The 71052-nt window shown below is 49.1% G+C and overlaps 1 protein-coding gene across 3 annotated transcripts; it reads left to right on the plus strand.

The window, feature by feature from the left end:
* The first annotated feature begins 15895 nt into the window (after positions 1-15895).
* On the plus strand, positions 15896-34554 carry bxdc2 (brix domain containing 2). Of its 3 annotated transcripts, XR_009512991.1 has the most exons (11): positions 15896-16018; positions 16770-16881; positions 19076-19119; positions 19696-19766; positions 21151-21200; positions 21385-21458; positions 22346-22396; positions 26111-26212; positions 26595-26723; positions 33086-33757; positions 33796-34554. XR_009512991.1 is itself a non-coding variant. In XM_059974046.1 (10 exons), the coding sequence occupies exons 1-10, from the start codon at positions 15980-15982 to the stop codon at positions 33329-33331; spliced, it is 918 nt and encodes a 305-aa protein (XP_059830029.1). In that variant the 5' UTR covers positions 15896-15979; the 3' UTR covers positions 33332-34554. The 3 variants fall into 3 exon arrangements, 2 of the variants coding, with proteins under 2 accessions (XP_059830029.1, XP_059830030.1); XM_059974046.1 differs by having other exon boundaries at positions 33086-34554; XM_059974047.1 differs by lacking the exons at positions 33086-33757; positions 33796-34554 and adding an exon at positions 28357-28463.
* Positions 34555-71052: the final 36498 nt, after the last annotated feature.

Here is a 71052-nt window from a genome sequence, read left to right on the forward strand (position 1 = left end):
TTCTCTCAGGACCAAGGCTCCGTGTTCCTGTTCTCTCAGGACCAAGGCTCCGTGTTCCTGTTCTCTCAGGACCAAGACTCTGTGTTCCTGTCTCTCTCTAGTCCAAGGCTCTGTGGTCCTGTCTCTCTCTAGACCAAGACTCCGTGTTCCTATTCTTTCACGACCAAGACTCCATGTTTCTGTTCTCTCAGGCCCAAGACTCCGCGTTCCTGTTCTTTCAGGCCCAAGACTCCATGTTTCTGTTCTCTCAGGACCAAGTCTCCGTGTTCCTGTTCTCTCTGGACCAAGACTCCATGTTCCTGTTCTCTCGGGACCAAGACTCCGTGTTCCTGTTCTCTCAGGACCAAGATTCCATGTTCCTGTTCTCTCAGGACTAAGACTCCATGTTCATGTTCTCTCAGGACCAAGGCTCCGTGTTCCTGTTCTCTCAGGACCAAGATTCCACGTTCCTGTTCTCTCAGGACCAAGACTCCATGTTCCTGTTCTCTCAGGACCAAGACTCCATGTTCCTTTTCTCTCAGGACCAAGGCTCCGTGTTCCTGTTCTCTCAGGACCAAGATTCCAAGTTCCTGTTCTCTCAGGACCAAGACTCCATGTTCCTGTTCTCTCAGGACCAAGACTCCATGTTCCTTTTCTCTCAGGGCCAAGACTCCGTGTTCCTGTTCACTCAGGACCAAGGCTCCGTGTTCCTGTTCACTCAGGACCAAGACTCCAGATTCCTGTTCTCTCAGGACCAAGACTCTGTGTTCCTGTCTCTCTCTAGTCCAAGGCTCTGTGGTCCTGTCTCTCTCTAGACCAAGACTCCGTGTTCCTATTCTTTCAGGACCAAGACTCCATGTTTCTGTTCTCTCAGGCCCAAGACTCCGCGTTCCTGTCCTTTCAGGCCCAAGGCTCCGTGTTCCTGTTCTCTCAGGACCAAGACTCCGTGTTCCTGTTCTCTCAGGACCAAGACTCCGTGTTCCTGTTCTCTCAGGACCGAGACACCGTGTTCCTGTTCTCTCAGGACCGAGACTCCGTGTTCCTGTTCTCTCAGGACCGAGACTCCGTGTTCCTGTTCTCTCAGGACCAAGGCTCCGTGTTCCTGTTCTCTCAGGACCAAGGCTCCGTGTTCCTGTTCTCTCAGGACCGAGACTCCGTGTTCCTGTTCTCTCAGGGCCAAGACTCCGTGTTCCTGTTCACTCAGGACCAAGGCTCCGTGTTCCTGTTCACTCAGGACCAAGACTCCAGATTCCTGTTCTCTCAGGACCAAGACTCTGTGTTCCTGTCTCTCTCTAGTCCAAGGCTCTGTGGTCCTGTCTCTCTCTAGACCAAGACTCCGTGTTCCTATTCTTTCAGGACCAAGACTCCATGTTTCTGTTCTCTCAGGCCCAAGACTCCGCGTTCCTGTCCTTTCAGGCCCAAGGCTCCGTGTTCCTGTTCTCTCAGGACCAAGACTCCGTGTTCCTGTTCTCTCAGGACCAAGACTCCGTGTTCCTGTTCTCTCAGGACCGAGACACCGTGTTCCTGTTCTCTCAGGACCGAGACTCCGTGTTCCTGTTCTCTCAGGACCGAGACTCCGTGTTCCTGTTCTCTCAGGACCAAGGCTCCGTGTTCCTGTTCTCTCAGGACCAAGGCTCCGTGTTCCTTTTCTCTCAGGACCAAGGCTCCGTGTTCCTGTACTCTCAGTACCAAGGCTCCGTGTTCCTGTTCTCTCAGGACCAAGGCTCCGTGTTCCTGTTCTCTCAGGACCAAGACTCCGTGTTCCTGTTCTCTCAGGACCTAGGCTCCGTGTTCCTGTTCTCTGAGGACCAAGACTCCATGTTCCTTTTCTCTCAGGGCCAAGGCTCTGTGTTCCTGTTCACTCAGGACCGAGACTCCGTGTTCCTGTTCTCTCAGGACCAAGACGCCGTGTTCCTTTTCTCTCAGGGCCAAGGCTCTGTGTTCCTGTTCACTCAGGACCGAGGCTCTGTGTTCCTGTTCACTCAGGACCAAGGCTCCGTGTTCCTGTTCACTCAGGACCGAGACTCCGTGTTCCTGTTCTCTCAGGACCGAGACTCCATGTTCCTGTTCTCTCAGGACCAAGGCTCCGTGTTCCTGTTCTCTCAGGACCAAGGCTCCGTGTTCCTGTTCTCTCAGGACCAAGGCTCCGTGTTCCTGTTCTCTCAGGACCAAGGCTCCGTGTTCCTGTTCTCTCAGGACCAAGACTCTGTGTTCCTGTCTCTCTCTAGTCCAAGGCTCTGTGGTCCTGTCTCTCTCTAGACCAAGACTCCGTGTTCCTATTCTTTCACGACCAAGACTCCATGTTTCTGTTCTCTCAGGCCCAAGACTCCGCGTTCCTGTTCTTTCAGGCCCAAGGCTCCGTGTTCCTGTTCTCTCAGGACCAAGTCTCCGTGTTCCTGTTCTCTCTGGACCAAGACTCCATGTTCCTGTTCTCTCGGGACCAAGACTCCGTGTTCCTGTTCTCTCAGGACCAAGATTCCATGTTCCTGTTCTCTCAGGACTAAGACTCCATGTTCATGTTCTCTCAGGACCAAGGCTCCGTGTTCCTGTTCTCTCAGGACCAAGATTCCACGTTCCTGTTCTCTCAGGACCAAGACTCCATGTTCCTGTTCTCTCAGGACCAAGACTCCATGTTCCTTTTCTCTCAGGACCAAGGCTCCGTGTTCCTGTTCTCTCAGGACCAAGATTCCAAGTTCCTGTTCTCTCAGGACCAAGACTCCATGTTCCTGTTCTCTCAGGACCAAGACTCCATGTTCCTTTTCTCTCAGGGCCAAGACTCCGTGTTCCTGTTCACTCAGGACCAAGGCTCCGTGTTCCTGTTCACTCAGGACCAAGACTCCAGATTCCTGTTCTCTCAGGACCAAGACTCTGTGTTCCTGTCTCTCTCTAGTCCAAGGCTCTGTGGTCCTGTCTCTCTCTAGACCAAGACTCCGTGTTCCTATTCTTTCAGGACCAAGACTCCATGTTTCTGTTCTCTCAGGCCCAAGACTCCGCGTTCCTGTCCTTTCAGGCCCAAGGCTCCGTGTTCCTGTTCTCTCAGGACCAAGACTCCGTGTTCCTGTTCTCTCAGGACCAAGACTCCGTGTTCCTGTTCTCTCAGGACCGAGACTCCGTGTTCCTGTTCTCTCAGGACCGAGACTCCGTGTTCCTGTTCTCTCAGGACCAAGGCTCCGTGTTCCTGTTCTCTCAGGACCAAGGCTCCGTGTTCCTTTTCTCTCAGGACCAAGGCTCCGTGTTCCTGTACTCTCAGTACCAAGGCTCCGTGTTCCTGTTCTCTCAGGACCAAGGCTCCGTGTTCCTTTTCTCTCAGGACCAAGGCTCCGTGTTCCTGTACTCTCAGTACCAAGGCTCCGTGTTCCTGTTCTCTCAGGACCAAGGCTCCGTGTTCCTTTTCTCTCAGGACCAAGGCTCCGTGTTCCTGTTCTCTCAGGACCTAGGCTCCGTGTTCCTGTTCTCTGAGGACCAAGACTCCATGTTCCTTTTCTCTCAGGGCCAAGGCTCTGTGTTCCTGTTCACTCAGGACCGAGACTCCGTGTTCCTGTTACCTCAGGACCAAGACGCCGTGTTCCTTTTCTCTCAGGGCCAAGGCTCTGTGTTCCTGTTCACTCAGGACCAAGACTCCATGTTCCTTTTCTCTCAGGGCCAAGGCTCTGTGTTCCTGTTCACTCAGGACCGAGACTCCGTGTTCCTGTTCTCTCAGGACCAAGACGCCGTGTTCCTTTTCTCTCAGGGCCAAGGCTCTGTGTTCCTGTTCACTCAGGACCGAGGCTCTGTGTTCCTGTTCACTCAGGACCAAGGCTCCGTGTTCCTGTTCACTCAGGACCGAGACTCCGTGTTCCTGTTCTCTCAGGACCGAGACTCCATGTTCCTGTTCTCTCAGGACCAAGGCTCCGTGTTCCTGTTCTCTCAGGACCAAGGCTCCGTGTTCCTGTTCTCTCAGGACCAAGGCTCCGTGTTCCTGTTCTCTCAGGACCAAGGCTCCGTGTTCCTGTCTCTCTCTAGTCCAAGGCTCTGTGGTCCTGTCTCTCTCTAGACCAAGACTCCGTGTTCCTATTCTTTCAGGACCAAGACTCCATGTTTCTGTTCTCTCAGGCCCAAGACTCCGCGTTCCTGTTCTTTCAGGCCCAAGGCTCCGTGTTCCTGTTCTCTCAGGACCAAGTCTCCGTGTTCCTGTTCTCTCTGGACCAAGACTCCATGTTCCTGTTCTCTCGGGACCAAGACTCCGTGTTCCTGTTCTCTCAGGACCAAGATTCCATGTTCCTGTTCTCTCAGGACTAAGACTCCATGTTCATGTTCTCTCAGGACCAAGGCTCCGTGTTCCTGTTCTCTCAGGACCAAGATTCCACGTTCCTGTTCTCTCAGGACCAAGACTCCATGTTCCTGTTCTCTCAGGACCAAGACTCCATGTTCCTTTTCTCTCAGGACCAAGGCTCCGTGTTCCTGTTCTCTCAGGACCAAGATTCCACGTTCCTGTTCTCTCAGGACCAAGACTCCATGTTCCTGTTCTCTCAGGACCAAGACTCCATGTTCCTTTTCTCTCAGGGCCAAGACTCCGTGTTCCTGTTCTCTCAGGGCCAAGGCTCCGTGTTCCTGTTCACTCAGGACCAAGGCTCCGTGTTCCTGTTCACTCAGGACCGAGGCTCCGTGTTCCTGTTCTCTCAGGACCAAGGCTCCGTGTTCCTGTTCTCTCAGGACCAAGGCTCCGTGTTCCTGTTCTCTCAGGACCAAGGCTCCGTGTTCCTGTTCTCTCAGGACCAAGACTCTGTGTTCCTGTCTCTCTCTAGTCCAAGGCTCTGTGGTCCTGTCTCTCTCTAGACCAAGACTCCGTGTTCCTATTCTTTCAGGACCAAGACTCCATGTTTCTGTTCTCTCAGGCCCAAGACTCCGCGTTCCTGTTCTTTCAGGCCCAAGGCTCCGTGTTCCTGTTCTCTCAGGACCAAGTCTCCGTGTTCCTGTTCTCTCAGGACCAAGACTCCATGTTCCTTTTCTCTCAGGTCCAAGACTCCGTGTTCCTGTTCTCTCAGGACCAAGACGCCGTGTTCCTGTTCTCTCAGGACCAAGACTCCGTGTTCCTGTTCTCTCAGGACCTAGACTCCGTGTTCCTGTTCTCTCAGGACCAAGGCTCTGTGTTCCTGTTCACTCAGGACCGAGGCTGGGTGTTCCTGTTCTCTCAGGACCTAGACTCCGTGTTCCTGTTCTCTCAGGACCAAGACTCCAGGTTTCTGTTCTCTCATGTCCAAGACTCCAGGTTCCTGTTCTCTCATGTCCAAGGCTCCGTGTTCCTGTTGTCTCAGGACCAATTCACCATGTTCATTTTCTCTCAGGACCAAGACTCCGTATTCCTGTTCTCTCAGGACCAAGACGCCTTGTTCCTGTTCTCTCAGGACCTGGAGTCCGTGTTCCTGTTCTCTCAGGACCAAGACTCCAGATTCCTGTTCTCTCAGGACCAAGACTCTGTGTTCCTGTCTCTCTCTAGTCCAAGGCTCTGTGGTCCTGTCTCTCTCTAGACCAAGACTCCGTGTTCCTATTCTTTCAGGACCAAGACTCCATGTTTCTGTTCTCTCAGGCCCAAGACTCCGCGTTCCTGTTCTTTCAGGCCCAAGGCTCCGTGTTCCTGTTCTCTCAGGACCAAGACTCCGTGTTCCTGTTCTCTCAGGACCAAGACTCCGTGTTCCTGTTCACTCAGGACCGAGACTCCGTGTTCCTGTTCTCTCAGGACCGAGACTCCGTGTTCCTGTTCTCTCAGGACCGAGACTCCGTGTTCCTGTTCTCTCAGGACCAAGGCTCCGTGTTCCTGTTCTCTCAGGACCAAGGCGCCGTGTTCCTTTTCTCTCAGGACCAAGTCTCCGTGTTCCTGTACTCTCAGTACCAAGGCTCCGTGTTCCTTTTCTCTCAGGACCAAGGCTCCGTGTTCCTGTACTCTCAGTACCAAGGCTCCGTGTTCCTGTTCTCTCAGGACCAAGGCTCCGTGTTCCTTTTCTCTCAGGGCCAAGGCTCCGTGTTCCTGTACTCTCAGTACCAAGGCTCCGTGTTCCTGTTCACTCAGGACCAAGGCTCCGTGTTCTGTTCACTCAGGACCAAGGCTCCGTGTTCCTGTTCTCTGAGGACCAAGACTCCGTGTTCCTGTTCTCTGAGGACCAAGACTCCATGTTCCTTTTCTCTCAGGGCCAAGGCTCTGTGTTCCTGTTCACTCAGGACCGAGACTCCGTGTTCCTGTTATCTCAGGACCAAGACGCCGTGTTCCTTTTCTCTCAGGGCCAAGGCTCTGTGTTCCTGTTCACTCAGGAGCAAGACTCCGTGTTCCTTTTCTCTCAGGGCCAAGGCTCTGTGTTCCTGTTCACTCAGGACCAAGGCTCCGTGTTCCTGTTCACTCAGGACCGAGACTCCGTGTTCCTGTTCTCTCAGGACCGAGACTCCATGTTCCTGTTCTCTCAGGACCAAGGCTCCGTGTTCCTGTTCTCTCAGGACCAAGGCTCCGTGTTCCTGTTCTCTCAGGACCAAGGCTCCGTGTTCCTGTTCTCTCAGGACCAAGGCTCCGTGTTCCTGTTCTCTCAGGACCAAGACTCTGTGTTCCTGTCTCTCTCTAGTCCAAGGCTCTGTGGTCCTGTCTCTCTCTAGACCAAGACTCCGTGTTCCTATTCTTTCAGGACCAAGACTCCATGTTTCTGTTCTCTCAGGCCCAAGACTCCGCGTTCCTGTTCTTTCAGGCCCAAGGCTCCGTGTTCCTGTTCTCTCAGGACCAAGTCTCCGTGTTCCTGTTCTCTCTGGACCAAGACTCCATGTTCCTGTTCTCTCGGGACCAAGTCTCCGTGTTCCTGTTCTCTCAGGACCAAGATTCCATGTTCCTGTTCTCTCAGGACTAAGACTCCATGTTCATGTTCTCTCAGGACCAAGGCTCCGTGTTCCTGTTCTCTCAGGACCAAGACTCCGTGTTCCTGTTCTCTCAGGACCAAGACTCCATGTTCCTGTTCTCTCAGGACCAAGGCTCCGTGTTCCTGTTCTCTCAGGGCCAAGGCTCTGTGTTCCTGTTCACTCAGGACCGAGACTCCGTGTTCCTGTTCTCTCAGGACCAAGGCTCCGTGTTCCTTTTCTCTCAGGGCCAAGGCTCTGTGTTCCTGTTCACTCAGGACCGAGACTCCGTGTTCCTGTTCTCTCAGGACCAAGGCTCCGTGTTCCTGTTCACTCAGGACCGAGACTCCGTGTTCCTGTTCTCTCAGGACCAATGCTCCGTGTTCCTGTTCTCTCAGGAACTAGACTCCGTGTTCCTGTTCTCTCAGGACCAATGCTCCGTGCTCCTGTTCTCTCAGGACCAAGACTCCGTGTTCCTTTTCTCTCAGGGCCAAGGCTCGGTGTTCTGTTCTCTCAGGCCCAAGACTCCGTGTTCCTGTTCTCTTAGGACCAAGACTCCGTGTTCCTGTTCTCTCAGGACCAAGACTCCGTGTTCCTGTTCTCTCAGGACCAAGATTCCATGTTTCTGTTCTCTCAGGACCAAGGCTCCGTGTTCCTGTACTCTCAGGACCAAGACTCCATGTTCTCTGTTCTCTCAGGACCAAGACTCCGTGTTCCTGTTCTCTGAGGATCGAGACTCCGTGTTCCTGTTCTCTCAGGACCAAGACTCCATGTTCCTGTTCTCTCAGGACCAAGACTCCGTGTTCCTGTTCTCTCAGGACCAAGACTCCGTGTTCCTGTACTCTCAGGACCAAGACTCCGTGTTCCTGTTCTCTCAGGATCGAGACTCCGTGTTCCTGTTCTCTCAGGACCAAGGCTCCGTGTTCCTGTTCTCTCAGAACCAAGATTCCATGTTCCTGTTCTCTCAGGACCAAGGCTCCGTGTTCCTGTTCTCTCAGGACCAAGAATCTGTGTTCCTGTTCTCTCAGGACCAAGGCTCTCTGTTCCTGTTCACTCAGGACCAAGACTCCGTGTTCCTTTTCTCTCAGGACCAAGACTCCATGTTCCTGTTCTCTCAGGACGAAGACTCCGTGTTCCTGTTCTCTCAGGACCAAGACTCCGTGTTCCTTTTCTCTCAGGACCAAGACTCCGTGTTCCTGTTCTCTCAGGACCAAGACTCCGTGTTCCTGTTCTCTCAGGACCGACTCCGTGTTCCTGTTCTCTCAGGACCAATGCTCCGTGTTCCTGTTCTCTCAGGAACTAGACTCCGTGTTCCTGTTCTCTCAGGACCAATGCTCCGTGCTCCTGTTCTCTCAGGACCAAGACTCCGTGTTCCTTTTCTCTCAGGGCCAAGGCTCGGTGTTCTGTTCTCTCAGGCCCAAGACTCCGTGTTCCTGTTCTCTCAGGACCAAGACTCCGTGTTCCTGTTCTCTCAGGACCAAGACTCCGTGTTCCTGTTCTCTCAGGACCAAGATTCCATGTTTCTGTTCTCTCAGGACCAAGGCTCCGTGTTCCTGTACTCTCAGGACCAAGACTCCATGTTCTCTGTTCTCTCAGGACCAAGACTCCGTGTTCCTGTTCTCTGAGGATCGAGACTCCGTGTTCCTGTTCTCTCAGGACCAAGACTCCATGTTCCTGTTCTCTCAGGACCAAGACTCCGTGTTCCTGTTCTCTCAGGACCAAGACTCCGTGTTCCTGTACTCTCAGGACCAAGACTCCGTGTTCCTGTTCTCTCAGGATCGAGACTCCGTGTTCCTGTTCTCTCAGGACCAAGGCTCCGTGTTCCTGTTCTCTCAGAACCAAGATTCCATGTTCCTGTTCTCTCAGGACCAAGGCTCCGTGTTCCTGTTCTCTCAGGACCAAGAATCTGTGTTCCTGTTCTCTCAGGACCAAGGCTCTCTGTTCCTGTTCACTCAGGACCAAGACTCCGTGTTCCTTTTCTCTCAGGACCAAGACTCCGTGTTCCTGTTCTCTCAGGACCAAGACTCCGTGTTCCTGTTCTCTCAGGACCAAGACTCCGTGTTCCTTTTCTCTCAGGACCAAGACTCCGTGTTCCTGTTCTCTCAGGACCAAGACTCCGTGTTCCTGTTCTCTCAGGACCAAGACTCCGTGTTCCTGTTCTCTCAGGACCAAGACTCCGTCTTCCTGTTCTCTCAGGACCAAGACTCCGTGTTCCTATTCTCTCAGGACCAAGACGCCGTGTTCCTGTTCTCTCAGGACCAAGACTCCGTATTCCTGTTCTCTCAGGACCGAGGCTCTGTGTTCCTGTTCACTCAGGACCGAGGCTCCGTGTTCCTGTTCTCTCAGGACCAAGACTCCAGGTTCCTGTTCTCTCAGGACCAAGACTCCAGGTTCCTGTTCTCTCAGGACCAAGACTCCGTGTTCCTGTTCTCTCAGGACCAAGACTCCAGGTTCCTGTTCTCTCAGGACCAAGGCTCTGTGTTCCTGTTCTCTCAGGACCAAGACGCCGTGTTCCTGTTCTCTCAGGACCAAGACTCCGTATTCCTGTTCTCTCAGGACCAAGACTCCGTGTTCCTGTTCTCTCAGGACCAAGACTCCGTGTTCCTGTTCTCTCAGGACCAAGACTCCGTGTTCCTGTTCTCTCAGGACCAAGACTCCGTGTTCCTCTTCTCTCAGGACGAAATCAAGGGTTTGGGGTCTCTTCCTGTCCTTGTGCCTTGCCCAGCCCAGGACATCCTCGAGGAATCCAAGCCTCGTCTAGTCCTCAGCCAAGCCTCGAGGAACCAATGCCTCTTCTAGTCCTCAGACAAGCCTCGAGGAACCGAATCCTCTTCTAGTCCTCAGACAAGCCTCGAGGAACCGAAGCCTTGCCTAGTCCTCAGCCAAGCCTCGAGGAACCCAAGCCTCGCATAGTCCTCAGTCAAGCCTCGAGGAACCGAAGCCTTGCCTAGTCCTCAGCCAAGCCTCGAGGAACCCAGGCCTCACATAGTCCTCAGCCGAGCCTCGAGGAACGGAAGCTTCACCTAGTCCTCAGCCAAGCCTCGAGGAACTCAAGCCTCGTCTAGTCCTCAGCCAAGCCTCAAGGAACCGAAGCCTCGTCTAGTCCTGCAGCCGAGCCTCGAGGAACTCAAGCCTCGTCTAGTCCTCAGCCGAGCCTCGAGGAACCGAAGCCTCGCCTAGTCCTGCAGCCAAGCCTTGAGGAACTCAAGCCATGTCCAATCCTGTAGCCACATCATGCCCTCACCTAGTTCTGGGGTCTGAGTCCGAGTCAAGACCCAGGTTCTGGGTGCTTGTCCAGTCTCTGGCTCGGGGTCCAAGCCCAGGCTCCTGGTTCCCAGTTCCTTTTCCTGGTCCCGCTTTCCTAGCCAAAGTCCTAGCCCAAGTCTGTGTCCTGTCCCATCCCTAACTCTCCAGTCCAATTCCTAGTACTTCAGTGTCTGTGTCTTACATTTGGGTCCGTTCCCAGTGCCCACTTTATGATGGGCAGAGATATTAAAAATGTCAGTATCTACGGGTGAGGTGCTGGAGCATTGGAGGATTGCTCATGTTGTTCTGTTGTTTAAAAAAGACTCTAAAGGTAATCCAGGAAATGATAGGCCAGTAAGTTTGACATCGGTAGTAGGTAAATTATTGGAAGGAGTACCAAGAGATAGGATCTACAAGTATTTGGATAGACAGGGACTTATTAGGGAGAGTCAACATGGCTTTGTGCATGGTAGGTCATGTTTAACCAATCTATTAGAGTTTTTTGAGGAGATTACCAGTAAAGTGGATGAAGGGAAGGCAGTGGATGTTGTCTACTTGGACTTCAGTAAAGCCTTTGACAGGATCCTACATGGGAGGTTAGTTAGGAAGATTCAGTCGCTAGGTATACATGGTAAGGTAGTAAATTGGATTAGGTTGCTCAACCCAGATAATTGTGAAGTGGTTTATTTTAGTAGGTTACATTTGAAGACATAATATAATATTAATGGTAAGACTCTTGGTAGTGTGGAGGACCTGAGAGATGTCCACTGGACACTCAAAGCTCAAAGCTGCTGTGCAGGTTGACTCTGTGGTTAAGAAAGTGTATGGTATGTTGGCATTCATCAACTGCTGGGATTGAGTTCAAGCGCCGTGAGGTAATGCTACAGCTATGTAGAACCTGGTCAGACCCCACTTGGAGTACTGTGCTCGGTTCTGATCACCTCACTACAGGAAGGATGTGGATAATATAGAGAGAGTGCAGAGGAGATTTACAAAGATGTTGTCTGGTTTGGAAGCCGTACCTTATGAGAAAAGGTTGAATGAACTTAGCCTCTGTGGTGATATCGCGTGTCAGAATGTGATTGGACAGAGTTCGGAGCATGTGCAGAAATGATGGAATGATCTAGAAAACATGGCTGTAAGAATCATGGTTTGCATGCTGTAAATAAAAGTTCTATTCTTCCAGAGCATGATTCTTTATAGCGGCCCATGCTAATATAACAAACACAACATGGTGTCAGAAGTCGGTCTGAAAGAATAATACGTTTCCGATCACAGAAGAGTTGAAGATAATCGAAGAAAAAAAAGAGCACGAATATATTAGAAAAAATAATGAAGCGATAACAAAACCGACAGAGAGCAAGATGTCATGTGATCGATGTGGGCTGCAGCACTGACCGCAAAAGTGTCCAGCGTATCAGAAAATGTGCAATGACAGTGGTAAGAGCAATCATTTTTCATGCTGTTCCAGAAGTAGAAAGGAAATAAAACACGTAAATGCAGTGCTTGAAAATGAACATGAGGAGTTTTATATCGATGTGCTTTGTGAAAACAAACAAAGTAAGAATGATTGGACTATTCCATTGCAAGTGAATCAAAACATTATTCTGTTTAAACTGGATACTGGAGCACAAGTAAATGTTCTTGCTGAATCTGAGTTTAATGCATTAAAGCCAAGACCAAAGTTACACCAGACAAATATAAAAGTGACTGGATATTAAGGGGCAGACATTCCAGTTAAAGGAACATGTGTGGTAAAAGTATGTGATGCATCTCAAGCAGGCTTAGGGGGCAGTATTACTCTGGAAACATGATAAGGAATGGCTACCAGTGGCATATGCATCTCGTTCTTTATCCGATCCAGAAACAAGGTATGCCCAAATTGAAAAAGAATTGTTCAGCAATTGTTTGCTTGTGAGAGATTTCATCAGTTTGTGTCAGGGCAATCTATGGACGTTGAAACTGATCATAAGCCTCAGATTACGTTGTTTAACAAACCTTCAAGTGACTGTCCTTTACGAATTCAGTGAATGATGATCAAATTGCAAAGATATGCATTGAATGTGTCGTACACACCTGGAAAATTCACATACATGGCTGACACACTTTCCAGAGCTGTGGATCCAACAACAACAGACAGTCACAGGGACGCTGTTGATGTTCAGGCATTTGTTAATATGATCATAGAGACTGTACCTGTTGCTCCCGAAAAGATGGAACTGCTGCGTCTTGAGACAGAGAAGGACAAGATTCTCAGTCAGGTAATACAAGTAGTGATGGATGGATGGCCAGATAATAGCAAGACTGTATCTCGGAAGTACAAGAATATTGGAACCACAGATCAGAACTGTCTGTTGCGGATGGGATATTGTACAAAGGCAGCAGAATTGTGATTCCTAAAAGTCTCTGAAAAGAAATGCTTGGGAAAATTCATGAAGGCCACCTAGGTATTGAGAAGTGTAAGAGAAGGGTGCGGGAAGTGATGTTTTGGCCCAATAAATTGCAGAATTGGTGTCTTCTTGTCAAATATACCTTAAATACCAACTAAACAACCCTAAGGAGCCACTGCATCCACATCCTAGTCCTCAGAGACCTGATCAGGAGGTAGGTGTTGATCTGTTTGTAACTGACAACAAAGATTATCTATTAATAACAGATTACTACTCCTTATATCCTGAAGTGTGTGGTCTGAGCAGAACAACTGCAGAGAATGTAATTACCTGCATGGAATCAGTTTTTTCCAGGCATGGTGTACCTGATGAAGTTTTCACAGACAATGGTCCACAATATAATGGTGAGTGCATGAGACATTTTGCTCAGGAATGGGGCTTTGTTCATACAACATCTAGTCCATTTTTCCCTCAGTCCAATTGATTAGTTGAGAAGTCAGTAGGAATTATCAAGAAACTGATGCACAAAGCAAAAGATAGTGGAGACAATTTTTATAAAGCTTTGTTAGCTTATCGCAATACTCCACTTGAATGTGGGTTTTCACCTGCTCAGCTCTTGATGGATGCTGTTTGAGGTCCAATCTGCCAATAAATGAGAGCCTTCTGAGAAAAGAAGGAGGTGAACAAGTGAAAAGATGAACAGAAAGCAAAGCAGGAAACACACTTTGACAGATGTTCTCATCCATTCCCTGAACTGCACCAAGGAGATGAAGTGAGGACACAAGACAAAGTGAACACATGGACACAGAAAGCTACAGTACTTGAAGCACAACCCAGATCATATGTGGTCCAAACAGAAGAAGGAGCAGTATCTAACAGGTCGGCCTCTACTATGCAAGGAAAATCACTTCAATATTTTTGTAAGAAATGTCTAACTTGAAGGTATTATAAGTGTGAATATGAAAGAGAGTATTTATCAACTAATTGTTCAAAAGACATCAGTCTATCTTCTTTAAATAGATCCATAAAGAATTAATACCTTTATTTTTCCAAAATAAAAGGGTTCTATTGGAAGAACTTATAATTTATTATTACAATGGGATAAGTGCCCCTTTTTAAGATTAAACAAGATTGGGAAAAGGAACTTAATTTGACTTTTATAACGGAGGACTGGATGCGGATCTTGAAGTTGGTTAACTCATCCTCGATTTGTGCTAGCCACTCATTGATTCAGTTTAAAATTGTACATCATTACCAGTTGATGAAGGAGAGATTGTCTAAAATCTTTCCTAATGTTGACAGTTATTGTGATAGATGTAAAACCGAGACAGCTACACTGACACACATAGTTTGGTCTTGTTCTATACTGGAACAGTTTTGGAAGTCAGTTTTTCTACAATTTCTAAACCACTTAAAATTAATTTACAGCCTAACAAATTAACTGTGCTCTTTGGAATAATACCTCAAAATATTTGTGGTATTTCTTTGTCTGACCAACATGTTATTGCGTTTGTTACATTGATACTAGGAGGGCCATTCTGTTGAAGTGGAAGGATACGTCGGCTCCCACTCTGTCACGATGGTTCTCTCAAGTGATGTTATGTCTTAGTTTGGAGAAAATTAGAAGTCGAACCTTCGAACCTATGTTTGATTTTGAGAAAAGATGGGGTCCATTTGCTCGTTACTACCATTTGAGTTAATTCATCGATTTCCTCCACGATCTAATTGTAAGTGTTGGTATTTTTTTGCTGGTGGTTCGATGTTTATCTTTAGAAGCTTTTTGTATGACGCAGGCTCCGGGGTTGAACACCTAATTGGGGGCTTTTTATTCTCACTTTCTTACTTTAGTAGGGTTTTTTCTTTTCTTCTCTATTTTTGTGTCACCATATTTTTTAGTCCTTAATATTGTTTTTTTCTCTTCTGAGACATTGGAAGTATTAACTTCGATGTACTCATGTTATTTTGTTTAATAATAATAAAAAGATTTGAAAAGAAAGAAGAAGGAACATTGTGAAGAAGAAATCACAAAGACCTCAAGAAAGAGACAACTTCAGAGTTTCAGTTAACTGATGCAGACCAGACAAAACACAGAAATAACAACAAAAAAAAGGACCATGTGAGAAAGTCTACTCGTGTTCGTAAATCCCCCCGGAGAGACTGATAGAGACATGTTAAATTATGTATTTGTTCTGATCAATGTTGCTAATTTTTTTTAAGGAAAGGAAGATGTGGTGATATCACGTGTCAGAATGTGATTGGACAGAGTTTGGAGCATGTGCAGAAATAATGGAATGTTCTAGAAAACATGGCTGTAAGAAATGTGGTTTGATTGCTGTAAATAAAAGTTCTATTCTTCCAGAACATGATTCTTTATTAGTAGCCTACGCTAATATAAAGAACACAACAGCCTCTTCTCCTTGGAGCGATGGAGGATGAGAGGTGACCTGATGGCAGTGTATAAGATGATGAGAGGCATTGATCGTCTGGATAGCCAGGGGCTTTTTCCCAGGGCTAAAATAGCTAACACGAGGGGATATAGCTTCAAAATGCTTGGAAGTTGGTACAAGGAGGATGTCAGAGGAAGTTTTACACACAGAGTGGTGGGTGCATGGAATACACTGCCAGTGCCAGTGGTAGAGGTGGATACAATAGGGTCTTTTAAGGGACTGTTAGATAGGCAAATGGAGCTTAGGAAAATAGAGGGCTATGCGGAGGGTAATTCTAGGGAGTTTCTAGAGTAGGTTACGTGGTAAGCACAACATTGTGGGCTGAAGGGCCAGTAATGAGCTGTAGATTTCTATGTTTTATGATGTAGCGCGTTCTGTAGAGATTGAAAAATTGTGTGTTGAATGTGGTGGAGAAAATGATTATAGTAAGTGTAGAGAAGGTATTAGGCCAAAATGTACTAATTGTGGTGGGGAACAGAGCTCTGCTTGTGAATGCTGTCCTGCATATTAGAAAGCTTTGAAAGTGTAGTGTCCTCGTTTCAAAATGAGCATATTATATGATAAACAAACATTTGTTACTTTCATGGCAGATGCGCTTAAATGTGCAGAACAAAATAAAAGCAGGATTTAAAATATAGAATCATAAAAACTGCAGAAAAGCATCCAAAGATGAAAGACTTGGCTTTATTAGGTGCTTTCCAAGGAGGGCGAATAACATTGAGACTTCAAAGAAGGGCTATTAATTGTTTTTAAAAATTATTTTCTTTTTATTTATTCTCTTTTTCATTGTTTGACAATGTAATGATATTAACCATTAGCAAATAGTGAGGAGATTTTAATGCTGATGGTCCTATGCGGGATTGTAGTGAGAAGGGTGGCGGAGGAAGACTTTCTGGGGGTGCTTGAGCGATGTTTGGAAGGCGGAGGTAAAGCTCCTCTCGCTGACCGACTGGAAGGGCAGATGGGAGCCGGAACCAAGGGACTGTCGGAAGGTGAAGAGGTGGCACCTTCGGGTGGCGGGGGGAAGGGTGTAGATGTGGCGACACCGGAAGTGGCTACGGCGTGGCGATGGTGATGGCGGTGGAGGTGCCGGGACCCGTCAGTCGGGTGAGGAGGAGACAGAGGGCCGGGGCGAGGGAGTTCGCACCACGAAGGGGTCACTTTGAGCCGGGGAACCAGGGAAACCGGGACTAGTGCGGGCGGGGGGGAAGTGTTCCGGGACGGTCAGCCCGTTGACGGGTCGGGACTGTGTGTGGTGGTGGGGGGAAAGAAATGGAACCGGGAGGAGAGTCGGGGGGGGGGTATTTGAGGAAGAGGAGCTGGGGCAGTGAGGTGAAGGGAGGCTGGGAGCAAAACTGGAAGGAACAGTGGGGCTAGGGAGGGAGACGGGGTCCGGGACTAGTCATTGGGGGAGGAGAAAGGGAGGGGGATAGTGTTAGTGGTGTAGAAGGGACCAAGGTCTGGGGTTGGAATGGGTTAGGACTGGGTGGGACCAGACAGTCGGCTGCAGGCTCTGGGGTGATAGATACTGGGGGAATGAATGAAGATGGAGTATGGTGGAGAGAGAGAAGTGAACGTAACATGGGTTGGCTCCAATCAGGGGAAGCATTGCAGAGTTGTTGAAATAAAATGGAATAATGTTGAGACCAGAGCCTGATGATCAAGCTACAGACAGGAAGTGGGCCACAAAGATGTAGGGGTATAGAGGCCAGGGGGGATCACATTGGTGGAGAGGGAAGGGGGTCACAGATGGGGAGGGGTGTGGGGTCAGAGGGGGTTACAGAGTTGGGACCAGAGTAATTGTAGATGGTGATGTGAGGTATCTGTACATGCTAATTGGATGTTCTTGCTCTCACAGGGAAGATGGACGAACAAGGAGCGAGTTCTGATCTTTTCCTCACGGGGGATTAGCTACCGGACACGACACCTAATGCAGGACTTGCGCACTCTGATGCCTCATGCTAAACCAGGTATCCAGATTCTGTGTGATCTCTGCTTGCCGTTTCATGTCTCTTACTGGCCAATCTTTGGATGTGGAGAGAGGATTCCCTGCTTCTCTTCAGTAAGCACAGTGCAGGTGACGCTTATGGGGGGAGAATGACCAGTCCAGTTTGCCTGACATGTAGTCATTCAAAGACTTGAATAGTTCTGCCCCAGTTGTGTTAGTTGGCAGCAGCAGTGCACACAACATATCCTCGTGCACATCGTCTTGAAATATATATCGCACATAAACCAGCAGTATCACCTTGTTGTCAATATCAGTAGACCCATCGACCTGGATGGCATACCATGGTGACTCGTTAAGCCGTTCCAACAGCTGTGCTTCGATGTCCTCCGCTATGTCATCGATTCTTGAAATTGTGGTAGCTGAAAGAGAAATCTGTGCCATCTTGTTAGCTGCAGCTTCTCCCAACAGTTCACGGCACATGTCCTTGGCAGCAGGCGGAATGAATTCTTCACCAACAATGAAAGTCTTCTTAGTCTTAGTAATATGGCTAGCCACTAAATAAGATGCTCTCAGAGCAGCAGCATTTGTGGAGGTGTTGGCACTCAGCACTTGCTTCTGTACTGCTTGCTCATGTTTTTTTCTGCTCAAAAAACTCAACAGGTTTGTCTTTAAGTGCAGGGTGCTTGGATTCGAGGTGCTGGAGCAGTTTTGAGGGCTTCATTCCCTCATTAGACAGCTTGTCGCCACATATCACACACGGGGCTTGGAACGTGCGAGTCACCGGTCGCATTAAAGCCATATTTTATGTACGACTTGTCGTATTTTCTGTTGAAGGAAGATTTTTTTTTGCAGTCTCAGCCTCAGCTGTCTGCATTATCACCATAGTTAGGCCTTTTATGTCCCCTACCACCTCTTCCAAAGAAACTCTCAAGCGACATTTGTTTTTTTACTCATCGAGTAGTTGTAGGTTAATGACCGACTGATATCCTCGTGTGTGTTTAAGTACAACAGTGGGTATGACGGAATGAGGAAAGGTGCAGCTGACTCATATTGTTTCATATTGCCAAATCATATCGTTTTCTTGCGGTCCAGTGAGAGGGTCCTTAATGATGGATGCTGCCTTTTTGAGGCATCGCCTTTTGAAGATGCCCTCAATGCCAGACAGGCGAGTGTCCATGATGGAGCTGGCGTGAGTTTGCAACTTTCTGCAGCATTTTTCCAGTCCTGTGTAGTGGCCCCTCCATAATGAATGGTGATTCAACCAGTCAGAATGCTCTTCATAGTAGAACTGGAATGAATGGAATTTATAGAGACACGTTGATTGTCTAGCCGAGGGTGAGATGGGGTTTAGGTGCTAAGAGATTGTGGTGAGTGATTGTTAATCAATGGGTTTCAATATGGTAAATAGCAGTAGACTTTTTTCACTGAGGGTGGGTGACTGCAACTAGAGGTCATGGATTAAGGTGAAATAGGAAATATTTAGGGGGAACCTGAGGGAGAGCTTCACTTGGAGGATGGTGAGAGTGCCAGGGGATGAAGGTTCAATTGCAACATTTAAGAGAGGTTTGGGAAAGTACATGGATGGGAGGAGTATGGAGGGCAGTGATCCCAGTGCAGACTGGTGAGTGTGGGCGGAAACCCGGGCTGGTGTGGTTGAGGGGTCTGTTCCTATTCTGCAGTGGCTCCGTTGCTCACTGTGCTTGCGCCTGTGGGAAAGGAAATTACTTTTGGCTCAATGTCTTTACTCGTGACCAAGGGGGCAGATATGAACTTCATCCCTCGGCAGCTCGTTCCACACTCTCATCAGCCAACTTCATCTCATTCTCAGAAATTGCCCTGAGGTTCCGAAGTTCAAAAGCTGGAAGTAAATTTATTATCAAACTACACACCAAATACAACCCTGAGATTCACTTTCCTGCAGACATTCACAAAAACAAAACACAACACAACAGAATCAGTGAAAGAGCACACCCAGCAGGACTTACAAACAAACGGTGCAAATAATAATGAAAATCGTGAACATGAGGCGAAGAATCCTGGAAACCGAGTCCAGAGGTTGTGGGGACAGTTCAGTGTTGGGGCGAGAGTCTGGTGGATGAGGGGTAATAACTGTTACTGGTCCAGCTGGACAGGTCTGGTTTTCCGGAGCATTTTGGCCAGTTGTGATTTTCCGAGGATTCCTGCCTGTGTCATTAATGTCAGCTCTCTCTTTCCAGACACCAAAATGGATCGCAAAGACAAGCTGTTTGTCATAAATGAGGTGAGTCAGCTCCAATGGCTGGAGAGGGGTGGGGAATGGGGTAAGTATCCAGCCCACTTTGGTCTGCCCCAGCCGGTGCCCACCTCTCTTCTGGCATCTCATGAGGGCTGTACTCTGGCAGACGGTGAGTGCAGGGTCACTGAAGACCCACTGTTGGATTTGGGGTCTCCCTCTTCACTGGTGGGTGTGCTGGTAGCCGCATTCTCCCTAGGCCACAGCTCTCTGGTGTTATCACTGGCCTCGTGGGGCTGGGTGGGTTATTCACTGCTGAGAGAGCAAGGTTCCCCATGGTCAGTGACAACGGCCATGCTGAGAGGGAGAAGGCCCTTTGGACTACAGTCTGAATTACACAAGCCGCTTTGTGCCGGTGCCAGTCTCCCCCCCCACCTCCATCGCTCGATGCCTTCTGGTGTCTGGCGCTCCGTGGAGCTTCTGTGTCCGGGATGGCCGTCCTCGCTGAGGTAGAAAGGTGTTGCTGCTGGGTGCTGTGGGCCAACCTCGCTGAGGTAGAAAGGAGTTGCTGCTGGGTGCTGTGGGCTGGTGTGACCAGGGCTGTCTGTTTCCACCCCCCAACAGATCTGTGAAATGAAGAACTGTAACAAATGCATCTACTTCGAAGCCAAGAAGAAGCAGGACCTCTACATGTGGTGAGTGACGGGAAGTATCGTGCTGCTTGAGTCTGGGTTTCTCGGTGTTCACGGGACTGGACACAGCCATCTGGGTTTCTCGGTGTTAACGGGACTGGACACAGCCGTCTGGGTTTCTCGGTGTTAACGGGACTGGACCCAGCCGTCTGGGTTTCTCGTTGTTAACGGGACTGGACACAGCCGTCTGGGTTTCTCGGTGTTAACGGGACTGGACACAGCCGTCAGGGTTTCTCGGTGTTAGCGGGACTGGACACAGCCGTCTGGGTTTCTCGGTGTTCACGGGACTGGACACAACCATCTGGGTTTCTCGGTGTTCACGGGACTGGACACAGCCGTCTGGGTTTCTCGGTGTTAACGGGACTGGACACAGCCGTCTGGGTTTCTCGGTGTTCATGGGACTGGACACAGCCGTCTGGGTTTCTCGGTGTTAACGGGACTGGACACAGCCGTCTGGGTTTCTCGGTGTTCACGGGACTGGACACAGCCGTCTGGGTTTCTCGGTGTTAACGGGACTGGACCCAGCCGTCTGGGTTTCTCGGTGTTAACGGGACTGGACCCAGCCGTCTGGGTTTCTTGTTGTTAACGGGACTGGACACAGCCGTCTGGGTTTCTCGGTGTTAACGGGACTGGACACAGCTGTCAGGGTTTCTCGGTGTTAGCGGGACTGGACACAGCCGTCTGGGTTTCTCGGTGTTCACGGGACTGGACACAACCGTCTGGGTTTCTCGGTGTTCACGGGACTGGACACAGCCGTCTGGGTTTCTCGGTGTTAACGGGACTGGACACAGCCGTCTGGGTTTCTCGGTGTTCATGGGACTGGACACAGCCGTCTGGGTTTCTCGGTGTTAACGGGACTGGACACAGCCGTCTGGGTTTCTCGGTGTTCACGGGACTGGACACAGCCGTCTGGGTTTCTCGGTGTTAACGGGACTGGACACAGCCGTCTGGGTTTCTCGGTGTTCACGGGACTGGACACAGCCGTCTGGGTTTCTCGGTGTTCACGGGACTGGACACAGCCGTCTGGGTTTCTCGGTGTTCACGGGACTGGACACTGTCTCCAGTCACCATCTGAGGGGGTAGGGATGACTCGGTGCAGGTGTGGTTTGGTCTGTGGGATAATTAAAGCATTTGGCAGTGTGACTTGGGAAAGTTACATTTGGGACAGAACCGGGTGTAGCTGAGTGAGCCGTTCTCCTGCAGGATTAGTGCCGCAGTCCGTACTTGGCCCTGATGGGTTTGGAAGTGGAAATTGAAGTTGATCAGATGGGTTCGACCCTCTGGAAGAAGTTCTGTAAGGAGTTGGGATTGCGTGTGAGAGTGTGGTTTGATACCCCGATATGTTAGGGCAGAGACAGATGACTGAACAATGCCTCTTATGTTTCAGGGTGTCCAATGTCCCCCACGGCCCCTCGGCCAAGTTCCTGGTGCAGAACGGTAGGTATTTCCGGTCTAATGGTTCGGGGCAGGGGCTGAGGGTGCACACTGTTGGGGAGTCAGCTCGAGGCATGGGGTCTCCTCAGGGCTGCTGGGACAGGGCAGATGGGAGGATGTGCTGCTCAGTGGCTGCACTTCCCGGGAGCCTCGGACCCCCGTGCTGATGGTTATGCTTGTTTTGCAGTACACACCCTGGCTGAGCTGAAGATGACGGGGAACTGTCTCCGGGGGTCCAGGCCCCTCCTCTCCTTCGATCCGGTAACATGCCTGACTCAGTCCTGCTTCCTTTGGAATCCCTGCCGCAACCCCCCCTCACTCGTGCGCATTCCCTCTACCCTTCCCACTGCCCAGTCCCTCCCTCCCCGAACTCTGCTTCTTCCCAATCCTTCACTCACCCCTGCTCTGTCCTTCTCCCTTTTCACTCTCTTCTTTCCCCACTCCCCCGCTTCTCTTCCCCCCCTTCCCCCCCGAATGGCTCCCTGAACTACGGTGCCAGTTGCTCATCCTTCCTAAAGCCTCCACTCTCATCCACGCAGAGAGCAAGAATCTCAGACCTGTTGGACAGCTCAAGGGCTGAGGCTCCTCAAGGACAGTCTCTTGGATCCCTCTACCCACCTCACTCGCAGTCACACCCTCTTGTCCCTGACCACAGACTGAATTTGAGGCAGCTAATCTGCCTCCTGAAACAGAGAATCCAGGTAGCTCTCCCCCTCCCTGATGTGCTGCAGTGTTTAGGCTCAGATTCCAGGTCATCAACTTTGAGCCTGAGTTCCTCGAGCAGCCGACACTTGCTGCAGATGTGGTCACCAGGAACCACGATGGGGTCCACCAGCTCCCACAGCATGCAGCTACAGCACATCACCCGATCCTGCATCATTTAATTAGCTGTAATTTGGTGACCTTTTATTTTTAACACTACAAAAGCCTTGTCTGTGCCTCCTCGTTGAAGCCTCTTGAGCCAAAGCCTTGTTCCCACTCATACACTGGTCCACTCACCGTGGCTGCTCCACTTTGTCCCTGCTTTATGAATAATGAATTAGCTTTATAATGCATGATGCTTTATGAATTAGCAGGGCCCTGCTCCTGCTGATGAATTGCAAATTGATTTGTCCGTCGCTAATGACTGCTTCTCTCCCTCTCTGCAGATGTTTGATCAGGAGCCTCATTACCAGTTGTTGAAAGAGCTGTTCATCCAGGTGAGTGTGTCTCGATTCCCCACTGCCCCCATTCCTGAGCAGTTACCCATACTGGGCTGTTTGACTGCAGACAACTCTGTGATTAAACTGTCCACCGTGTGACAACCGGAGGGTGGTGGGGGCATCCTGTGGCACTGTCCCCACATCAGATGTGACAACCACACATCCGAGTTGGTATACAGCTAGTGCACCTGTGATAAGGTTCCCCCATGGGCGGCTGCTCCCAAAGATCTGATTGCATGGGACCAGGGGATCGGTGTTAGTAACTCTGCAGATGACCCCAAATAGGTACTGTAGAGAACAGTGGTTTGCAGAGGACATTAAAATAGGTGGTGTCGTTGGCAGTGAGGATGATTGTCAGGATCTTGATCAGTTGAGGAAAGGAGGGGTTTAATTCAGATAAGTTGTATGTTGAGGAGACAAATGATGGTGGGGCATTCCTGTGAATGGTAGGGTTCTGCGGTGTGTTGTAGGACAGGGGGACCTCACAGTGTGAGTGTGTGGTTCCTCGAAAGTGGAGTCACAGCTAGGCAGAGTGCTGAAGGAGGATTTTGGCTTGCTGGTTTTAGTCAGTCAGGGCACTGGGAGGTCATAGTGCAGTGACACAATATTAGACCACATTTGGTATATTGTGTTCAGTTGTGCTCACCCTGGGACAAAGAAGATAACATTAGGAAGAGTGCATAGGAGATTTACGAGGATGTGACCAGGACTCGAGGGGCATAGGAGATTTACGAGGATGTGACCAGGACTTGAGGGGCATAGGAGATTTACGAGGATGTGACCAGGACTCGAGGGGCATAGGAGATTTACGAGGATGTGACCAGGACTCGAGGGGCATAGGAGATTTACGAGGATGTGACCAGGACTCGAGGGGCATAGGAGATTTACGAGGATGTGACCAGGACTCGAGGGGCATAGGAGATTTACGAGGATGTGACCAGGACTCGAGGGGCATAGGAGATTTACGAGGATGTGACCAGGACTCGAGGGGCATAGGAGATTTACGAGGATGTGACCAGGACTCGAGGGGCATAGGAGATTTACGAGGATGTGACCAGGACTCGAGGGGCATAGGAGATTTACGAGGATGTGACCAGGACTCGAGGGGCATAGGAGATTTACGAGGATGTGACCAGGACTTGAGGGGCATAGGAGATTTACGAGGATGTGACCAGGACTCGAGGGGCATAGGAGATTTACGAGGATGTGACCAGAACTCGAGGGGCATAGGAGATTTACGAGGATGTGACCAGGACTCGAGGGGCATAGGAGATTTACGAGGATGTGACCAGGACTCGAGGGGCATAGGAGATTTACGAGGATGTGACCAGGACTCGAGGGGCATAGGAGATTTACAAGGATGTGACCAGGACTCGAGGGGCATAGGAGATTTACGAGGATGTGACCAGGACTCGAGGGGCATAGGAGATTTACGAGGATGTGACCAGAACTCGAGGGGCATAGGAGATTTACGAGGATGTGACCAGGACTCGAGGGGCATAGGAGATTTACGAGGATGTGACCAGGACTCGAGGGGCATAGGAGATTTACGAGGATGTGACCAGGACTCGAGGGGCATAGGAGATTTACGAGGATGTGACCAGGACTCGAGGGGCATAGGAGATTTACGAGGATGTGACCAGGACTCGAGGGGCATAGGAGATTTACGAGGATGTGACCAGAACTCGAGGGGCATAGGAGATTTACAAGGATGTGACCAGGACTCGAGGGGCTGAGTGAGCAGAGTGGAGCTTTGAAGCGTAGGTGAGTGAGGGTGATCATGTGGAGGGGCATAGTGAGAGTGTGCATTGTCTCTCCCAGGGTTAGTGAGTCAAGAGCAAGAGTGTGCAGGTTTATTGTGAGAGAGGAGAGAGTGAATAGGAAGCTGAGGGGCAACGTTTTCATCCAGAAATCTGTATGTGGAACAAGCTGCCAGAGGCAGGTACTTTAACAACTCTTAAAACTATTTGGACAGTTACTTGGTTGGGAAAGTTTTAGAGGGGTGTGGGCCAAACATGGACAAATGGGAACAGCTTAGGTGGCAATCTCAGTTAACATGGACTAGATGGGCCAAAGGGCCTGATTTCCTGTGGTGTGACAGTGGTCACAAGCACTTGCTGGGGAAGCTACAGGGATTCAGCAAAGGCAGGGAGACTTCGTCAGTCTGGTGCATGAGCTGGGGGGTGGATGGGTGTGTAAGTGGATGGGTGTGTAAATGAGCTGGGGTTTGGGCTGCTGTGTAAATGAGCTGGGGGTTGGGCAGGTGTGCAAGTGAGCTGGGGGGATGGTCGGGTGTGTGTACCCGGGGAGGGGGAGAGGGGGTGGTCGGGTGTGTATACCCGGGGAGGGGGAGAGGGGGTGGTCGGGTGTGTGTACCCGGGGAGGGGGAGAGGGGGTGGTCGGGTGTGTGTACCCGGGGAGGGGGAGAGGGGGTGGTCGGGTGTGTGTACCCGGGGAGGGGGAGAGGGGGTGGTCGGGTGTGTGTACCCGGGGAGGGGGAGAGGGGGTGGTCGGGTGTGTGTACCCGGGGAGGGGGAGAGGGGGTGCTCGGGTGTGTGTACCCGGGGAGGGGGAGAGGGGGTGCTCGGGTGTGTGTACCCGGGGAGGGGGAGAGGGGGTGCTCGGGTGTGTGTACCCCGGGAGGGGGAGAGGGGGTGGTCGGGTGTGTGTACTCGGGGAGGGGGAGAGGGGGTGGTCGGGTGTGTGTACTCGGGGAGGGGGAGAGGGGGTGGTCGGGTGTGTGTACCCGGGGAGGGGGAGAGGGGGTGGTCGGGTGTGTGTACCCGGGGAGGGGGAGAGGGGGTGGTCGGGTGTGTGTACCCGGGGAGGGGGAGAGGGGGTGGTCGGGTGTGTGTACCCGGGGAGGGGAAGAGGGGGTGGTCGGGTGTGTGTACCCGGGGAGGGGAAGAGGGGGTGGTCGGGTGTGTGTACTCAGGGAGGGGGAGAGGGGGTGGTCGGGTGTGTGTACTCAGGGAGGGGGAGAGGGGGTGCTCGGGTGTGTGTACTCAGGGAGGGGGAGAGGGGGTGGTCGGGTGTGTGTACTCGGGGAGGGGGAGAGGGGGTGGTCGGGTGTGTGTACTCGGGGAGGGGGAGAGGGGGTGGTCGGGTGTGTGTACCCGGGGAGGGGGAGAGGGGGTGGTCGGGTGTGTGTACCCGGGGAGGGGAAGAGGGGGTGGTCGGGTGTGTGTACCCGGGGAGGGGAAGAGGGGGTGGTCGGGTGTGTGTACTCAGGGAGGGGGAGAGGGGGTGGTCGGGTGTGTGTACTCAGGGAGGGGGAGAGGGGGTGCTCGGGTGTGTGTACTCAGGGAGGGGGAGAGGGGGTGGTCGGGTGTGTGTACACGGGGAGGGGGAGAGGGGGTGGTCGGGTGTGTGTACCCGGGGAGGGGGAGAGGGGGTGGTCGGGTGTGTGTACCCGGGGAGGGGGAGAGGGGGTGGTCGGGTGTGTGTACCCGGGGAGGGGGAGAGGGGGTGGTCGGGTGTGTGTACCCGGGGAGGGGAAGAGGGGGTGGTCGGGTGTGTGTACCCGGGGAGGGGAAGAGGGGGTGGTCGGGTGTGTGTACTCAGAGAGGGGGTGGTCGGGTGTGTGTACTCAGGGAGGGGGAGAGGGGGTGCTCGGGTGTGTGTACTCAGGGAGGGGGAGAGGGGGTGGTCGGGTGTGTGTACCCTGGGAGGCAGTAACAAATTTGGTGGGTAACCTGGTTTCCATTGCAGACCTTCTCCACGCCTCGCTACCACCCGCGGAGCCAACCATTCGTTGACCACGTCTTCACCTTTACTGTCACCGACGGCCGCATCTGGTTCCGCAACTACCAGGTCAGTCCCTCCATTAGTCGGTGTCCAGGCTGTCCCCAAACCTCGCCAGTGTCCACTGCCCCTCCATCGCCTGTGTTTGGGCCGGCCATTCAGCCGCGAGTTGGTGGGAGTGGGGCTCCCGTTATCCTGAGACTTGCTCAGAGAGGCTCAATAGGGTCGGGAGTGAATCCGGCTCCCTTCTCCCTCGAATAGCTCCCCACCCTCCACACATCCTCCCTTCCGTACCTCATCGCATTCTGTACCCCTCCTCCCCATGGACATTTCCACCCGGTGTTGGGGGGTGGGTCCATGTTCCACACTGGGTGGTGCGGGTGCTGAGGGGTGACCTCACACCCTCACTGCGTCTGACCTTGGGACCCACACTCCCTGTCTTGTGTTACAGATTATCGAGGAGGACGGCTCTCTGGTGGAGATTGGACCTCGGTTTGTTCTGAACCTCATTAAGATTTTCCGCGGCAGTTTTGGGGGTCAAACGCTGTACGAAAATCCAAAGTACTGCTCTCCAAATGTGGTAAGTACCGGGATGGGGATTGTTCCTTGGAGCACCTTCCTCCCTCCTTCACTCCACACAACTCTCCCTCGAAGCCACTCCTCTCTCACTCTGCACGACAATCCTTTGCTCTGTGCAACTCCTTTGGAGTCTCCCTTCCCCCGCTCCGTGCGACTCTCCCTCGCAGCCACCCCTCCCGAGGTGTCAGGTTGTGGTGGTGTACACTGACCTCTGCCCTGCTCCCTGACCAGCACCGGAGAATGCCCTCGGAGTCACCCCTCCGTCACTCCGTGTGACTCTCCCTCGGAGCTGCCCCTCCGTCACTCCGTGTGACTCTCCCTCGGAGCTGCCCCTCCGTCACTCCGTGTGACTCTCCCTCGGAGCCGCCCCTCCGTCACTCCGTGTGACTCTCCCTCGGAGCCGCCCCTCCGTCACTCCGTGTGACTCTCCCTCGGAGCCGCCCCTCCGTCACTCCGTGTGACTCTCACTCGGAGCCGCCCCTCCGTCACTCCGTGTGACTCTCCCTCGCAGCCGCCCCTCCATCACTCCATCTGACTCTCCCTCGGAGCCGCCCCTCCGTCACTCCGTGTGACTCTCCCTCGGAGCCGCCCCTCCATCACTCCGTGTGACTCTCCCTCATAGCCGCCCCTCCCTCACTCCGTGTGACTCCCTCGGAGCCGTCACTCTGACTCTCCCTCGGAGCCGCCCCTCCGTCACTCCGTGTGACTCTCCCTCGGAGCCGCCCCTCCCTCACTCCGTGTGACTCCCTCGGAGCTGCCCCTCCGTCACTCCGTGTGACTCTCCCTCGGAGCTGCCCCTCCGTCACTCCGTGTGACTCTCCCACGGAGCCGCCCCTCCGTCACTCCGTGTGACTCTCCCTCGGAGCTGCCCCTCCGTCACTCCGTGTGACTCTCCCTCGGAGCCGCCCCTCCATCACTCCGTGTGACTCTCCCTCGGAGCCGCCCCTCCCTCACTCCGTGTGACTCCCTCGGAGCCGTCACTCTGACTCTCCCTCGGAGCCGCCCCTCCGTCACTCCGTGTGACTCTCCCTCGGAGACGCCCCTCCCTCACTCCGTGTGACTCCCTCGGAGCTGCCCCTCCGTCACTCCGTGTGACTCTCCCTCGGAGCTGCCCCTCCGTCACTCCGTGTGACTCTCCCTCGGAGCCGCCCCTCCGTCACTCCGTGTGACTCTCCCTCGGAGCCGCCCCTCCCTCACTCCGTGTGACTCCCTCGGAGCTGCCCCTCCGTCACTCCGTGTGACTCTCCCTCGGAGCTGCCCCTCCGTCACTCCGTGTGACTCTCCCTCGGAGCCGCCCCTCCGTCACTCCGTGTGACTCTCCCTCGGAGCTGCCCCTCCGTCACTCCGTGTGACTCTCCCTCGGAGCCGCCCCTCCATCACTCCGTGTGACTCTCCCTCGGAGCTGCCCATCCCTCACTCCGTGTGACTCTCCCTCGGAGCTGCCCCTCCATCACTCCGTGTGACTCTCCCTCGGAGCCGCCCCTCCCGGGTGTTGTACACTGACCTCTGCCCTGCTCCCTGACCAGCACCGGAGGATGCCCTCGGAGCCGCCCCTCCGTCACTCCGTGTGACTCTCCCTCGGAGCCGCCCCTCCCGGGTGTTGTACACTGACCTCTGCCCTGCTCCCTGACCAGCACCGGAGGATGCTGCGAGCAGAGGCGGCCCTCCGTCACTCCGTGTGACTCTCCCGGGTGTTGTACACTGACCTCTGCCCTGCTCCCTGACCAGCACCGGAGGATGCCCTCGGAGCCGCCCCTCCCGGGTGTTGTACACTGACCTCTGCCCTGCTCCCTGACCAGCACCAGAGGATGCCCTCGGAGCCGCCCCTCCCGGGTGTTGTACACTGACCTCTGCCCTGCTCCCTGACCAGCACCGGAGGATGCCCTCGGAGCCGCCCCTCCGTCACTCCGTGTGACTCTTCCTCGGAGCTGCCCCTCCGTCACTCCGTGCGACTCTCCCTCGGAGCCGCCCCTCCGTCACTCCGTGTGACTCTCCCTCGGAGCCGCCCCTCCGTCACTCCGTGTGACTCTTCCTCGGAGCTGCCCCTCCGTCACTCCGTGCGACTCTCCCTCGGAGCCGCCCCTCCGTCACTCCGTGCGACTCTCCCTCGGAGCCGCCCCTCCGTCACTCCGTGTGACTCTTCCTCGGAGCTGCCCCTCCGTCACTCCGTGCGACTCTCCCTCGGAGCCGCCCCTCCATCACTCCGTGTGACTCCCTCGGAGCCGCCCCTCCGTCACTCCGTGCGACTCTCCCTCGGAGCCGCCCCTCCCGGGTGTTGTACACTGACCTCTGCCCTGCTCCCTGACCAGCACCGGAGGATGCCCTCGGAGCCGCCCCTCCGTCACTCCGTGTGACTCTCCCTCGGAGCCGCCCCTCCCGGGTGTTGTACACTGACCTCTGCCCTGCTCCCTGACCAGCACCGGAGGATGCTGCGAGCAGAGGCGGCCCTCCGTCACTCCGTGTGACTCTCCCGGGTGTTGTACACTGACCTCTGCCCTGCTCCCTGACCAGCACCGGAGGATGCCCTCGGAGCCGCCCCTCCCGGGTGTTGTACACTGACCTCTGCCCTGCTCCCTGACCAGCACCAGAGGATGCCCTCGGAGCCGCCCCTCCCGGGTGTTGTACACTGACCTCTGCCCTGCTCCCTGACCAGCACCGGAGGATGCCCTCGGAGCCGCCCCTCCGTCACTCCGTGTGACTCTTCCTCGGAGCTGCCCCTCCGTCACTCCGTGCGACTCTCCCTCGGAGCCGCCCCTCCGTCACTCCGTGTGACTCTCCCTCGGAGCCGCCCCTCCGTCACTCCGTGTGACTCTTCCTCGGAGCTGCCCCTCCGTCACTCCGTGCGACTCTCCCTCGGAGCCGCCCCTCCGTCACTCCGTGCGACTCTCCCTCGGAGCCGCCCCTCCGTCACTCCGTGTGACTCTTCCTCGGAGCTGCCCCTCCGTCACTCCGTGCGACTCTCCCTCGGAGCCGCCCCTCCATCACTCCGTGTGACTCCCTCGGAGCCGCCCCTCCGTCACTCCGTGCGACTCTCCCTCGGAGCCGCCCCTCCGTCACTCCGTGTGACTCCCTCGGAGCCGTCACTCTGACTCTCCCTCGGAGCTGCCCCTCCATCACTCCGTGTGACTCCCTCGGAGCCGCCCCTCCGTCACTCCGTGCGACTCTCCCTCGGAGCCGCCCCTCCGTCACTCCGTGTGACTCCCTCGGAGCCGTCACTCTGACTCTCCCTCGGAGCTGCCCCTCCCTCACTCCGTGTGACTCCCTCGGAGCCGCCCCTCCGTCACTCCGTGTGACTCTCCCTCGGAGCTGCCCCTCCGTCACTCCGTGTGACTCTCCCTCAGAGCCGACCCTCCCTCACTCCATGTGACTCTCCCTCGGAGCTGCCCCTCCGTCACTCCGTGTGACTCTCCCTCGGAGCCGCCCCTCCATCCGTGTGACTCTCCCTCGGAGCCGCCCCTCCCTCACTCCGTGTGACTCTCCCTCGGAGCCGCCCCTCCATCACTCCATCTGACTCTCCCTCGGAGCCGCCCCTCCGTCACTCCGTGTGACTCTCCCTCGGAGTCGCCCCTCCATCACTCCGTGTGACTCTCCCTCATAGCCGCCCCTCCCTCACTCCGTGTGACTCCCTCGGAGCCGTCACTCTGACTCTCCCTCGGAGCCGCCCCTCCGTCACTCCGTGTGACTCTCCCTCGGAGCCGCCCCTCCCTCACTCCATGTGACTCCCTCAGAGCTGCCCGTCACTCCGTGTGACTCTCCCTCGGAGCTGCCCCTCCGTCACTCCGTGTGACTCTCCCACGGAGCCGCCCCTCCGTCACTCCGTGTGACTCTCCCTCGGAGCTGCCCCTCCGTCACTCCGTGTGACTCTCCCTCGGAGCTGCCCCTCCATCACTCCGTGTGACTCCCTCGGAGCCGCCCCTCCGTCACTCCGTGCGACTCTCCCTCGGAGCCGCCCCTCCGTCACTCCGTGTGACTCCCTCGGAGCCGTCACTCTGACTCTCCCTCGGAGCTGCCCCTCCCTCACTCCGTGTGACTCCCTCGGAGCCGCCCCTCCGTCACTCCGTGTGACTCTCCCTCGGAGCTGCCCCTCCGTCACTCCGTGTGACTCTCCCTCAGAGCCGCCCCTCCCTCACTCCATGTGACTCTCCCTCGGAGCTGCCCCTCCGTCACTCCGTGTGACTCTCCCTCGGAGCCGCCCCTCCATCCGTGTGACTCTCCCTCGGAGCCGCCCCTCCCTCACTCCGTGTGACTCTCCCTCGGAGCCGCCCCTCCATCACTCCATCTGACTCTCCCTCGGAGCCGCCCCTCCGTCACTCCGTGTGACTCTCCCTCGGAGCCGCCCCTCCATCACTCCGTGTGACTCTCCCTCATAGCCGCCCCTCCCTCACTCCGTGTGACTCCCTCGGAGCCGTCACTCTGACTCTCCCTCGGAGCCGCACCTCCGTCACTCCGTGTGACTCTCCCTCGGAGCCGCCCCTCCCTCACTCCATGTGACTCCCTTGGAGCTGCCCCTCCGTCACTCCGTGTGACTCTCCCTCGGAGCTGCCCCTCCGTCACTCCGTGTGACTCTCCCACGGAGCCGCCCCTCCGTCACTCCGTGTGACTCTCCCTCGGAGCTGCCCCTCCGTCACTCCGTGTGACTCTCCCTCGGAGCTGCCCCTCCGTCACTCCGTGTGACTCTCCCTCGGAGCTGCCCCTCCATCACTCCGTGTGACTCTCCCTCATAGCCGCCCCTCCCTCACTCCGTGTGACTCCCTCGGAGCCGTCACTCTGACTCTCCCTCGGAGCCGCCCCTCCGTCACTCCGTGTGACTCTCCCTCAGAGCCGCCCCTCCCTCACTCCATGTGACTCCCTCGGAGCTGCCCGTCACTCCGTGTGACTCTCCCTCGGAGCTGCCCCTCCGTCACTCCGTGTGACTCTCCCACGGAGCCGCCCCTCCGTCACTCCGTGTGACTCTCCCTCGGAGCTGCCCCTCCGTCACTCCGTGTGACTCTCCCTCGGAGCTGCCCCTCCATCACTCCGTGTGACTCCCTCGGAGCCGCCCCTCCGTCACTCCGTGCGACTCTCCCTCGGAGCCGCCCCTCCGTCACTCCGTGTGACTCCCTCGGAGCCGTCACTCTGACTCTCCCTCGGAGCTGCCCCTCCCTCACTCCGTGTGACTCCCTCGGAGCCGCCCCTCCGTCACTCCGTGTGACTCTCCCTCGGAGCTGCCCCTCCGTCACTCCGTGTGACTCTCCCTCAGAGCCGCCCCTCCCTCACTCCATGTGACTCTCCCTCGGAGCTGCCCCTCCGTCACTCCGTGTGACTCTCCCTCGGAGCCGCCCCTCCATCCGTGTGACTCTCCCTCGGAGCCGCCCCTCCCTCACTCCGTGTGACTCTCCCTCGGAGCCGCCCCTCCATCACTCCGTGTGACTCTCCCTCATAGCCGCCCCTCCCTCACTCCGTGTGACTCCCTCGGAGCCGTCACTCTGACTCTCCCTCGGAGCCGCCCCTCCGTCACTCCGTGTGACTCTCCCTCGGAGCCGCCCCTCCCTCACTCCATGTGACTCCCTCGGAGCTGCCCCTCCGTCACTCCGTGTGACTCTCCCTCGGAGCTGCCCCTCCGTCACTCCGTGTGACTCTCCCACGGAGCCGCCCCTCCGTCACTCCGTGTGACTCTCCCTCGGAGCTGCCCCTCCGTCACTCCGTGTGACTCTCCCTCGGAGCTGCCCCTCCGTCACTCCGTGTGACTCTCCCTCGGAGCCGCCCCTCCCTCACTCCGTGTGACTCCCTCGGAGCCGTCACTCTGACTCTCCCTCGGAGCCGCCCCTCCGTCACTCCGTGTGACTCTCCCTCGGAGACGCCCCTCCCTCACTCCGTGTGACTCCCTCGGAGCTGCCCCTCCGTCACTCCGTGTGACTCTCCCTCGGAGCTGCCCCTCCGTCACTCCGTGTGACTCTCCCTCGGAGCCGCCCCTCCGTCACTCCGTGTGACTCTCCCTCGGAGCCGCCCCTCCCTCACTCCGTGTGACTCCCTCGGAGCTGCCCCTCCGTCACTCCGTGTGACTCTCTCTCGGAGCCGCCCCTCCGTCACTCCGTGTGACTCTCCCTCGGAGCCGCCCCTCCGTCACTCCGTGTGACTCTCCCTCGGAGCTGCCCCTCCGTCACTCCGTGTGACTCTCCCTCGGAGCCGCCCCTCCATCACTCCGTGTGACTCTCCCTCGGAGCTGCCCCTCCCTCACTCCGTGTGACTCTCCCTCGGAGCTGCCCCTCCATCACTCCGTGTGACTCTCCCTCGGAGCTGCCCCTCCGTCACTCCGTGTGACTCTCCCTCGGAGCCGCCCCTCCCGGGTGTTGTACACTGACCTCTGCCCTGCTCCCTGACCAGCACCGGAGGATGCTGCGAGCAGAGGCGGCCGGTCGCTTTGCCGAGAGACAGAACATGAAGGAGCTGCAGCGATTTCGGCGACAGGAACAGCTGGTGACCCTACCTGAGGACCCCACCCATGCAGTGTTTGACACTCCTGCCCCACAGAAACTGCCCCAGGTCCAGCAGGCACCTCCCCAGACCGCACACAGCGCCAGATCCCAGAAGAAACTCTACAAACGCCAGCGGCTCAGGCTACAGAAATAGTAGACTATGGGGAGGGGCTGTCTACATCCTCATTTCTTCCCTCCCTCACGCACCCCTGCCCCTCTTTTTGCCCGCACTGGACAAGGAAGATGTTTACCCTCTTCACCCTCCTCTTCCCCTAATCCTCCCTTCTCTGCCCTTCTCTCAGCCAGAAGAAACTACAAATGCCAGCAGCAGTGGTCGACTATCTTCCCCCACCTCTCCTATCCTAACCAGGGAAGGGTTTGTTTGCTGGGAGGGGACCCTTCGCTTTGCTCCAGCTGCAGTCACCGGACACTGCATCTCACTGCTCTCAGGAAGGTGGGAGGGGTCCGTGTAGTGTGGTGTGTCTGTCCATCCCCAGGAAGGGTCAGTGTAGAGTGGTGTGTCTGTCCATCCCCAGGGAGGGTCGGTGTAGAGTGGTGTGTCTGTCCATCCCCAGGGAGGGTCAGTGTAGAGTGGTGTGTCTGTCCATCCCCAGGGAGGGTCAGTGTAGAGTGATGTGTCTGTCCATCCCCAGGGAGGGTCAGTGTAGAGTGATGTGTCTGTCCATCCCCAGGGAGGGGTCCGTGTAGAGTGGTGTGTCTGTCCATCCCCAGGGAGGGTCGGTGTAGAGTGATGTGTCTGTCCATCCCCAGGGAGGGGTCCGTGTAGAGTGGTGTGTCTGTCCATCCCCAGGGAGGGGTCCGTGTAGAGTGATGTGTCTGTCCATCCCCAGGGAGGGGTCCGTGTAGAGTGATGTGTCTGTCCATCCCCAGTGAGGGTCAGTGTAGAGTGGTGTGTCTGTCCATCCCCAGGGAGGGTCGGTGTAGAGTGGTGTGTCTGTCCATCCCCAGGGAGGGGTCCGTGTAGAGTGGTGTGTCTGTCCATCCCCAGGGAGGGGTCCGTGTAGAGTGGTGTGTCTGTCCATCCCCAGGGAGGGGTCCGTGTAGAGTGATGTGTCTGTCCATCCCCAGTGAGGGTCAGTGTAGAGTGGTGTGTCTGTCCATCCCCAGTGAGGGGTCCGTGTAGAGTGGTGTGTCTGCTGATCCCGGGGGATGGGATGTTGCTCTCGGAGGGTGACGAGGGAGGGGTTGGTGCTGAGTTGTGAATGTCTGCTGATCCTGAAGGAGGGGAAGTTGTTCTCAGAGGGTAACGAGGGTGAGGTCTGTCATGAGTGGTGTCTGTCTGCCGATCCTGTGGGATGTTCTCAGAGGTTGGGTTATTTTATATGACAACATAATAAATGTTTGTTTCCAACTCCAGTGTGTTGTGAAGTTGTTTTTATGCCAAACGAGGTAATGGTCAAGTGGGGGAGGGGTGGAAGAGATAAGGTAGAGGCTGTGCTGGTGAGGAGGGTACAGAAACAGCTTTAATATCACCGATAGGTGATGTGAAATTTATTGCTTTGTGGTAGAAAAACACAAATGTTCCTGGCCCTGATGGTGGATATTTGGTGACAGTGATGTGCTGGGCAGTTTTGACTGCCCATCGTAGAGCCTTCCTGTCTGTTGCAGTGCACTTTCCATACCAAGCAGTGATGCAGCTTGTAGGGATGCTCTCTACTGTAGAAAAATGTAAAGTCCAAATCTCTTCAGCCTCCTTACAGAGGCATTGCTGAGCTTTCTGAATGGGCAATAAACCCTTGAGCATTACCTTACTGTTTTAGAGGTTGTATGTGATGTGCACTCCCTGGAGTTTGAAATTAATAGTGTGGCATTCTGAGACTATCAGTGAATCTAGTCTTGGTCTCAGTGTCACATCCTTGCTCTCCTAATATCCCTGTTTTTGAGGTAGAGAGTTCCAAAGATTCACGTTCCTTGGAAAGAATATTGTCAACCCATTACTCAAATCTCTGCTCCAGTTGCAGACCTCCACTGCAGGAAGAATCTCACCCCCACCCTCAGTCCCCGTCTCAATCTTGTGTTTCAGTGAGACTCCCTCAAGCCTGCACTTCATGCTGGCAGTCAACTGAGTGAACCTTCTTGTAGAGTTGTACAGCCCAGAAACAGCACCCTACGGCCACTGCACCAGACTGCACCCATCTCCCACGTACCTCAGTGGAGCTGTAGCCTTTACTGATCCCACTTAGTCTTGGAATGATAATGTGAATCAGAATCAGGTTTAATATCACTGGCATATGTTGTGAAATTTGTATTTAATACATATTGAAACTATTGCAGTAAGAAATGTATATACATTTTAAATTAAGTAAATACTGCAAGAAGAGAAAAACAATTTATTGCCCTTTCAGAAATGTGATGGCAGTCGGGAAGATGTTACTGAAATGTTGAACATGTGTCTTCAGACTCCGGTACCAGCTCCCTGATGGTAGCTGTAAGAGGAGGGCATGTCCTGGATGGTGGATGCCATTCTCTTGAGACATCGTCTTTTGAAGATGTTCTCGATGATGGGGAGGCTTGTGCCCACGATGGAGCTGACTGAATGCAGTACCCCGAAAACACATCCTTAACGATTGATTCCACCATCTTTCTTACCACTGAGGTCAGACTAACTGGCCTATGATTTATTTTCTTCTGCCTCTCCGTTCTTGAAGAGTGGAGTGCTATTTTCAATTTACCAATCCTCTGGAACCATGACAGAATCTAGTGACTCATGAAAGATCATTACTTTTGCCTCCACTATCTCTTCAGCCACCTCTTTCAGAACCCTGGAGGGTAGTCATGTGGTTCAAGTGACTTATCTACCTTCAGCTTCCTGAGCACCTTCTCCCTAGTAACAGCAATTGCACTCATCTCTACCTGCTAACACACTCAAACTTCTGACATTCTGCTGATGTCTTCCACGGTGAAGCCTGATGCAAAATACTTGTACAGTTCATCCACCATTTTCAGCAGTCTAAAACCTACTCTTGCCTCTCTTTTACCAATGATATCTTTGATATTATTGGCTAGCTTACTTCATATTTCATCTTTTTCCCTGTGGCTTTTTTTAATTGCCTTCTATTGGTTTTTAAAAGTTTTCCAATCCTCCAGCTTTTGTGCTATTATATGCTCTCTCTTTTGCTTTTATGTTGGCTTTGACTTCAATTGTTAGCCACAGATTCCTGATCAATCCTTTGGAATACCACTTTAGCATGTATCTATCTTGCACCTTCCAAATTGCTTCCATAAACCCCCTCCAGCCATTCCTGTTAAGTGTCCCCTCCTACTTAACTTTGGCCAACTCCTCACTCATGTCTGCAATTCCTGTTATTCCACTGTAATGCCATCATCCCTGCCAGTGTTTTTTTCCAATCAATTCTTGCCAAGTCCTCTTCTCATAACTTCTCCAGTTATAGTGGTGGTGGTACAGGAGCCAAGTCCTCTTTCATCTGACTAGCTTCTCCTCAAATTGCAGGGTGAATTCTATCATATAATGATCCCTGCTTTCTAAAGTTTCCTTTACCTTAAGCTCTCTAATGAAATCCAGTTACACAACACTCAATCTAGAATAGCTGGTCCCCGAGTGTGCTCAACCACAAACTGCTCTGAAGAGCTATCTTGAGGGCATTCAATAACTTCTCTCATTTGGAATCTTGCACCAACCTGATTTTTCCAATCTACCTGCATATTGAAATCCCTCATGACTATCACACTTTTGACCTGCCTCTTCCTGGGAAGGCAGGACTTGTACAGAAGGGACAGTTTGTCCCTGAACTGGAGGGGCTCTGATATCCTAGTAGGAAGGCTTGTTAATGCTGCTTGGCAAATTTAAACCAGAGTTGCAGGGTGATGGGAACCAGAGCGCCAGAACGTTTAGTGCAGGCAAGTGTTGGTAAGACCATGACAAGTTAGGAGTCAAGAAGTTGAGCCTGGTGTGACTAGTGTTCTGAGCTGCATATATTTCAATGAAAGAAGTATCATAGGAAAGGTAGATGATAGTGCTACAGATGAGGTAGCTGGTTTATAAACAGAGGCAATGTGTAGTGAGGAGAGGCACGTGTAGTGTATTGAAAGAGGCAGGAAGGCAGAGGGGACAGGCTTGGTAAAAAATGACATTAAATCATTAGAATGAGGTGACACAGGATTGGAAGATGTTAATTCATTGTGGATAGAGCTAAGGAACTGCAAGGGTAAAGAGACTCTAATGGGAGTTGTATACAGACCCCCAAACAGTAGTACAGATGTGGTCTACAATTTAAAATGTGAGATAGGAAGTGCATGCCAAAAGGGCAATGCTCCAATAGTCATGGGAGATTTCAATATACAGGTAGATTAGGAAAATCAGGTTGGTGCTGGATTCCAAGAGGGGGACTTCTACAAAGCTTACCAGATAGCTTTTTAGAACAGCTCATGGTTGAGCCCACAAGGGTATCAGCTATTCTGGAGAGGGTGTTGTGCAGTGAATGAGAATTGAGTAGAGAACTGAAGGAAAAAGAACACTTAGGGAAAGTGATCATAATATGATCGAATTTACCCTGAAATTTGAGAAGAAGCTAAAGTCAGATGTATCAGTATTACAGTGGAATAAAGGGAATTACTGAGGCATGAGAGAGGAGTTGATTGGAAAAGAACACTGGCAGGGATGACGGCAGAACAGCAATGGCTGGAATTTCTGGAAGCAATTCAGAATGCACAGGATATATACATCCCAAAGAGGAAGAAGTATTCTAAAGGGAAGATGCCTCAACCGTGGCTAATGAGTAGTCAAAGACAACGTGAAAGCTAGAGTGGGCATATAATACAGCAAAGATCAGTGGGAAGTTAGAGGATTGGGAAGCTTAACTTTCGCTTTGGCTAGTGGCTAGATATAGGGGGGTGATAGCCCACCCTCCCGGCCCAGCCAAACTTAAGAAATCTCATTTGGTGGGATGCTGTGCGATGTGTCCCGTTACAAATCAGTACCCCAAAATAACAAACGGCACAATATGCAATTAAACGATTAAGCTTTTTATTTCTTACTTTGACTATATGGCTAGTAAAGAAAATTAAAAATAAGAAAAAAGGGCCGAATCTTATGAAACAGTCTGTGCACAATGTTGGATCTCACTGACAAGCCGATTGCCCACCATCGACCTCCTCCGATCGTCGCTGCCCTTCGGACCCTCGCTCCAAGTCCACCCTGTCCGGCGGTCTCTCAACTCTCTCCATTGCGTCTTCTCTCCTCAACTCTCCAAGGCAAAAGATCATGAAAATCTCTCTTCCAGACTCACAAGAAAGAACAACAGCTTTCCAAACCCCGTCATCTCTAGTCAGAACCCAAACATTGCTGCTACAGAGAAACCATTACACTATCAGTGAAACCCTACAGCACGTTACATAAAAATCGACAGAAGGCAACTAAAAATTCTTTAAGAACATAAAGATGGAATACAGCGGTCAGCTCGCCAATAATATAGTGAATACCAAAAGTTTCTTCAGATACATAAAATGTAAAAGAGAGGCAAGAGTGGATGTCAGACTGCTGGCAAGTGATGCTGGAGCAATAGTGAAGGGGGACAAGGAAGTGGCAAGTGAACTTAATAAGTATTTTGCATCATACTTCACTGTGGAAGATACTAGGCGTATGGTGGAAGTTCCAGGTGTCAGGGGTCATGAAGTGGTTTTCACAACCACAGATTCGGCAATACAGCAAATACAGCAATTGCGCTTGTGAATATGCACGTGTCAGCTAATTATTATTTCATTGTGATGGTATTTAACTCCACTCATTTTGTCATAGTGCTTGTCAAGACTTGAGCAAAGCACAACATCGTTCCACTGTCTGCTTGTATTCGGCCTTGCCTCGGATATTGGACTGTCGAGCCAACTGTCTCTGAAGCCAGCGGTATTTGTTTTATATTTAGTTATTCCTTTCAGCTGCAGTGTTGGCTTCGTTAAACATTTGAGAGTTTTAGTTAACAGCCCTGTCTGGTCTAGTATTTATTGTTTTCTTTTCCCTTTAGCTCTGTTCACATTAAAATCTGTGAACCATCGACCTGCTTCAGTGTCTCTCACTCCACACTTGGGCCATATCTGACCGTAGTGACAGTGGGTGAAGTTACCATTACCAGAGAGAGGTTCTTGGGAAACTGAAAGGTCTGAAGGTAGATAAATCACCTGGACCAGATGGTGTACACCCCTCTTCTGAAAGAGGGGGCTGAAGAGATTGTGGAGGCATTAGTAATGATAGAAAACCTACAACACAATACAGGCCATTCGGCCCATAAAGTTGTGTTGAACATGTCCCAACCTTAGAAATTATTAGGCTTACCTCTATTTTACTAAGCTTCATGTACCTATCCAAAAGTCTCTTAAAAGACCCTATCGTATCCACCTCCACCATCGCTGCCGGCAGCCCATTCCACGTACTCACCACTCTCTGCGTAAAAAAAACTTACTCCTGACATCTCCTCTGTACCTACTCCCCAGCACCTTAAACCTGTGTCCTCTTGTGTTAGCTATTTCAGCTCTGGGAAAAAGCCTCTGACTGTCCACACGACCAATGCCTCTCATCATCTTATACACCTCTATCAGGTCACCTCCAATCCTCCTTCACTCCAAGGAGAAAAGGCTGAGTTTACTGAACCTATTCTCATAAGGCATGGTCCCCAATCCAGGCAACATCCTTGTAAATCTCCTCTACACCCTTTCTATGGCTTCCACATCCTTCCTGTAGTGAGGCGACCAGAACTGAGCACAGTACTCCAAGTGGGGTCTGACCAGGGTCCTATATAGCTGCAGCATTACCTCTTGGCTCCTAAACTCAATCCCACGATTGATGAAGGCCAATGCACTGTATGCCTTCTTAACCACAGAGTCAACCTGCGTAGCAGCTTTGAGTGTCCTATGGACTCAGACCCCAAGATTCCTCTGATCCTCCACACTGCCAAGAGTCTTAACATTAATACTATACTCTGCCATCATATTTGACCTACCAAAATGAACCACTTCACACTTATCTGGGTGAAACTCTATCTGTCACTTCTCAGCCCAGTTTTGCATCCTATCAATGTCCCACTGGAACCTCCAACAGCCTGCACACTATCCACAATACCTCCAACCTTTGTGTCATCAGCAAACTTATTAACCCATCCCTCCACTTCCTCATCCAGGTCATTTATAAAAATCACGAAGAGTAGGGGTCCCAGAACAGATCCCTGAGGCACTCCACTGGTCACTGACCTCCATGCAGAATATGTCCCGTCTACAACCACTGTTTGCCGTCTGTGGGCTATCCAGTTCTGGATCCACAAAGCAACGTTCCCTTGGATCCCATGCCTCCTTACTTTCTCAATAAACCTTGCATGGGGTATCTTATCAAATGCCTTGCTGAAAGCCATGTACACTACATCTACGGCTCTACCTTCATCAACGTGTTTAGTCACATCCTCAAAAAATTCAATCAGGCTCGTAAGGCACGAACTTCCCTTGACAAAGTCATGTTGACTACCCCTTATTATATTGTACCTCTCCAAATGTTCATAAAGCCTGTCTCTCAGGATTTTCTCCATCAACTTACCAACCACTGAGGTAATACATTATGGTTTATAATTATCTAGGCTATCTCTACTACCTTTCTTGAACAGCGTAACAAAATCCGCAACCCTCCGATGCTCCAGAACCTCTCCCGTCCCCATTGATGATGCAAAGATCATCGCCAGAGGCTCAGCAATCTCCTCCCTTGCCTCCCACAGCCTGGGGTACATCTCATCCCCAGTCCCGGCGACTTATCCAACTTGATGCTTTCCAAAAGCTCCAGCACATCCTCATTCTTAATATCTACATGTTCAAGCTTTTCAGTCTGCTGCAAGTCAACACTACAATCACCAAGATCTTTTTCCATAGTGAATACTGAAGTAAAGTATTCATTAAGTACCTCTGCTATTTCCTCCGATTCCATACACACTTTCCCAAGGTCACACTTGATTGGTTCTATTCTTTCACGTCTTATCCTCTTGCTCTTCACATTCTTGTAGAATGCCTTGCGGTTTTCCTTAATCCTGCCCACCAAGGCCTTCTTTGAAGCAGGAGGCTGAGAGTGAAGGAGTAAAGGAATCTTGGAGAGAAGTCATTTTCTTTTACACTGCTCAGGGAAAAGAGGCTGGACTGCGCAGACGTGTGACGTAAAGTGCCAGAGGTTTAAAAAAAGACCATCATATACAGTTGACAGCGGAGAGAGAGGAAGCAGAGTGGGACGGCTTTGGCTCAACAGGCAGAGGCGAGGATAGATTCCGGTAAGTTTTGTTTTGTTCGTTTAGAGAAGAGAGAACGCCAGGCAGGAGGTTGGAATGCTCCTCTTACAGGATGTGGGAAGTCCAGGAGACCTCCGGTGTTCCTGATAACAACACCTGCAAGAAGTGCATCCAGCTGCAGCTGCTAACAAACCGCGTTAGGGAACTGGATGACCTCCGAATCATTCGGGAGAATGAGGAGTTTATAGATGGTAGTTTCAGAGAGGTAGTTACACCAAAGGGGCAGCACACAGGTAATTGGGTTACAGTCAGGTGAAGGAAGGGGAAAGGGCAGGTAGTGCAGGGTTCCCCTGTGGCCATTCCCCTCAACAACAAGTACACCGATTTGGATACTATTGGGGGGGGAGGGGTGGCTTACCTGGGACAAGCTGCAGCAGCCGGATCTCTGGCACTGAGTCTGGTTCTGCAGCGCAGAAGGGAGGGAGGAAGAAGAGGAGAGCGGTAGTGATAGGGGACTCGATAGTTAGAGGTACAGACAGGAGATTCTGTGGTCGTGACAGAGACTCCCGGATGGTTTGTTGCCTCCCGGGTGCCAGGGTCAGGGATGTCTCTGATCGCATGCACAGCATTCTGAAATGGGAGGGTGATCAGCCAGATGTCATGGTACACATCGGTACCAATGATGTAGGTAGAAAGAGTCAGGAGGTCCTGAGGAGTGAGTACAGAGAGCTTGGTAGGAAGTTGAAAAGCAGGACCTCGAGGGTGGTAATCTCAGGATTGCTCCCTGTGCCACGTGCCAGTGAGGGTAAGAATAGGATGCTCTGGAGGATGAACACGTGGCTGAGGAACTGGTTTAGGGGGCAGGGTTTCAGATTTCAGGATCATTGGCACCACTTCTGGGGCAAGTGGGACCTGTACAAGAGAGACGGGTTACACCTGAACTACAAGGGGACCAATATCCTTGTAGGGAGGTCTGTTAGTGCTATCGGGGACGGTTTAAACTAGATTTGCAGGGGGATGGGAACCAGAGTGCCAGAGTAGATAGTGCAGCAGGGGTAAAAATAAGTGATGTTAAAAGTTAATGCAAAGTCAGAAATAGAAGGGTTGTGTGGTGGAAATAATCTTCTGAGGTGTGTATATTTCAATGCGAGGAGTATTGTGAGGAAGGCTGATGAGCTGAGGGTGTGGATTGATACATGGAATTATGACATTGTAGCCATTAATGAAACTTGGCTGCAGGAGGGGCAGGACTGGCAGCTCAATGTTCCAGGGTTCGGATGTTTCAGATGTGATAGATCAGAGGGATGAAGGGTGGGGAGGGGGTGGCATTGCTAGTCAGGGAAAATGTTACAGCAGTGCTTTGGCAGGACAGACTAGAGGGCTTGTCTACTGAGGCCATATGGGTGGAGCTGAGAAACAGGAAAGGTACGACCACATTAATAGGGTTGTATTATAGATCACCCAACAGTCAGCGAGAATTGGAGGAGCAAATCTGCAGAGAGATAACAGACAACTGCAGGAAACATAAAGTTATGATAGTAGGTATTTTAATTTTCCACATATTGATTGGGACTCCCATACTGTTCAAAGGTCTAGATGGGTTAGAGTTTGTAAAATGTATTCAGGAAAGTTTTCTATATCAATATATAGAGGTACCAACTAGAGAGGACACAATATTAGATCTCCTATTAGGAAGCGAGTTAGGACAGGTGACAGAAGTGTGTGTAGGGGAACACTTTGGTTCCAGTGATCATAACACCATTAGTTTCAACTTGATCATGGATAAAGATAGATCTGGTCCTCGGGTTGAGGTTCTAAACTGGAAAAAGGCCAAATTTGAAGAAATGAGAAAGAATCTAAAAAGCGTGGATTGGGACAGGCTGTTCTCTGGCAAGGATGTGATTGGTAAGTGGGAGGCCTTCAAAGGAGAAATTTTGAGAGTGCAGAGTTTGTATGTTCCTGTCAGGATTAAAGGCAAAGTGAGTAAGAATAGGGAACCTTGGTTTTCGAGGGATATTGGAACTCTGATAAAGAAGAGAGAGATGTATAATGTGTATAGGCAACAGGGAGTAAATAAGGTACTTGAGGAGTATAAAAAGTGCAAAAAAATACTTAAGAAAGAAATCAGGAGGGCTAAAAGAAGACATGAAGCTGCTTTGGCAGTCAAGGTGAAGGATAATCCAAGGAGCTTCTACAGGTATATTAAGAGCAAAAGGATAGTAAGGGATAAAATGAAGATCAGAGTGGTCGGCTATGTATAGAACCAAAAGAAATGGGGGAGATCTTAAATGGGTTTTTTGCATCTGTATTTACTGAGGAAACTGGCATGAAGTCAATGGAAATAAGGCAAACAAGTAATGAGTTCATGGAACCTATACAGATTGAAGAGGAGGATGTGCTTACTATCTTGAAGCAAATCAGAGTAGATAAATCCCCAGGACCTGACAGGGTATTCCCTCAGACCTTGAAGGAGACTAGTGTTGAAATTGCAGGGGCCCTGGCAGATATATTTAAAATGTCAGTATCCATGGGTGAGGTGCCAGAGGATTGGAGGATAGCTCATGGTGTTACGTTGTTTAAAAAAGGCTCTAAAAGTAATACGGGAAATTATAGGCCAGTAAGTTTGACATTGGTAGTAGGTAAATTATTAGAAGGAGTGCTGAGAGATAGGATCTACACCCTATCCTCGTTATATGCGTCTTCACAGTTATACGAGGGACCTATTTCTACCAATGTCTCCTTATATGCGTCCAAAACTCACAGTTATGTGAGGAGCACTGCTTTCCCGCCAATACAAGTCAGGTCTCCCTCCCGCCAGTCTCGCATTGGTTTTGGCAAGCTGTGGATGTGCGATCTTACACTCTTAAACTTTTGTTGGTTTTCCCTACGGTGCAGTGATTTTGTGCTTGAAATATTTAACTATGCCTCCGAAGCGTCCGATGTCATGTCCTGGGCCATCAGCCAAGTGGCAGAGAACCGCTTTAACACTTGAAAAAGTTGGAAATTATAAACAGTGTGGCATCAGGTGAAGGTAACACAGCCCTGGGATGCTACCTGCCTGGAACAGAATCTTGCCTTTAAAGTTCTTTTGTTGCTTGACAATGCGCCAGCCCATCCTAAACATTTGGACAGCATTCATCCTAACATGACAGTGCGTTTCCTGCTGCCTAACACAACATTGCTGATTCAACCACTCGACCAGGGTGTGATCCACATTCAAGGGTTTTTTTTTACAGCAAACTATCTCTCAGATGCTGCAAGCAACAGACGATTTTGAAAATCCCGGGAGTTTACCAACGGTGAGGGAATGGTGGAAGTCGGAACACTTAGCACAAATGGCAATGGACATGGACCCAAGTTTAGAACAGAGTTAGCATTTCAGTCATTCCCTGCCATCAACCCTTCTTCCTTACAAGCAAATTTATGCTGAAAAACAAAATGCTGCCAAGCAAACAACCCTCACCACTTTCTTCAAACTGGTGCTGGCAGTTCTAAGAGTTCTGTGAGTCTTCCTTCACCCCTTGCTGTGCTTGATATGATCCTGACGACCACAACCATCCATGCACCTTATCCACGTAAAGCTGCCCGACACCAGAACAACCACTCATCTCCCAGAGTGAACACACCTGCCCCTGTTGGTGAGTACTGTAAACCCTAGTATGTTAATTTTCTATGATTTATTACATTGAATATTACCCTAAATTGATGAAATATAATACAAATGTGCCTTGTGGTACTGCTTTTGTGTCATATTGGTATGAAAATGTGAATAAATTACAGATGAAACATATTCAGGAAACCCTCTGGAACGCATCCCTATTTTCTCCATTTAAACAATTATTCACATTACGCGCCGACTGCGAGGAACATGTCCCCCGCGTGTAATGAGGAATGGGTGTACAAGTATTTGGATAGACAGGGACTTATTAGGGAGAGTCAACATGGCTTTGTGCGTGGAAGGTCATGTTTAACAAATCTATTAGAGTTTTTCGAGGAGATTACCGGGAAACTGGATGAAGGGAAGGCAGTGGATGTTGTATACATTGACTTTGACAGGGTCCCGCACGGGAGGTTAGTTAGGAAGATTCGGTCACTAGGTATACATGGTGAGGTAGTAAATTGGATTAGACATTGGCTCAATGGGAGGAGTCAGAGAGTGGTAGTGGAGGATTGCTACTCTGAGTGGAGGCCTGTGACTAGTGGTGTGCCACAGGGATCAGTGCTGGGTCCTTTGTTGTTTGTCATCTATATCAATGATCTGGATGATAATGTGGTAAATTGGATCAGCAAATTTGCTGATGATACAAAGATTGGAGATGTAGTGGACAGTGAGGAAGGTTTTCAAAGCTTGCAGAGGGATTTGGACCAGCTGAAAAAATAGGCTGAAAAATGGCAGATGAGTTTAATACTGACAAGTGTGAGGTATTGCACTTTGGAAAGAAAAACCAAGGTAGAACATACAAGACCATATGGTGAGGTGGTATAAGGCACTGGTGAAGCCAAATTTGGAGTATTGTGTGCAGATTTGGTCACCAAATTACAGGAAGGATATTAATAAGGTTGAAAGAGTGCAGAGAAGGTTTACAAGGATGTTGCCGGGACTTGAGAAACTGAGTTACAGAGAGAGGTTGAATAGGTTAGGACTTTATTCCCTGGAGCATAGAAGAATGAGGGGAGACTTGATAGAGGTGTATAATATTATGATGGGTATAGATAGAGTGAATGCAAGCAGGCTTTTTCCACTGAGGTTAGGGGAGAAAAAACCAGAGGACATGGGTTAAGGGTGAAGGGGGAAAAGTTTAAAGGGAACATTGGGGGGTGGGGGGCTTCTTCCTGCAGGGAGTGGTGGGAGTGTGAAATGAGCTGCCAGATGAAATGGTGAATGTGGGCTCACTTTTGACATTTAAGGAAAACTTAAACAGGTACATGGATGAGAGGGGTTTGGAGGGATATGGTCCAGGTGCAGGTCAGTGGGACTAGGCAGAAAAAAGGGTCGGCACAGCCAAGAAGGGCCAAAAGGCCTGTTTCTGTGCTGTAATGTTCTATGGTTCTGTGGTTCTCATGACACATTCTCTCTCTCCTAATCTCCTTCTTAAGCTCCTTTCTATTAGCCTTATAATCTTCTAGATCTCTAACACTACTTAGCTCCCTGAAACACGCACAGCACTCTGGAGGAACTCAGCAGGTCAGGCAGCATCCGTGGAAATGAACAGTCAACATTTCGGGCCGGGACCCTTCGTCAGGTCTGAAGAGGAAGGGGGCAGGGGCCCCATAAAGAAGGTGGGGTGAGGGGGAAGGTACCTGGTGAAAAACCAATCAGAGGAAAGATCAAGGGGTGATGGAGGGGAAGCAGGGAGGGATAGGCAGGAGAGGTGAAGAAGGAATGTAAGGGGAAAGCACTATGGATCGTAGAAGAAGGCAAAATCACGAGAGAGGTGATAGGCAGCTAGAGGAGGAGGAGGCAGAGTGAAACTCGGATGGGGGAAAGGAAGGGGAGGGAAAATTCCAATATCTTCCCAACCACTGAGTCAGACTAACTGGCCTGTAATTTCCTTTCTTCTGCCTCTCTCAGGGTTCTTGGAGGCTCATGATAAAATAGGCCGTAGTCAGCATGGTTTCCTCAAGGGAAAATCTTGCCTGACAAATCTGCTGGAATTCTTTGAAGAAATAACAATCAGGATAGACAAAGGAGAATTGGTGGATGTTGTGTACTTGGATTTTCAGAAGGCCTCTGACAAGGTGTCACACGAGGCCGTTTGAGGAGCTACAAGCCCATGGTTTTACAGGAAAGCAGTGGCTGATTGGCAGGAGGCAAAGAGTGAGAGTAAAAGGAGTCTCTTCTGATTGGCTGCCGGTGACCAGTGGTGGCCGCAGACAGAGCTGCTGCTTTCCATGGTGCATTGATAACATTTGTAATAGGCTCTCCGTTAGTTGGGGCCGACCATGCACTAGCCAGGACTGTACAATATGGAAAGCAAGCTGTTGCCCACGTAGCAGGCTCCCCTCTGCATACAGCTGACGAATCCAAAGACCAATGCAGTTTGGCACCAGCAGCATCACACGAGTTGCCAGTCAGCATTGAACATAAAGTAGAACTCCAGCTCCCGATTTTTCCCTCGGGGTTAACTCCCAGAGCCTTCTCCATGAGTATGAATAGTTGCAACGCAACAGAGATTTGTGATTAGAGTTTTTCCTTCTCCTAGACAAGCTGCCAATCATGGCTAACAAGCCCCATCAGCCTGATCTGAAATAGGAAATAAAATCAAAAGGAATTTGGAGCAGGAGCAGGCCATTCTGCCCACCAGGGACTAGACAGATTAATAGTTTGGTAGAGACTAGATGGGTGGAATGGTGTGCTATGGTGTTCTGTGTCCATTAAATGTGATTATGGCTGAACTGCCCCCGGCCCCTCCCCACTGTACCAGTTCACCACCACCCTCATTGTACTGATCATTCAAAAATGTACCTACTTCTTTAAATAGCTGTAGAGAGCGAGAGCTGGTCTCCTCAAGCCTCTGCTCCAACACGCCTCATTTAAATGATCAATCCTGTATTTAGTTTAAACGACCTTAGAAGGGGAAATCTTTAAAAAGGCAAAGCCCGAAGAATGCGGCATACATCGTGAAGGACCCTCAGCATTAGGACATGCTCTCGTCTCAGTGCTACCATCAAGGAGGAGGTACTGGGCCCTCAACCATACACTCAATGCTTTAGGAACAGCATCTCCTCCTGCACCATCAGGTTTCTGAAAGGACAGTGAACCCATGAACATACAGCACTACTTGTTCTCTTTTTCACTATTTTTATACTTATATGTTAATCTTTTGCACTGTACTGCTATCGCAAAACATAAATAAATTTCACAACATACATCAGTGATCATAAACCTGATTCTGATTAAACTATAAATTTGTAGAAAGATTCACCTGGCCTTCCTCCCCATCACCTGTCACCATATTTACGTCCCGAATCATGATGCTGGGTACTGAATGACGATCGGTGTCTGCAGCTGGTTTCTGACCTCCCCAGCTGCATCTTCCTCCCTCCACACTGCCACATCAACTGGTTTGACAGCTCACGACCAGTGACCAGCAGTTAAACAACTAATTCATGGTCTGCACCAATTAAACGTTCCTCTTAGCTTTACATATTTCCAGCATCTTGTTTTAGATATGGCTGGATCAAGGAGCAGTTTAAAGAGTGAGCAGGGTAAGCTGAACAGATTCGTGTTCCTGGCAGAGGCCTTGTGAGCAAACTCAGACCATCACCGTGAGGAAAGGGGCTCCAGTGGACAGCCATTTGTTTACTTTTTAAAATTAATTTGTTGCAGAATTCATCCTCTTCTGCACATTGGATGTTTGTCAGTTTTTGCTACACGTAGTTTTTCATCAATTCTAAAGTATTTTTAGATTTTTTCCTGTAGATACCTGCCAGAAAATGAATCTCACGGTGATATATATGTCATTTGATAAGGAATTTACTTAGAACTTTGTATTGTGACAGTGGCTGTTGTCGAGGTTGCTTTGGCAAGAACCTTGAGTCTTTGCTCTTTTTGAGTTGGGTCAGTGGAATGCTCTTCCTGCAGAAAGTGGGGATATGCCGGTAACCCCAGTGAATATTCTTGTGGGAAGTGTGTTTGGCTGACCTCCTCCAGAGGCTGGAGCTGCAGATGGAGTCACTCAGGACCAGTCACGTTATAGACAGGAGCTTCAGTGAGCTGGTCCCAGCAGGAAAGGTTGAAGGAGAAAGGAAGAGAGCACAGGGTTCCCCTGTGGCGAGAGGGAGAGAGAGAGAAAACGAACAGCTACTCTCGTGGTCTTCGCAAGACTTGGAACTACGGACTGCCGGGTCAAGTTTGCTCCAGAATGTGTGACTGCCACTTTGTATAATCCCCAGGAGTTGTTGTTCAGGGTATCTTGTGGGACCACTTATGTGTTAACCCTTGCCTGGGTGTGTTGTGTGGCACCACTGGAAGACGATATTGCTGTGACAGGTTGTTTTCAGTGATAATTCGTATGTGGATTTGGAACAACACGACAAACAAGATCTACGGTGACTGTTGTCCCATTTTACTAACGTGGAACCTGTGAAATACTTTGTTCTTGCCTTCTCTCCGTTACAACGTGGATGACAAATATCTCTCTCCCATCATTCATTCCGTGGATGACTGAACTTTCCTACTTTACCATCTCGCGACTCTAAGCCTTGATCCCCCAGGCTCAATAGTTTGGGAGTTATACTGACACACGTACACACGTAGCACTGTCAACTTCTCTTTATTTTGTATAAGTTACTATACTATAAGTAGATACTAATAAAGATATTGGTTTTAACATTAAATCCAGACTCAGTGCGAAATCTATTGCTGCTGATTTGTGTCTAAAACATTACAGTTTGTAACAAATCCTTCATCCTTACTTTGTCACTAGTCCCAGATTTAACTTCTAGTTTACTCTGACTACCCATGCTACTCTTTTGAAAGCTCTTACTCCCCATGCTACTCTTTTGAAAGCTCTTACTCAGGGTAAACTTAATCTTGTGGGTTAAAGCAAACTCATCTGCTAATCTAGCAGACCCCTGCAAAGTGGCAGCATCCTTTTCTTTGAAATATGTCTTTATGTCATTAGGGATGCAGCTCTTAAATTCTTCAATTAAAACCAACTCTCTTCAGTTGTTAAAATCATCATTCACATTTTTTAGATGTGCACCAGTGGTCAAAACACACAAACTTCGCATAAGAAAATTCTACAAGTTTCTAAACCTTTCCCTCTCGGCTTCTGGAACCAATTCACAGGCTTTAAGTACAGTTTGTTTCACTATCTCATAGTTAGCTGCATCTTGGATTGATAAGGCAGAGTAGGCTTGTTGAGCCCTACCCTTAATTACACTCTGACAAGAGAGACCAGCTTTCTTTAGGCCACTTTAGACTCTGAGCCACTTTCTCAAAATGCTGAAAGTATTTATCAACCTCAGTTTCATCAAATGGAGGGACCAGTTTAACTTCCTGACTGGCAACAAACGATACGACCAGCTCCCTAGAGCCAGAAATTTGCCTCTTGAGCTCTAACCCCTGTCTCAAACTGCCTCCTTTTTTCTAACTCCGTAGGCTCTAGTGATCTTGTGCAGCCTCTGATTTAAATCTCTCTAACTTCATTTGTTCCAGTCATAACTGGGCCGTATGAAATAGTGTCTCAAGTTAATGAAGTAAGTTTTGTAGTCAAAACACCCTATCGACGAAAGTCATATAAGCATGTTGAGACCATATTTTGAAGAGCAGGCACCATCTGTGAGTGTTGTCGAAACAAACGAGTCTAGCAATCCTGGGAACGGATTGATTCATCCGAGGTTTATTTTAAATCAAACATTGTCCGAGTAAGACTAACAAACCCGACTGTTCTAAAACACATTGATAACAAGTTGGTCACAGCAACAACAACAAATGAAGGAATTAATTTTGAAGTTTGAAGACTTATTTCCTGATGTTCCAAGGGGAAACACGGTCGCTTCACATGATGTCGATGTCGGGGATGCTAAGCCCATAAAACAACACCGATATCGCATGAACGTAGAAACATGTAAACTGGCTGAACAAGAAGTTGAGTATATGTTAGAAAATGATATTATTAGGCCGAGCTCATCTTGTGTTATAAACCGGATGGTGGTATCAGGTTTTGCACTGACCTCACAAAGGTGAGTGCTGTAACAAAAACAGATGCTTATCCCATTCCTGTGGTGGATGAGTGTATAGACAAGGTTGGAAAAGCTAAATTTCTTACAAAGATTGATCTATTGAAAGGGTATTGGTGTGTTCCTTTGACAGAGAGTGGTGGGGAATTTCTGCATTTGTGACATCTTCTGGGTTGTATGACAGGCAAGGATTCAAACATACGTGTTTCCACAAGATATCCCTAACAACAACTCCTGTGGGTTATACGAAGTGACAGTCACACATTCTGGAACTTGCCCCAGTAGTTCATAGTTCCAAGTCTCACGAAGACCACGAGAGTAGCTTCTCTCTCTCTCTCTCTCTCTCTCTCTCTCTCTCTCTCTCTCTCTCTCTCACTTTCACTCTCACTCTCACTCTCACTCTCTCTCTCACTCTCACTCTCACTCTCACTCTCACTCTCTCTCTCTCCCTCTCTCTCACTCTCTCTCTCTCTCTCTCACTCTCACTCTCACTCTCACTCTCACTCTCTCTCTCTCTCACTCTCACTCTCACTCTCACTCACTCTCACTTTCACTCTCACTCTCACTCTCACTCTCACTCACTCTCACTTTCACTCTCACTTTCACTCTCACTCTCACTCTCACTCTCACTCTCACTCTCTCTCTCTCTTCTCCCCCCCCCCACTCTCTCATATCCCAGTGCTTGACAAACCCTGGTTGCTGACTTTCAACGTGGGCGAGAAGAGGATTAGCTGGGACCTGCTGAGTTCATGCCCTGCCCAAGTCCTTGGTTCTCAGGTGCGTTGAGATCCTCTGTCTCCCTCCGTCCCTCTCTGTCTGCTCCCAGCATTCCCCCTGGTCTTTCCAACATATGTCCCTCCATTTCTACCCCTCCATCGTCTCTCTGCTCCCCACCTATCCTGGTCTCAGCCCCTCTGTGCCCTGTTGCCCACTTGCCATCACAGCGTAGTGGTTAGCACCATCCTTTACAGTGCCGACTGTAAGATCAGGGTTCAGTTCCCACCGCTGCCTGTGTGGACTATAGTCGATGAACAGCATCCTGACATTGATGTTTGTAAGGCTGAGTGAAGAGCCATTGAGATTGTATCTGCCACTGACTTATTGTGGCAATAGGCAAATTGCAGTGGGTCCAGGAACTTGCTGAGGCAGGAGTTAAGTCTGGTCATGACCTCCCTCTCAAAGCAAGTAGGAGGTTTAAAAGCAGGAAATCATAAACGCAAACACTGAATGAAGTGCCTTTGGACAAAACATCAACTGCTTATTCCTTACCACTGATGTTGCCTGACCTGCTGAGTTCCTCCAGCATTTTGTATGTTTGAAGATGATAATCTCCAGATTTCTCCCAAAGTCTTTGAGATGGCAATATGGACAGTTTTATGCTCCTCCTGCCAGATTAGTTTATTATTGTCACATGTACTGAGATGCAGTGAAAACCTTTGCTTTGCATGACACCCAGATATATGACGTAAATACACCGAGATGGGTCGAAGGGGTCTGTTTCTGCTGTAAGACTCTGTGATCTGAGGCTTTGACTGACCACCAGGTGGCATGAGGGAGCTGCAGTGCCCTAACTGACCAGCAGGTGGCAGGAGCGATCAAAGGGACCAGCGTGGAATGTCAAATGCATGACATGATTACAGCTTGGGGCGTCTGTACATTCTTCCTGTGTGTGTATGTGTGGGTTTCCTCCCATAGTCTAAAGACTTAGGTTAATTGATCATTGTAAATTGTCCTGTGATTAGGCTAGCATTAAGTTAGTGTGCGCTGGGTGGCAAATGAGATATCGAGTGACCAGGTTTTTGGAGTAAGTTTTGGAATTGGGGGACAAATATTCAAATACATCTGTGGGTGACAGAAGTATCACATGCTGCTGTAATACTAATTTTATGTACCCTGATAATTGTATTGCTCAATGTATATCAACTGAGAAGATGAAAAGTAGAAATAATGCAAAAATTAGAAGGTAAGGTTTTCATGAAACAGCAGACGATTGTCAGTATAAAGTGGGTGAAGTTAGTGAGTAAATGTTAATATTATTTTTAGAATGTAAGTGTTGCACACCTACTGGGGTTCCATGGCAGTCCTATGGGCAGTCAACTGACTGAGAGGAGGATCATGATCCTAAGATAAATACCCTTGGATCAAGAGGGGGGAGATGTTGGCCAGAAGAAACTACAGTCTGACCAAGGATTGGATTTGATGAATCAAGGACGGGGGAGGTAGACAAACCCGTTGTCTTTGTTTCCCCCCATTTTGTGGACTCTGAACTGATTCCTGATCTGAGATAGTCTGATCAGAGCAACTGGATGAGGACACAAGGATCTGCTAAACCCGAGACCATTCTCAGACAAGTACCTGGTGTAATGCCCTGGTTCACATCTTTACTGTTCTGCTGTCAGTATTTCACTCAGCAGCTCTGTAAGAGCGGTCCGTCCTGCTTTCAGCCTGTTTGGGTTATTGTTGAAGATGAGGGATGACGTGGAATGTGGTGCCATCCAACTAGCGGGAGGTTTTCTGGCTGAGGGACAATAAGGTTGTGTTTGGGGTTTATTTTGTTCGAGAGAAGATGTTGGAAATAACCGGTCGTAGGTTACGATCCTGTGGGAGACTAGCTTGTCCCAGGTGGATTGCGAGCAACATTCGGAAGCTGGTGTGTGCTTTCACATTGACCGAGGGCCCAGTGCGTGAGTGACAGAGAAGTTCAAGATGAGCTCCAACTTGTGCACATTTGACAGTTTAATTAGAATGGGCCCTTTTCTTTTTGTTGTTCTTTACTAACCCTTCAGTTAAGATCCATAAATATAATTCCTTTAATCATATGCAGTGTAGTGTTTCGTGGCATTAATTTGTAACGGAGTAGCAAATGACACAGCATCCACACAAACTGGGGAGGGTCTCAATCTCACTAGTTTGGCGGGGCACACAGTATACGGAATAAGGTAGGTGAACTTGAGGCACAGTTGCAGATTGGCATGTATGATGTTGCAGGCATCACTGAATCATGGCTGAAAGAAGATTATAGCTGGGAGCTTAATGAATTCTTTGCCACAGACAGTTGTGGTGGACAAATCTTTATGTGTATTTAAGGCAGTTGATCGATTCTTGATTAGACAGGGCACAAGGGGAGACGGGGAAAAAGCAGGAGATTGGAGTTGAAAGGAAAATTGGGTCAGCCATGATAAAATTGTGGAGCAGACTCGATGGAGCAAATGGCCGAATGCTGCTCCTATATCTTATCGTCTTAAGTATACCAAGGATATAGCCTTCACAGATGCCTGTGCCAACAAATTCCACAGATTAACCACTCTCTTGCTCAGGAAATTCCTCCTCATCTCCATTCTAAAAGGCTGTCTCTATTCTGAGGCTGCATCCTCCAGTCTTTGACTCCTCATCACACCCACTCCATCGAGGCTCAACCTCCATTTGCTTTCAATGAGGTCACCGCTGATTCTTCTGAATTCCAATGCATAAAGGTCCTGAGTTTTCAAACGCTCCTGATATGACAAGCCTTTCAACCTCAAAATTATTTTCATGAAACTCTTATAAACCTTCTCGAATGTCAGAACATCCTTTTTTGATAAGGGGCCCAGAACTGCTCACAATACTCCAAGTGAGGCCTCACCACTGTCTTTCATAAAGCCTCAACATTACAATCTTGCTTTTATATTCTTGTCCTCTCGAAATTAATGTTCACATCATATTTGCAACCTTATCACCAATTCAATCTGCAAATTAACCTTTTGGGAATCTTGCACGAGTACTTCCAAGACCCTTTGTACCTTAGATTTTTGAATTTTCTCTCCATTTAAAAAATAGTCACCCTTTCATTTCATCTACCAAAGTGCATGACCATACAGTTCCTGATACTGTATTCCATCTGCCACTTCTTTGCCCCTTCTCCTAAACTGTCTTTCTGTAGCCTCTCAACTTCCTTAAAGCAACCTGCCCCCCACCTATCTTTGTATTGCTCTCGTACTTGGCCACAGGACATCAATTCTGTCAACCACATCAATGACAGAAAATGTGAAAAGAAGCAGTCCCAACACAGCCCCTGTGGAATGCCTCTATTACCGGCAGCCAATCAGAAAAGGCTCCCTTCATTCCCACTCCTCGCCACCTGTCTATCAACCAATGGTCTATCCATGCTAGTACCTTTCCTGTAAATACCATGGGCTCTTAACTTGAGAAGGCCTTGGCAGACAGGATTAAGGAAAACCTCAAGGCATTCTACAAGTATGTGAAGAGCAAGAGAATGAGACGTGAGAGAATTGGACCAATCAAGTGTGACACAGGAAAAGTGTGTATGGAACCAAAGATAGCAGAGGTACTTAATGAATACTTGGCTTCAGTATTCACAATGGAAAAGGATCTTGGAGAATGTAGGGATGACTTACAGTGAACGTAAAAGCTTGAGTATGTAGGTATTAAGGAAGAGAATGTGCTGGAGATTTTGGAAAGCATCATGTTGGATAAGACACTGGGACTGGACGAGATATACCCCAGGCTAATGTGGGAGGTGAGGGAAGAGATTGCTGAGCCTCTGGCTATGATCTTTGCATCATCGATGGGGACAGGAGAGGTTCGGGAGAGTTGTGGATGTTGTTCCTTTATTCAAGAAAGGGAGTAGAGATAGCCCGGGAAATTATAGACCAGTGAGTCTTACTTCAGTGGTTGGTAAGTTGAAGGAAAAGATCCTGAGAGACAGGATTTATGAATATTTGGAGAGGTATAATATGATTAGGAATAGTCAGCATGGCTTTGTCAAGGGCAGGTCGTGCCTTATGAGCCTGATTGAATTTTTTGAGGATGTGACTAAAGACATTGATGAAGTTAGAGCAGTAGATGTAGTGTATATGAATTTCAGCAAGGCATTTGATAAGGTACCCCATGCAAGGCTTATTGAGAAAGTAAGGAGGCATGGGATCCAAGGGGACCTTGGTTTGTGGATCCAGAACTGGCTTGCCCACAGAAGATAAAAAGTGGTTGTAGACTGGTCATATTCTGTGTAGAGGTCAGTGACCAGTGGTGTGCTTCTGGTGTATGTTCTGGGACCTCTTCTTTTCTTTTTAGCCAGAGAGTGGTGAATCTGTGGAATGCTCTGCCACAGACTGCGGTGGAGGCCAAGTCCGTGGGTATATTCAAGGTGGAAGTTGATAAATTCCTGATCGTGGAGTATATTGACTGGCTGCATCACAGCCTAGTATGGAAACGCCAATGCCCTTAAACAGAAAATCCTACAAAAAGTGGTAGATACAGCCTAATCATCATCAAGGGTAAAGCCCTCCCAAATATTGAGCACCTCTTCATGAAATGCTGTCACAGGAAAGCAGCATCCAGGCTTTGTGCTCTTTTCACTGCTGCCATCAGGAATAAGGTTCAGAAGCCTTGTCCATACCACAAGTTTCAGGAACACTTACTACCCCTTGGCCATCAGGCTTTGAAGAAAAGGGCTAAACTTCATTCAAATTCACTTCCCATCACTGAAATGTTTCCACAAACAATCAATTTAAGGATGCTTCATCTGATGTTCTCAATATTTGTTACTTATTTATTATTATCATTATTTCTTCTTTTGTATTGGCACAGTCTTCTGCACTCTGAGTGAATGTCCTAGTTAGGCATTGGTTATTATTCTGTAGATTTATAGAGTATGCCCACAAGAAAATTAATCTCAGGGTTGTATTATCTCAGAGAAGCAAGCGATGAGTTTTTTAGGTTACATGTATGTAGTTTGATAACAAAATTTTCTTTGAACATTTCTGTGAATTGTCTCTGTTGTCATCTTGTTAACTTATCCACCTATCACCTCCAAGCTTCTCACTTGATCACAATTAATATGCAAAAGGAAACTCATGCAAGTAATAAGAAAATAATAATACAGAGAGCAGAAGTTGAAAATAAGTAGAAAGCTTGTGGAGTTAGTTCACTGTTGAGGTGAATGCTGGACACACAGCAGCTGTGGCCACATTTTTCTATTTGTATTTCAGAGGAACTTCTTCTGTCAATCTCAAGTTTTGCTTCCACTGTCAAACTGCCAACCAGAATGCTATAGACATTGCTGCTGTTCATAAGGTCTCTGAACTCTTGCACCTTTGGTATGTTCCTGAGCAGTGCTATATGTGGTGAAAGTGTCATACAAAACCGATTGACCACGTTTCCATCTGAAGGCAGCTTGCTTGAGAATGTATGAAACAATCGTTCCCTTGCACAATTAGATTGTGAAAACCTGTGACTGTCTCCATTATTGTTATATGTGAGGATATTTTGAGATAAAGGAGGTAGTATCGGGTATCTCAAAGAGCATTAAGGCGTATATCCCCAGGGTGTGGGATACACCTGAGGCTATTGAGAGAAGCAATATCTTTGTGTCCTCTTTAACCTCAGGTAAGGTCCTGGAGGACTGGCAAATAGTGTTGTCCCGTTATTCCAGAAGGGTAATAGGAATAGTACTGGAAGCTATAGACCGATAGGTATCATGTCTGTAATTGGGAGAGGGTTTGAAGGTATCAGATATATGAGCATCTTGAAAACCTTTGGCTAATTAGAAGCAACCAGCATGGCTTTGTGTCAAGGAAGTGTCTTACTAACTGGGTTGTGTTTTTCAAGGAGGTATGAAAGTGATGGATGAAGGTAAATCTGTGGATGTTTTGCACGTAGATTTTTAGTAAGGTGTTTGACACTGTCCTTCATGGGAGACCATCCAGAAGATTAAGATGGGCTCCTTGGTGACTTAGCTGTTTGGATTAAGAATTGGCTTGCACAAAGAAGGCAAAGAATAATAGCTCGTTGAAGGTCCATGACGAGTGGCATTCTTCAGCGATCCGTACTGGAACCTCTGCTGTTCGTTATAGACATAAATGAGGAGAGAGAGAAACACAAGGTGATAAGTGAAATCCGGAGGGGAGGGGTGAAGTTAAGAGTTGGGAAGTTGATTGGTGAAGGAGATACAGGGCTGAACAAGGGAGAGTCTGATAGGAGAGGACAGAAGGCATGGCAGAAAGAAAAGGAGGGAGGAGAACCAGAGGGAGGTGATGGGCTGTCAAGGAGATGAGGTGAGAGAAGAAAATTCAAATCAGTGTGAAGTGGTTCATTTTGGTAGGTCAAATATGATGTCCGAGTCCATAGGACGCTCAAAGCAGCTGTGCAAGTTGACTCTGTGGTTAAGAAGGCATATGGTGTATTGGCCTTCACCGGTCATGGAATTGAAGTTAGGAGCCAAGTGGTAATGTTGCAGCTACATAGGACTCTGGTCAGACCCCACTTGGACCACTGTGCTCAGTTCTGGTCGCCTCACTACAGGAAGGATGTGGAGGCCAAAGAAAGGTTGCAGAGGAGATTTACAAGAATGTTGCCTGGATTGGGGAGCATGCGTTATGAGAATAGGTTGAGTGAACTCAGCCTTTTCTCCTTGGAGTATTGGAGGATAAGAGGTGACCTGATAGAGGTGTATAAGATGATGAGAGGCATTGATCATGTGGATAGTCAGAGGCTGTTTCCCAGGGCTGAAATGGTTGCCACAAGAGGACACAGGTTTAAGGTGCTGGGGAGTAGGTAGAGAGGAAATGTCAGGGGTAAGTTGTTTACTCACAGAGTGGTGAGTGCGTGGAATGGGCTGCTGGCAACGGTGGTGGAGGCAGATACCATAGGGTCTTTTAAAAGGCTTTTAGATAGGTACATGGAGCTTAGTAAAACAGAGGGCTTGGTTGTGAAATCATGTTGGAGATGGGGGAAGTTGCGGGGAATTATGTGAAGAGTCTGATGAGGTAGTAGGTGAGTATAAGAGGAACCAAACTTTTGTCAATCAACTTTCCAGCTCTCTACTTCATCCCTCCCCCTCCCGGTTTCACCTATCACCTTGTGTTGCTCCCTCCCCTTCCCACCTTTTAACTCGACTCCTCACCCTTTTTTCTCCAGTCCCACTGACGGGTTTCGGCCCGAAATATCGGCTGTAATCTTTCCCATAGATGCTGCCTGGCTGCTGAGTTCCTTGCAGTATTTAGTGTGTTACTTTGATAGTTGTTTATAAGACTGTAAGAGGCAGAAGTAGAGTAGACAGCTGATACTGTGTGATATTGCTGGGGTGGAAATATGTAATACCAGAGGCATGCATTTAAAGTGGGAGTGGGTAAGTGTGCGGGGCAAGTTTGAATGTGCTGCCAGGAGGAATTGTGGAGGCACTACAAAAGAGGTGTTTCGGTGTCTGAGATAGGCACATGGATATTCAGAAAATAGTGTATAAATTGGTTTGTTACTGTCTCATGGTGGTTGTCCGCCATGTCCAATGCTGACAGGAAGCCTGTACGGGAGAGTTTTTAAGGGGGAAATCCCTTGCACTCTCTCAACCGTGGATGTCCGGCTCCAGTGGTATGAACAAGTGTCACAAAGTGGGGTTTTCCTTGGTTGCAATGGATGTGCCTTGTCGTGCCTTGTCAGGCCCTTCGCTCTCCTTGGAGTGTTGCAGTACCGCCTTCCTGGCCATCGGATCTCACAGTCTGCCAGAGCCGTCTTCACATGCCAGGACAGACATGTCCCTATATCACCAGGGCATGAGATCACTGGCTCCCCCTACCTGTTTAACCCACCTATCGAAGTGGTGTACTGGTGTGTGGCCACTGTCAAATTCAAACAGCAAACTGGAGCCACAGGTGAGAGTTGAGTGTCGGTTCGGGACTAAAGCTGAGTCAGCTGCCCTGAAGTGGACATGGCAAGCTCCTTCACCGGAGGTGCTACCCCTCCCTGGGCACCCCATACAATCCATGGAGACAGAAAACACAGCACAGAAACAGGTCATGTCAAACAATTTAAGCTGCTGAACCATAGCCGTCCACAACCCCCCCCCCCCCATACATGTACCTATTCAAATTTCTCTTAAACCTTGAAATCATATCCATCACTTGCACTGACAGCTCATTCCACATGCTCACCACCCTCTAAATGAAAAAGTACTCCCTCATAGAAACATTGAAAATAGGTGTAGGAGTAGGCCAATCGGCCCTTCGAGCCTGCACCGTCATTCAGTATGATCATGGCTGATCATCCAACTCAGAATCCTGTACCTGCTTTCTCTCCATACCCCCCGATCCCTTTAGCCACAAGGGCCATATCTAACTTCCTCTTGAATATAGCCAATGAACCGGCCTCAACTGTTTCCTGTGGCAGAGAATTCCACAGATTCACCACTCTCTGTGTGAAGAAGTTTTTCCTCATCTTGGTCCTAAAAGGCTTCCCCATTATCCTTAAACTGTGACCCCTCGTTCTGGACTTCCTCAACATCGGAAACAATCTTCCTGCATCTAGCCTGTCCAATCCCTTTAGAATTTTATACGTTTTAATAAGATCCCCCCTCAATCTTCTAAATTCCAGTGAGTATAGGCCTAGTCGATCCAGTCTTTCTTCATATGAAAGTCCTGCCATCCCAGGAATCAATCTGGTGAACCTTCTCTGTACTCCCACTATGGCAAGAATGTCTTTCCTCAGATTAGGGGACCAAAACTGCACACAATATTCTAGGTGCAGTCTCACCAAGGCCTTGTACAACTGCAGTAGAACCTCCCTGCTCCTGTACTCAAATCCTTTTGCTATGAATGCCAACACACCATTTGCCTTTTTCACTGCCTGCTGTACCTGCATGCCCACCTTCAATGACTGGTGTACAATGACACCCAGGTCTCGTTGCATCTCCCCTTTTCCTAATCGGCCACCGTTCAGATAATAATCTGTTTTCCTGTTCTTGCAACCAAAGTGGATAACTTCACATTTATCCACATTAAATTGCATCTGCCATGAATTTGCCCACTCACCTAACCTATCCAAGTCACCCTGCATCCTTTTAGCATCCTCCTCACAGCTAACACCGCCGCCCAGCTTCGTGTCATCCGCAAACTTGGAGATGCTGCATTTAATTCCCTCGTCTAAATCATTAATATATATTGTAAACAACTGGGGTCCCAGCACTGAGCCTTGCGGTATCCCACTAGTCACTGCCTGCCATTCTGAAAAGGTCCCGTTTACTCCCACTCTTTGCTTCCTGTCTGCCAACCAATTCTCTATCCACCTCAATACGATACCCCCAAAACCGTGTGCTTTAAGTTTGCACACCAAGCTGGGACTCAATTCTCAAATCGGTTAACTCAACCTCTCTTTGTGCTCGCCATTGCCTTTTATGGTTTAAGATTGTTCATAGAGCCCATATGTCTAAATCTAAACTATCTGGATTCTACCCTAACATTAGTCCACTCTGTGATAAATGCAAGAGGGGCGAGGCCTCGCTCATTCATATGTACTGGTTCTGTCCTAGCTTGGAGAAATTTTGGAAAGATGTCTTCACTACGTTATCGTATATACTGAATCAGCACCAGAACCAAACCCCTTAATTGCTTTGTTTGGTTTCTGGGGCGAGACAGATTTATGTCTGAGTCCGACCAAATGCCGAATATTATCCTTTGCCTCTCTCCTGGCTAGACGCTTGATCCTCCTCAGATGGAGAGATGTTGCCCCGCCCACTCATGCTCAATGGCTTAACAACATTATGGCCTGCTTGGACCTCGAAAAAATCCATTATTCAGTTCTTAAATCGGACCTAAAGTTCCATAAGGTCTGGGGACCTTTTATCGAGTACTTTCATAACCTTCCTCTTGACTAGGGGTTTTTTTCCTTTTCGGTCCCTTGCTTTCAGCTTTTTTTTCTGGTAGTAGGCATTATTATCCTCTGTTGCTAAGTGTATACACAGTCTGGGAGTTTGATTGTCCTGATTTATATTCTCTATATTGTGTTGTGGTTGGTCTGGAGTTTCCTTTTTTTTTGTGTTGTGGGGCTTGGGGAGGATACTAAGTTTACTTGTCTTCAATTTAGGTGCTTTTTTTAAAATTCTCTTTCTTTGTATCATATTGTCATTGTATGCTTAATTTTGCACTGTATTAATGTTCCTCATTGTGATTTGGGGTTTTTTAATCTGTAAAATGTATAAAAAAAACTAATAAAAAAAAATTAAGTTTGCACACTAATCTCCTGTGTGGGACCTTGTCGAAAGCCTTTTGAAAATCTAAATATACCACATCCACTGGTTGTCCCCTATCCACTCTACTAGTTACATCTTCAAAAAATTCTGTAAGATTCGTCAGACATGATTTTCCTTTCACAAATCCATGCTGACTTTGTCCGATGATTTCACCTCTTTCCAAATGTGCTGGTATCACATCTTTGATAACCGACTCTAGCATTTTCCCCACCACCGATGTCAGACTAACCGGTTTATAATTCCCCGGTTTCTCTCTCCCTCCTTTTTTAAAAAGTGGGGTTACATTAGCCACCCTCCAGTCCTCAGGAACTAATCCAGAATCTAAGGAGTTTTGAAAAATTATCACTAATGCATCCACTATTTCTTGGGCTACTTCCTTAAGCACTCTAGGATGCAGACCATCTGGCCCTGGGGATTCATCTGCCTTTAATCCCTTCAATTTACCTAACACTACTTCCCTACGAACGTGTATTTCCCTCATTTCCTCCATCTCACTAGACCCTCGGTCCCTTACTATTTCCGGAAGATTATTTATGTCCTCCTTAGTGAAGACAGAACCAAAGTAGTTATTCAATTGGTCTGCCATGTCTTTGTTCCCTATGATCAATTCACCTGTTTCTGACTGTAAAGGACCTATATTTGTCTTGTCCAATCTTTTTCTTTTCACATATCTATAAAAGCTTTTACAGTCAGTTTTTATGTTCCCTGCCAGCTTTCTCTCATGATCTTTTTTCCGTTTCCTAATTAAGCCCTTTGTCCTCCTCTGCTGGTCTCTGAATTTCTCCCAGTCCTCAGGTGTGCCGCTTTTTTTGCTAATTTATATGTTTCTTCTTTGGACTTGATACTATCCCTAATTTCCCTTGTCAGCCACGGGTGCACTACCTTCCCTGGTTTATTCCTTTGCCAAACTGGAATGAACAATTGTTGTAGTTCATCCATGTGATCTTTAAATGCTTGCCATTGCATATCCACAGTCAACCCTTTAAGTATCATTTGCCAGTCTATCTTAGATAATTCACATGTCATACCTTCAAAGTTACCCTTCTTTAAGTTCAGAACCTTTGTTTCTGAATTAACTATGTCACTCTCCAACTTAATGAAGAACTCCACCATATTATGGTCACTCTTACCCAAGGGGCCTCGCACGACAAGATTGCTAACTAACCCTTCCTCATTGCTCAATACCCAATCTAGAATGGCCTGCTCTCCAGTTGGTTCCTCGACATGTTGATTCAGAAAACCATCTCACATGCATTCCAAGAAATCCTCTTCCTCAGCACCCTTACCAATTTGGTTCACCCAATCTATATGTAGATTGAAGTCACCCATTATAACTGCTGTTCCTTTATTACATGCATTTCTAATTTCCTGTTTAAGGCCATCCCCAACCTCACTACTACTGTTAGGTTACTACACATGTTCCATAGGAATATAGAAAACCTACAGGACAATACAGGCCCTTCGGCCCGCAAAGCAGTGCAAACATGTCCTTATCTTAGAACTAACTGGGCTTACCCATATCCCTCTGTTTTTCTAAACTCCATGTATCCATCCAGGAGTCTCTTAAAAGACCCTATTGTTTCGGCCTCCACCACCACCATCGGTAACCCATTCCACACACTCACCACCCTGTGTAAAAAAAAACCCTGACCTCTGCTCTGTGCCTACTTCCAAGCACCTTAACACTAAGACCTCTCATGCTAGACATTTCAGGCCTAGGAAAAAGCCTCTGACTATCCACATGATCAAAGCCTCTCATCATCTTATACACCTCATATCAGGTGGCTTCTTATCCTCTGTCAGTCTAGGGAGAAAAGGCCAAATTCACTCAACCTATTCTCATATGGCATGCTCCCCAATCCAGGCAACATTCTTGTAAATCTCCTCTACACCCTTTCTATGGTTTCCATGTCCTTCCTGTAGTGAGGCAGCCAGAACTGAGCACAGTACTCCAAGTGGGGTCTGACCAATAGCTGCAACATTACCTCTCGGCTCTTAAACTCAATCCCACAACTGATGAAGGCCAATGCACTGCATGCCTTCTTAACCACACAGTCAACCTGTGTAGCAGCTTTGAGTGTCCTATGGACTCGGACCCCAAGATCACTTTGATCATCCATAATTGACCTACCAAAATGAACCATCTGGGTTGAACTACATCTGCCACTTCTCAGCCCAGTTGGCATCCTATCAATAACCCGCTGTAACCTCTGACAGCCCTCCACACTATTCACAACACCTCCAGCCTTTGTGTCATCAGCAAATATACTAACCCATCCCTTTATTTCCTCATCAGGTCACTTATAGAAATCACAAAGAATAGGGATCCCAGAACAGATCCCTGAGGCACACCATTGGTCACTGACCTCCATGCAGAATATGATTCGTCTACAACCACTCTTTGCCTTCTGCGGGCAAGCCAGTTCTGGATCCACAAAGCAATGTCCCCTTGGATCCCATGCCTCCTTACTTTCTCAATAAGCCTGGCATGGGCTACCTTATCAAATGCCTTGCTGAAAGCCATATACACTACATCTATGGCTCTATCAATGTGTTTAGTCACATCCTCAAAAAATTTAATCAGGCTCGTAAGGCACGTCCTGCCTTTGACAAAGCCATGCTGACTATTCCTAACCATATTATACCTCTCCAAATGTTAATAAATCCTGCCTGTCATGACAGTACTCAAAGTGAAGCCTGACTGGTGTATTACAAAGGTTCAGCATTATCTCCTTACTTTTATATTCTATTCCCCTTGAAATAAATGACAACATTACATTTGCTTTCTTTACCACAGACTCAACCTGTGAATTAATCTCCTGGGAGTCTTGCACGAGGACTCCTAAGTTCCTTTGCTCCACTGAGGTTTGAACCTTCTCCCCATTTGGAATATAGTCCACACTATTATTCCTTTTACCAAAATAATGATCATACATTTCCCACCACTGTATTCCAGCTGCCACTTTTTTGCCCATTCTTCCAATATATCTAATTCCTGCTGCAATCACATTGCTTCCTCAGCACTACCTACCCCTCCATCTATTTTCATATCATCCACAAACTTTGCCACAAAGACATCAATCCCATTGACAAACAATGTGAACACTTGTGGTCCCAATACTGACCCCTGAGGTGCCACTAGTCACCAGCAGCCAACCAGAAAAGGCCCCTTTTATTCCCACTCGCTGCCTCCTGCCTATTCATGCCAGTATCTTTCCTGTAATGCCACAGGATTTTATCTTGTTAAGCAGCCTCATGTGTGGCAGCTTATCAAATGCCTTTTGAAAATCCAAGTAAATAGCATCCACTGCCTCTCCTTTGTCCACCCTGCTTGTTACTTCCTCAAAGAACTCAGATTTGTCAGGTAAGATTTCCCTTCACAGAAACCATGCTGACTTTGACTTATTTTATCATTAGTCTTGAAGTACCTCGAAACCTCATCCTTTATAATAGACTCCAACACTTTCCCAACCACTGAGGTTAGGCTAATTGGCCCATAATTTCCTTTCTTTTGCCTTCCTCCGTTCTTAAAGAGTGGAGTGACATTCGCAATCTTCCATTCCTCTGGGACCATCCAGAATCAAGTGATTCTTGAAAGATCATGACCAATGCATCTGTTATCTCTTCAGCAACCTTTCTCAGGACTCTGGGATGTAGTCCATCTGGTCCACATGACTTATCCACCTTAAAGAACTTTGTGTTTGCCTGGCACTGTTTCCTTTGAACTCACAATGGTACTCACTCTGACACTCACAGACCTCTGCCACACTGCTAGTGTCTTCCACAATGAAGACAGATGCAAAGTACCCATTAAGTTCATGTGTCATTTCTTTGTCCCCAATTACTACCTCACCAATATCATTTTCCAGTGGTCCAATATCAACTCTCAGCTCCCTTTTACTCTTTATGTTACTGAAAAAGCTTTTGGTATCCTGCTTTATGTTATTGGCTAGTCTGCCCTCATATGTCATCTTTTCCTTTCTTATAGCTGTTTTTAGTTGTCTTTTGTGGGATTTTAACAACAAGTTCCCTCTTAACCTGATTTTCCCAATCCCCTTGCATATTGAAGTCCCCCGTAACAATTGTGACATAACCTTTATTACATACCTTTTCCAGCTCCCTTTGCAATCTCAACCCCACATCTTGGCTACTATTTGAAGGCCTATCTATGAAGCACATAATGGTTTTTTTAGCCTTGCAGTTTCTTAACTCCATTCACAAAGATTCAACATTCTCTGACCCTGTGTCACCTCTTTCTAAAGATGGAATTCCATCTCTTACCAACAGAGCCACACCACCGACTATGCTTTCTTTCCTGTCCTTTCGATACAAAGTTTATCCTTTGATGTTAAGTTCCCAACCTTGGCCGCCTTTCATCCATGACTCAGTGAAACCCACAATGTCATACCGACCAATCTCTGATTGCACCACGAGTTCATCCACCTTATTCTGAATGCCACACAGATTTAATATAGCATTTTCAGACATTCTTCACTCTTCTGAATGTTGTCTTTGTGGTACAATTTAACTCTTTGCTTGCCTGCATTTGTGCCCAATCATTCTTACAATCTTCCTTACATTCATGTTACACTCATCATCTTACTTGTAAACCTACTGGCTCATCCTCAGCTCGATCATATTGGTTCCCATCCCCCTGCCATATGAGTTTAAACCACTCCCAATTACTCCAGTAATTCTGCCCGCAAGAATATTGGTTCCATTTGGATTCAAGTGCAACTTGTCCCTTTTCTACAGGTCCTACCTTCCCCCGAGGTCCCAATTATCTAGAAATCTGAATCCCTGCCCCCTGTTCCAATTTGTCAGCCACGCATTTATCTGCCTCCTCATTCTATTCCTTTCCTCACTGTCACGTGGCACAGACAGCCACCCTGAGATTACTGTCCTTGTGGTCCTGCTTCTCAGCTTCCTTCCTAACTCCCCATCGTGTTTTATCAAGACCTCCTCCCTTTTCCTTGCGACGTCATTGACGCTAATATGTACCACGACCTCTGGCTGCTCACACTCCCTTTCCAGGATATTGTGGACGCATCCAGAAACATCTCAGACATTACCATCCCAGTATCATCTGCAGACATTGCCACAAGGCCATCAATTCCATTATCTAAATCAATGACAAACAATGTGGAAAGTGGTGGTCCCAATATCAATTCCTGTGGAACACCAGCAGCCAACCTGAAAAGGCCCCTTTTATTCCCACTTGCTGCCTCCTGCCTGTCAGCCATTCCGCTAGCCTTTGCAGTGTACTTCTTGTAACACCACTGAGTAACAGCTTTTTCTTTAAACTTTGAACTTTCCTGTGGATGGGTGACCAAAACTATGCACAACAATCCAAAAAGCTCCGACCCGGAGGGTGAGTCATGATGGTGCTAACCGGCGACTCCTTTGTTTGCATCTTTGCAAACAGCTTTATTTCCATCTTTAATATCTCTATTTTTCCCTTTCAGGGTTCTTTTGAAGACCCTTACCTGGAGTTACAAGTTGACTTCGGTTCTTTGCGGGAATGGGACCCGCTGTTGGGGTTTCATGACTGGCCGTTATTCGACATGCCAAGGACACGGCCTAAGAGCTTAGCTGGCCTTTGGAGTTTCGAGATTTCGTGGCTCTGTAGGTAGGTGGACCGAAGGTCGGTGTCCCAGCAGGAGATCGGTATGTCGTGGGAGTTGGAAGATCTAAAGCTGTGTGCCCAGAGACCTGAGATCTTTGGGCACAGAGCTCGGAAAACCTGATGCAACGGACTTTTAACATTGTAAACCTGCCTCTCACTGTGAAACGGAGACACCTCTTCCTGCTTTATTGGGGAAAGAAAGAGCCTGTGGTATGTTGAATACCGGGTGAACGAGTTGTCTGTGTCTCTGCTGTTGCTTTGCTGCGCTCTTGAGTGCTCGGTGGTGGATGCGATGCTTTTTTTTGCTTTTTTTTCTTTAAGAAGGAGAGAGGCAAAAGACGGACGAGTTATCTAAACGTGGGTGGCTTGCAAGATATTAAAGTGTGGGAGGGAGGGGAGCTGGGGGACTTTGGGGTTCAAACATTCATTCTTTGGGGGGTACTCCTTTGTTTTTATGGATGGTTGCAAAGAAAAAGCATTTCACGATGTATATTGTATACATTTCTCTAACATTAAATGTAGCTTTGAAACCGTTGAATTAGGCCTCACCAACATCTTTTCCAACATCAACATTACATCCTAACTACTCCTATGCTCAATGCTTTGAAGGCCAATTCGCCAATGTGTCCCTATATGCCTGTGACACCATTTTCAAGGAAAAGTAGACCTGTATTCCCAGAACCCTTTGTTCTACCACACTACTCAATGAACTGTGAAAGACCTACTCTGGTTGGTCCTCCCAAAGTGCAACACCTCACACTTGACTGCATGAAATTCCATCTGCCTTTTTTCAGCCCATTTTTCCAGCTTGTCCAGATCCTACTGCAAGCTTTGATAGTCTTCCTTACTGTCCATTACACCTCAGTCTTGCTGTCATCTGTAAATTTGCTGATTGAGTTAACCACAGTTAACCACATGTTCATCCAGATCATTGACATAAATGACAAACAACAATATCTTATGGCACTCCACTGGTCACAGGCCTCCAGTCAGAGAGGCAACCATCTACTACCTCTCTCTGGCTACTCGTGCAAAGCTGATTTGTTGAATCCAATTTGCTACCTCATCTTGAATGGCAGGTGACTGAACCTTCTTGACCAACTTCCCATGTGGGACCGTGTCAAATGCCTTGTTGAAGTCCATGTAAACAGCATCCACTGCCTTTCCCTCATCAACTTTCCTAGTAATGTCCTCACAAAACTGGTTGGGGTTGGGGTAAATGATCAGTCTACCCTATCTATGGCTCTTGTAATTTTATAAACTATCGGTGCACCTTCAGCCTCAGTGCTTCAGAGAATACAACCCAAGCTATCCAACCTCTCTTAGGCAGCATTCTGATAGACCTCTTCTGCAGCCTTTCCAAAGATTCCACATCAGTGCTATTAAGGGTTCTTTTATTCACTATGTGCTTTCCCCCTTATATTTGATTTCTGCCCCCTGAGTATGACACTTCATATTTGTCTGATTAAATTCCATCTGCAGTTTTTACGCCCACATGCTGTATGCAACTGATCTATATTCTGTTGTATCCTCTGACAGCTCTCTACACTGTTTACAGCTCCACCAGTCTTTGTGTTGTCTGCAAACTTTGCCCAAGACATTTATATACATCACAAGCAACATAGACTCCAGCAGTGATACCACCAGAACATAGAACTCCAGTCAGAATACCACACTTCCCCCAGTATATGCTACCTTCTATAGGGTAAACCAGTTCTGACTCCAAACTCCCAAGTCATCATGGATCCCATGCATGGTGACATTTGACGGCAGTATGCAGGGTTAAAGGTGGAATTCTTAACAGTGTGGAAGAACAGAGGGATCTTAGGGTCCATGTCCACAAATCCATCTAACTCAAGTTGATAGGGTGGTTAAGAAGGTACAGTATATGATGTGTTGGCTTTCATTAGTCAGAGGATTGAATTCAAGAGCTGTGAGATAATGTTGAAACCCTATAAAACCCTGGTTAGACCACTTGGTATTCACTTCTGGTCACCTCATAGGAAGGATGTGGAAGCTTTAGAGAGGAGGAGAGGAAATTTACCAGGATGCTGTCTGAATCAGAGAGGATGTCTTGTGAGGATAGGTTGAGCAAGCTAGAGTTTTTTTCTTTGGCATGAAGGAAGATGAGAAGTGACTTAATACAGGTATACAAGATGATAATAGGCATAGATTGAGAGGACAGCCAAAAACTTTTTCCCTTGGCAGAAATGGCTGGTACAAGGGGGCATAATTATAAGGTGAACAGAGGAAAGTATGGGTGGCATGTCAGAGGTAAATGTGTGGAAAGTACTGCCAGGGGTGGTGGTGGTGGAGGCAGTGGATACGTTAGGGACATCTGGGAGGTTCTAGATAGGCACATAGATGATAGAAAAATGGCTAGACATATTCTGGTAATTTCAAGCTGCCAGTTCTGTTGATCTTGCAACCAGTTCTCCACTGTTGCCACAACATCACAGTTCAATGCACTGATCCAGGCTCAAAATCCTGTCTGACAAACCTGTTAGAGTTCTCTGAGACCTCAGCACTCCTTACATTACCACAAATACACTTCAGTCCATTAGTCCTACTGTGCTCAATAAACTATCCCTCCTTGTCCTTACTTGACCCCTCAATCCCTCTAATTGTTGCCCTACAGCATTTCCTACTCCCCTGCCACATAGACAACACCCAATCTGTACCTTGATCAATCACCTTTTCTACCTACTCGAGAAAACCTTCATTCAGTTAGTAAGAGGCGTAATACACACAAAATGCTGGAGGAATTCAGCAGGCCAGGCAACATCTATTGAAAAGAGTAAACAGTTGATGTTTCAGGCCGAGACCCCTCATTGGGACTGGAGAATAAAGGATGAGAACAAGAAGGTGCGGGGAGGAGGAGACTGTGACGGGATAGGTGAAACCAGGAGAGGGGTGAAATAAAAAGCTGTGGAAAGTGTGATGCATAAAACACAGTGGGAGAAGTAGTCAGTTGAATGTCGGTACCTGGGGTCCTCAGAGGGTCTGAATCGAAAAGCTTGTATATGGATCTAGAAGCCATATGGCACAAGATGTTATTCAGATTCAATGGCTTCTCCCACCATAGTCTACGAATCTTGCTTTCCACAATTCTTTACTTCACAACTCCCTTTCTCCCGGTTTCACCTATCCCCTTCCATTCTGTACTTCTTACTCCCCTCCCCCCACCTTCTTGTTCTGACCTCATCTTTTTTTCCATTCCTGATGAAGGGTCTCAAACCAAAACATCAACTGTTTACTCTTTTCCATAGATGCTGCCTGGCCTGCTGAATTCCTTGAAGGTAGCAGCACAAGTAATA

This window comes from Hypanus sabinus, chromosome 7 (assembly GCF_030144855.1).
Source record: "Hypanus sabinus isolate sHypSab1 chromosome 7, sHypSab1.hap1, whole genome shotgun sequence".
NCBI classification, from domain to species: Eukaryota; Metazoa; Chordata; class Chondrichthyes; order Myliobatiformes; family Dasyatidae; genus Hypanus; species Hypanus sabinus.

Excerpts from the sequence above, each read along its gene's own strand:
- bxdc2 (XM_059974046.1), top strand. The coding sequence starts at position 15,980 with ATGGTGATGGCGGTGGAGGTGCCGGGACCCGTCAGTCGG. Across the intron at positions 16,019-16,769 it reads TGCCGGGACCCGTCAGTCGG|GGAAGATGGACGAACAAGGA; the intron begins GTGAGGAGGAGA and ends TTGCTCTCACAG. Across the intron at positions 21,459-22,345 it reads CCCTCCTCTCCTTCGATCCG|ATGTTTGATCAGGAGCCTCA; the intron begins GTAACATGCCTG and ends CCCTCTCTGCAG.